This window comes from Sciurus carolinensis, chromosome 2 (genome assembly GCF_902686445.1).
Source record: "Sciurus carolinensis chromosome 2, mSciCar1.2, whole genome shotgun sequence".
Taxonomy (NCBI): Eukaryota; Metazoa; Chordata; class Mammalia; order Rodentia; family Sciuridae; genus Sciurus; species Sciurus carolinensis.
This window is the reverse complement of record NC_062214.1, coordinates 91,539,373-91,607,905: the sequence shown is the minus strand read 5'-3', so window position 1 is coordinate 91,607,905 and position 68,533 is coordinate 91,539,373. Positions and strand designations below refer to the sequence as shown.

General features: G+C 38.8%; 2 protein-coding genes across 3 annotated transcripts; one reads left to right on the top strand and one right to left on the bottom strand.

Moving 5' to 3' along the window:
* Positions 1-35,060: 35,060 nt before the first annotated feature.
* Lactb (lactamase beta) lies at positions 35,061-61,762 on the top strand. Its single transcript, XM_053743347.1, is given in 19 exon segments — positions 35,061-35,099; positions 39,735-39,798; positions 39,801-39,842; positions 39,845-39,871; positions 39,874-39,981; positions 39,984-40,016; positions 40,019-40,077; positions 40,079-40,129; positions 40,548-40,560; positions 40,563-40,613; positions 42,334-42,381; positions 42,384-42,449; positions 42,452-42,521; positions 42,827-42,891; positions 42,894-43,016; positions 43,019-43,084; positions 43,087-43,175; positions 44,420-44,580; positions 57,865-61,762. Coding segments are annotated over 19 exon segments (1,701 nt in total). The 3' UTR covers positions 58,391-61,762.
* Positions 61,763-64,602: 2,840 nt separating this feature from the next.
* Positions 64,603-67,827, bottom strand: Rps27l (ribosomal protein S27 like). Of its 2 annotated transcripts, none has more exons than XM_047538445.1 (4): positions 67,682-67,827; positions 66,698-66,806; positions 65,877-65,987; positions 64,603-64,794 (listed from the first exon to the last, which is right to left on the bottom strand). In XM_047538445.1, exons 1-4 carry the CDS (start codon positions 67,685-67,687, stop codon positions 64,766-64,768), a joined length of 255 nt encoding a protein of 84 aa, XP_047394401.1. In that variant the 5' UTR covers positions 67,688-67,827; the 3' UTR covers positions 64,603-64,765. The 2 variants fall into 2 exon arrangements, with proteins under 2 accessions (XP_047394401.1, XP_047394400.1); XM_047538444.1 differs by lacking the exon at positions 67,682-67,827 and adding an exon at positions 67,373-67,626.
* Between the last annotated feature and the right edge of the window lie 706 nt (positions 67,828-68,533).

Here is a 68,533-nt window from a genome sequence, read left to right as displayed (position 1 = left end):
TTCCTGTTTTCACCATCCTGCACTATTGCATGCCCACATGCACATGCATGGCTCACTTTTGGGGTTTGGATGTCCCCTCCAATCTGCTGAAAGATGAAAATGTAATGTCCCAGGTATGTGTTGATGGCTTTCATACATCTTCTGGGTATTAATGAGATCTTCCCTGGTAGAGACACTTCTCCAGCTTTCTGCAAAAGTGGAGCTGTACCTTGAACCAACATTACCAGCATTTGGTCCCTTCAAGAATTTACCAAAACCACTATTATCAATCATTTTTTCCTAACGAAAAATTATTATAGCCCTAGGGTTGTGGCTTAGTGGTAGAGCACTTGCCTAGCACATGTGAGTCAGTGGGTTTGATCCTCAGCACCATATAAAAATAAATGAGTAAAATAAAGGTATTATGTCCATCTACAACTAAAAAGAAAAAAGAAAAAATTTTATAACTATTTCCCAGTTTTACAATGTATCATTAAAATAAATGGTATGATGTTTGCGAATGCAAAAAAATACAGGAATTTACTTGGTCTTATGTTATAGTTCAGTGACAGTTTTTCTTGAGTTATGAATGCTTTTCTTGCAAAGGTTGTCTTGAGTTGACTGCATATCTTATCAGTGCCGCAGTTCACCACCAAGAAGTGGCTGGGTTCCCCAATAAGCTTCTCACCCAGGCCCTAACTCTCCAGAAGACCCACTTCACCTTCCCTCAACACATATCCACACACCCACACACAGAGCCATTGTCGTCACTGCCAATCACCTGCAGGAAAAACTGACCACGTTTATACCTTATGAGTCTGTTTCATATGCTTTTGTGAATCTGGAACAGTGGGGTTCAATCTCTAATGCTTCCAAGTTAACCACTGAGGAATGTGAAGCAAGTTACTTGACCTGTGTGAGCTCTGAGTTTTGTTTTTTTTCCTCTATGAAAGCCTGCCTCTGTAGGACTGGTGGTGCATGCCTGTAATCCCAGCTACTCAGGAGACTGAGGCAGAAGAATCCCAAGTTCAAGGTCAGCTTGGGCAATGTGGTGAGACCCTGACTCAACATTTTTAAAAAGGACTGGGGATGTGGCTCAGTGGTAGAGCACCCCTGGGTTCCATCCCTAGTACCACGGGAAAAAAAGACTGTACCTGCCTTTATGTTTGTGTTAAAGAATAAAAGATAAATCACGTACAGGTCCTATATGGTGGACTATTTATACATATTAGTTTGTTTCAGGGAGCAGCGGCACATGCCTGTAATCCCAGCAGCTTGGGAGGCTGAGGCAGGAGGATTACAAGTTCAAAGCCAACTTCAGCAATTTAGTGAGGCCCTAAGCAATTCAGTGAGACTCTGTCTCTAAATAAAATACAAAAAAGGGCTGGGGGTGTGGCCCAGTGGTTAAACACTTGTGGGTTCAATCCCTGGTACCAAAAAAAAAATTAGGATTGTTAATGCCCTCTCTTCACTCCTGGCCCCTTATAGAGGAAAGAAGCCCCTATCCATCACCATCCCATCTTAGCCTGATGGACTTTGTGGGGAAACTTTACCCTCATGAGTCTCAGCCTTCATTGTTTCAAATGTTTGAAGGGGAGGAGCTTCTCTGGAGAGAGGTTTGCTCAAAGATAATTTTCCGAAATTTTTTTTTTCTTTTTGAGATAGCCATCAACTAGGCACCAGGTGAGTGTATCTAAGAAGCCCTTAGTTGAGGATTCCTGAATAGGCAGGGCCAACCTTGAGCCTCCCTGAGTTTCAGTGAGTTGTGCATTTCGGAATTGGTCCCTGCCCAAGACCCCATGGTGGTGAGGCAGCATGGGAGGGTGAGGAAAAGGTATAGAGTCATGTTACTCACATGTTCATGTCCCAGTGCAGATTCTGACTGGTCTGGGGAGGCTTGAGGTTCTGCATTTCTTACCAGCTCCAGGTGATACCAATGGAGCTGGTTCATGAGCCACACTAAGTAGCAGGGCTCTAACACATGACTTGGTACAACCATTACTCAGAGAATCTGTAGGTGTCACAGTAGTTGGTGGCAAGAAACAGAAACCAGTTTATTCAGCTCAGGATTCCTAGGCCCAGGAGGGAGCTCCTGATGACCCTCCCTGACCTGCCCACCTCTGGTAGAGTGAGGTCCCCAGAAACTGTGACCAGTGAGAAGGAAGCACTTCCTCAATTCCTCACCAGGAAATAAGGGACTTTTAGGAAGAGGACAATGAGCACTAGGTAACCAAACCACAAATTCCCACTCTGATGAGACGCCTAGAGTCAAGTGAGTGGGCAGAGAGTAGGACTCCAGAAGGCTTAATGGACCTGAGATAGCCCCTAATCTCTGCCCATCTCCCTCCTTGGCTAAAGGAAGAGGGGGACATGCATAGCAGTGTGGCTGGGGAGGAAGAAGGAATTGAGGAAGGAATCCAGTGAAACTGGAGAGTTCCAGCTTTTCCCAAAACCACAACAGATTTAAGGAGGAACTAATGCACAGGCCAGAACTGGAGTGTGGCAAGTAGAGTGCTAGGGGACAATGTTTAAGAAGATGCTCACTCTGCCAAGTCACAGAAGTACTTGCATATGAATGCCTCCTTAAATTTTGCATGTAATGCCCCTCATTCATTTCACCCTACTCCCAGTCCTGCTAAGGCAGATTGTAGCCACGCTTTGGTCCCTCTCTTTACTGTTCCATCTGAGACAGCCACCTTGACCCTCTGTGCCTCAGTTTCTCCTTCAAGCAAATAAGCTAAGAGCAAGCTAATAGGACAATGTTTACCACAAATATCTTTATAATTTATTTATCTTGGAATGTACAGCAACTAACCAAGGGCCTAACATGTAGATGATGCTCAATAAATTTTGTTCAATGAATGAATGAATCTCAATATTCAATGGAAAGGTCTCAAATGTCCCCCAAAAGCACATATGTTAAAAGCTTGGTCCCCCAAAATAAACATAATTTAAAAAAAAAGCTTGGTTCCTGGAGTGGTACAATTGGGAGTGTTATGGTTGGATGTGAGGTGTCCCCCAAACACTCACATGTGAGACAATGTAAGAAGGATCAGAGGAGAAATGATTGGGTTGTGAGAGTCCTAACCCAATAAGTGAATTAATCCCCTGAGAGGGGGTAACTGAGTGATAACTGAAGTGGTAGGGTGTAGCTGGAGGAAGTGGGAATTGGGAGCATGGCTTTAGGGTATATATTTGTATCTGGCAAGTGGAGACTCTCTTTCTCTCTGCTTCCTGATCACCATGTGAGCTGCTTCCCTCCACCACATTCTTCTGGCATGATGTCCTGCCTCACCTTGAGCCACGAGGAATGGAGCCTCTATGGACTGAGACCTCTGAAACTGGGAGCCCCTAAGTAAACCTTTCTTTCTCTATAGTTTTCTGGTCAGGTCCTTTAGTCACAGCAGTGAAATAGCTGCTTAAAACAGGGAGGTAGGGAAACATTTAAGAAATGGGACCTAGTAGGAGGTCTACAGATCATTGGGGGTGTCCTCAAAGAAGGCAGGAAGACCCTGATTCCTTCCTCTTTTTCTCTTTTGCTTCCTGGCAATGAGGTTTGCTCTGCCATGTGCTCCTATCATGATGTGATGTCTTGCCACAGACCCAGAAGAAAGAGGACCAACAGACTGGAACCTCCAAAAATGTAAGTCAAATGAAATCTGTCTGTTTATAAGTCAATTATTTCAGATGGAAAGCTGATTACCACAGGACCCTTCATTATTTAGCAGCAGTTGCCCTCTCAGGGGGCAGAGATTGTTTTTTCATCATCTTTGTACTTAGTGTGTCCACAAAATATAAGAGAAGTCAACAGAAATCAGTTAGATTAGGTAGAGGTGAAATTCATTCTGCCTGAAAGAGAGGTTAGTAGTTATTTGCAAGGTATCAATTGCGGGATCTTCTTCAAAATTCCTTTTCCCTCACTCTTCTTGAAATTCCTTTACTAATAAAATTTTCCACCAGGTGCAGTGGTGCATTCCTATAATCCTGGAGACTGGGAAGGCTGATGCAGTAGAATCGCAAATTTGAGGCCACTCTCAGCAATTTAGCAAGACCCTCAGTAATTAAGCAAGACCCTGTCTGCCAATAAAAACTAAAATAAAAAAGTAATGGGGATGTAGCTCATCCCCAGCTGTAAAGTATTCCTGGTTCAATCCCCAGTACAAATAATAATAACAATAATAATTTTATTTGACTTTGACTTTTCTTACCCACTTGTCTTATTTTAAACATCAGTGCCATTAGAGAAATGGTATACTAATAAAAAACAAATTACTAACTTTTTTTTGCCTGGGAAACCTTCTAAACCAGAGCTTGGCAAATTATGGTCTATAGGTCGAATTCAGCCTACTATGTACACCCTAAAAGTAATGAATGGTTTTTAAATTTTTTAATGGTTTAAAAAACTCAAAATAAAAATAATAGTTCATAATATATGAAAATTATCTGCACTCAAATTTCAGTGTTCATAAAGTAATATTTTATTGGAGTTCAGCCACATTCATTCATTCATGCAATGTCTCTGGCTGCTTTTGTGCTATGATGAGAGTTAGTAATTGTGACAGAGACCATATGGCCCACAAGTCTGAAATATTTACTATCTGATCCATTACAGAAAAAGTTTGCTGTCTCTGGAAGGAGGTTGTGCTCCTATATTTATCCCATCCCCTTATTCCTGTATTTTTTGCAAAATCACTACATATAATCCCTTTTTAAAAAAAAAAATTTGTTTAGTGCATTATAGTTATACATAATATTGTGGTTGATTCTGACAATTATAGTAGTTCCTTTCCCTATTTCCTTTCCTCTACTCTACTGGTCTTTCTTCTATTTATTTATAGTTTTTTTAAATTAGTGCATTAAAGATATACACAAAGGAGAAATTCACTCTGGTATATTTGGATATGTACATAAGATAGTTTGGTCAGTTTCATTTCACTGTTCCTCCCTTTTCTCATTCATCATCCCTCCCCTTCAATCCTCTCTCCGTTCTGCTGATCTCTTGGATTTATACAATCTCTCTCTCTCTCTCTCTCTCTCTCTCTCTCTCTTCCTCTCCTTTTCTTATTTTGGTCTAGTTTCCACATATGAGCCAAAACATCCAACTCTTGACTTTCTGGGTCTGGCTTATTTCACTTAGCATAAATTCCATTCATTTACCAACAAATGTCATAATTTCATTCTTCTTTATGGCTGAGTAAAAGTTCATTGGGTATATATCTACATTTTCTTTAGTCATTTGTCTATTGGTGGGTATCTGTGTTGGTTCATAACTTGACTATTATGAATCATACTGCTATAAATATCAATGTGACTGTATTCCTATATTATGCTGATTTTAGATCTTTTGGATATATACCAAGGAGTGGGTCATATGGAGGTTTCATTCCTAGTTTTTTGAGGAATCTCCATACTGTTTTCCAGACTGACGGTGCTAATTTGCAGTCCCACCAACAATGTGTGAGTGTACCTTTTTCCCCACATCCTTACCAGCAATTACTATTATTTGCATTCTTGATAATTGCCATTATGACTGGAGTGAGATGAAATTTCAGTGCAATTTCAATTTACATTTTCCTGATTGTTATAGGTGCTGAACATTTTTTCATGTATTTGTTGGCTATTAGTATTTCCTCTTTTGATAAGTGACATTTAGTTCTTTTGCTCATTTATTAATTGAGTTATTTGGGTTTGTTTGTTTATGGGGTGTGATGCTAAGTTTTTTGAGTTCTTTATATATTCAGGATACTAATCCCCTCTCTGAGAAGCAGGTAGCAAAGAGCTCTCATTCTATAGACTCTCTCTTCACACTCTTGTTTCCTTTGCCATGCAGAAGGATTTTAATTTGATGTTATCACACTTTTTGATTCTTGACTTTATTTTTTGTGCTCTGGGAGTCTTGTTAAGGAAGTCAGTGTCTATGCCAGTATGTTAGACTATTGGCTTATATTTTCTTCTAGTAATTACAGAGTTTCTAGTTTAATTCCTAGGTTTTTGATCCACTTTGAGTTGACTTTTGTGTGTAATCTCTTTTTAGTGGGAAAATGATACTTTAAGAGGCATCGATTTCTAGAAAGTTCTATGTAAATAGAAGTCTTATACATAAAATAGTATTTAAAAAATATTTTATACTTCTATGTAAATAGAAGTCTTATAAATAAAATAGTATTTTAAAAATATACTTCTATTTAAAGTAATTACTTAGGTTTAGAGAATAAAAATATTATCTTGAGTTTTGGGAGACAGGTTGGTCAGAAGCAATGACTGTGTTGGCCCAGGGGTATCCCCTCTTCATCTTGTCTTTTCACTGCTCATAATTCTTGAAACTCAGGCCCATCAGCGCTGGTGCACTTCATACTCAATCTCTGAGTCTCAGTTCAGTGGAAGCAGACTGTTTGAATTATGACCCTAGCAAAGAGAGATTTTTCCCAGGGGTAGAGAAGGAAGTGATTTACTCTGGGTAGTCCCAACAACATGCCTGGGAAATCATCTGTCTGCAGCTAAATGGTTTCCATACTGCAAAGAGCAGGGGGAGAGAACAGCCAAGGACAGGAAGTCCAGAAGTGGGTTTTCTCCCATCTTCCCCACCACACGTTTATTGGTAAATGTGTGGTTGTCGTTTTAGTCCCCCACATCCCCACATAAACTCTCTCCCCAAACTTCTGCTTTTTTAGCTGGTCAACTTGAAGGACAGTAAATTTGGACTGAGTTGCCAGCTCAAGGATTTTCAAGTCAGACATCACCTCTCAGTGGGGAAAGCTGAAGAAGTCTGATCCAGTGTGATTTCCCCAGGCTCTCTGGAATTGTAGATTTTCATGGATTTGCCAGAGGGATTTTATTGGTCTCACTGGTATGAGCCTTGAAGCTCCATTTTCCCTTCTCACATTAGAGGGCCCCAGTAGTGGAATGTAAAAGAATTCTTGGGTAACAGCATGTGAGCCTTCTTAGCAGTGCTCAGAATGGCTGGTGGGCAATTTAAAAATCAATTCCACCTTCAGCATGTGAGATGCAGAGAACTCATTCAAGGCAGCAAATGTTCATTCTGCCTGCCCCATCTAGGTCGGTGGAAAACAGGGTACAATCTCTGCTTTCATTGTATAATAGAACAAACATATGCATGAAATACCTTTAGACAACATATGCATGAAATACCTTTAGGCAAAGAGTCTTTCCCTAACATGAAGAAACTCCAAATTTGCCCAAAGTAAAAAAAAAAAAAAAAAAAAAAAAAAAAAAAAAAAATCCAAGATGTTAGAACTGGAAGGGAGATGTAATTTTACAGATATGGAGCAGGAAATCAGATTGTTGAGACAGGTCGTTTGAGGTCCCACAGCTAAGGCACGGCAGGGTTCATGTTATGATCTAGGGTGCCAAACAAGATACCCAGAGCATTTCCCATGAGGCTATACTGTCTTCTCTCCCCTGGCTGATGGAGGTGAATTATGGGTAGAATGGTAGAACCAGGAAGGGAGAGAATTGGTGGATGGAACAATTAAATGTTTCCTTAAAAAGAAGAGAGGAGCTACCTACATGCCAGACAGGAAGCACTAAGGTCCACCCCTCCCCATCTTTAATATAAGCTCTTGATATTTCTTTATATTATATAAAATATAATGAAAATATAAATGAAAACCTAGCTTCAAGACACATGCCCTGGACCATGCTTTCAGATTGCCAGTCCTAAATTCCCACTGGTACTATGGGCTTTTGCATAGCTGCAGCTTCTTTTTTTTTTTTTATTGTAAACAAATGGGATACATGTTGTTTCTCTGTTTGTACATGGAGTAAAGACATACCATTTGTGTAATCATAAATTTACATAGGGTAATGTTGTTTGATTCATTCTGTTATTTTTCCCTTCCCCCCCCCACCCCTTCCACCCCTCTTTTCCCTCTATACAGCCCTTCCTTCCTCCATTCTTTTCACCCTCCCACCCCCCACTATGTGTCATCATCCGCTTATCAGCGAGATCATTCGTCCTTTGGTTTTTTGAGATTGGCTTATCTCACTTAGCATGATATTCTCCAATTTCATCCATTTGCCTGAAAATGCCATAATTTTATCATTCTTTATGGCTGAGTAATATTCCATTGTATATATATACCACAGTCTCTTTATCCATTCATCAATTAAAGGACATCTAGGTTGGTTCCACAATCTGGCTATTGTGAACTGAGCAGCTATGAACATTGATGTGGCTGTATCTCTGTAGTATGCTGATTTTAAGTCCTTTGGGTATAGGCCAAGGAGTGGAATAGCTGGGTCAAATGGTGGTTCCATTCCAAGCTTTCTGAGGAATCTCCATACTGCTTTCCAGAGTGGCTGCACTAATTTGCAACCCCACCAGCAATGTATGAGTGTACCTTTTTCCCCACATCCTCACCAACAACTATTGTTGCTTGTGTTCTTGATAATTGCCATTCTAATTGGGGTGAGATGGAATCTTCAGGTAGTTTTGATTTACATTTCTCTTATTACTAGAGATGTTGAACATTTTTTCATATATCTGTTGATTGCTTATAGATCTTCTTCTGTGAAGTGTCTGTTCATTTCCTTAGCCCATTTGTTGATTGGGTTATTTGTATTCTTGGTGTAGAGTTTTTTGAGTTCTTTATATATTCTGGAAATTAGTGCTTTATCTGAAGAATGAGTGGCAAAGATTTTCTCTCACTCTATAGGCTCTCTCTTCACATTGCTGATAGTTTCCTTTGCTGAGAGAAAGCTTTTTAGTTTGAATCTATTCCAGTTGTTGATTCTTGCTTTTATTTCTTGTGCTATGGGAGTCCTGTTAAGGAAGTCTGATCCTAAGCCAACGTGTTGAAGATTTGGACCTACTTTTTCTTCTATAAGATGCAGGGAAAAAAAAAAAAAAAGATGCAGGGTCTCTGGTCTGATTTCAAGGTCCTTGATCCATTTTGAGTTGAGTTTTCTGCAGGGTGAGAGATAGGGGTTAATTTAATTCTGCTGCATATGGATTTCCAATTTTCCCAGCACCATTTGTTGAAGAGGCTATCCTTTCTCCATTGCATATTTTTGGCACCTTTGTCTAGTATGAGAAAATTGTATTTATTTGGGTTTGTGTCCATGTCCTCTATTCTGTATCATTGATCTACCTATTTTGGTACCAATACCATGCCGCTTTTGTTACTATTGCTTTGTAGTATAGTGCAACTTCTTGTTGTTGTTGTTTTAAATATTTTTTAGCTATCAATGGACCTTTATTTTATTTATTTATTCATACGTAGTGCTGAGGATTCAACCCAGGGCCTCACATGTGCTAGGCAAGTGCTTTACCACGGAGCCACAGCCCCTGCATAACTTCTTATATAATATAACAACTATACGAGTAGGGAATGTTATCCCCATTTTAACTGATAACAACATTAAAACTCAAAAAGTACACAGAACTGGAAGGTGGAAGAACTGGGGATGGAACACAGAGTGACTTGGGTACAAAGCTCACATCCTTCTCACCATTTTGTGCTCTTTTCTTCTGAGAATGCAGATGAGCTGCAAGGAGGAGTGAGGGGTAGGGCCCGATGGGGGTGGCCAGTATGAGGATGAGCTAGGCCTCTGGTGGACCGCCTGTCTGTTCTCAGGGAGCCCTGGGCTGAGCAGTCACTGGGGTGGAATTCGAAGGAGAAAGCAAACTGCCCAGAGCAGAGATCCCAGTTCCTGCAGAGCGGAACATGGCCTCTGGTTTCACATCTTCTGTCACCTGGGATGCTTAGAGCATAACATTGCACCCATGCCTGCTGCCTTGATATGAGATGAGGAATCTATCTGATCCCAAGCCACAGCAAAGCTTTATGCTATTTTCCTTTTTCAGGAAGAAAAACAACTGCTAAATACTCTGTATGGCATCACCTTTTAAGGAAAATTCCCTGAGAGAATTGGTCATTTGGACCCAATGCATGCTGAACATGCTGGCAGAACTGGCCTTATAATTAGTTCATCTAGCAGGGGCTATTGTCACTCAGACCAGGAGGTGCCAGCTCTGTCATCTCAGTAGCTGAATTATCCATTAAATAGACCCTCACATGAAAAATTCAGTGAGAAGACCTTTGCTTACTAGGATCATTTTATGATTGTTATAGACCATGGATACTTTTTCCTTTGTGGATCCTTTCCTCCATAAAATAACCTACCTCCACTCTGAATACATATATAAATTATATTTTATAGTTGCATTGGTAAGAAAACAAATAAATTAATATTATATAGTAGAACTTTTTCTTAACCTAAAAGTTTTTTTTTCTCTCTCTCTCCTGACTTTAAAAGAACCTGAAGTATTTCCAAGAGTATGGTGGACCCTGGACATAGATTCCTTAGAAAACTTGGAATTGACCCACCATTTGACCCAGCTATCCCACTCCTTGGTTTATACCCAAAGGACTTAAAACCAGCATACTACAGTGATGCAGTCACATCAATGTTCATAGCTGCTCTATTCACAATAGCTAGATTGTGCAAACCAACCTAGATGCCCTTCAATAGATGAATGGATAAAGAAACTGGAGTATTACACAATGGACTGAATAATACACAGTGGAGTATTATTTAGTCATAAAGAAGAATAAAATTATGGTATTTGCAGGTAAATGGATGGAGTTGGAGAATATCATGCTAAGTGAAATAAACCAATCCCAAAAAACCAAAGGCCAAATGATTTCTCTGATAAGTGGCTGATGATACATAACAGGGGGTAAGGGGAGGCAAGAATGGAGGAAGGATGGATAGTGTAGAGGAAAATGAGGGGTGGGGAGGGAGTGGGGGAAAAGGAAAAATAATAGAATGAGACAAAATCATTACCCTATGTACATGTATGAATATGCAAAAAGTGTGACTCTACTTCATGTACAACCAGAGAAACAAAAGTTGTACCCCATTTGTATACCATGAATCAAAATTTTAAAAAATAATAAAAGGTGGGGTTGGGGAGTGGTCAGGGAGAACTTGGGAGAGTCCAGGCCTAGGGACCAGAGACCTGAATCTCAGTGGACTTTAACACTTGACTCCTCAGCTGCCCCACAGGGACACAGCTCTGGCTCGAAGGGTAGGGTGAACATCAAAGGAACCCAGAGACCACATTAGGAGCAGATGAAAATGAAGCCAGAATTCAGATTTATCTTAAAACTTTCTATCAGTGAGAACAGGTCAAAGGGCAAGCAAAATCCTTGTCCTAATAGATGACGAGGTCTCCATTCTGGGAAGTGTCCTACCCTGAAAGTTCTGGAGATAAGATGTATCAGCAAATTGTTATGAAATTAGATGGAGAAAAATGTCATTCTGCAGGTTCAAGGGAGGGAGGCAATGCAGGTGTTCCTGGAAGGTCTGCCGTTTGAAAAAGAAACAGCCAAAAAAATGGAAAAGGACATTAGGGTACAGGCTCCCCACAGAGTTGTGCTGGGCAGGGTGGCCATGCTGCAGGCAGAGGCAGTTTGGAGAGTGCAGAATGAGAGAGGGTGGGCACTGGTTGGAAAGGATGGAGACAACAAGATGGCAGAAGGTTGCAAGGTACCTAAGAGACTGCTCTTCATGGCCCTCAGAATTTGCTATTAACCTTATGATACAATGTAACAATGGTTGTTGCAGTTTTACCAACTGCAACAAAACAGGCAGATAAGCAGGATCAAGGAATCAGAAAAGGTATTGGAAGGGAAGTAAGGGACAGACCAAAATCTTGGCAAGGGCTCTCAGCAACCACAAGCAGAGTCATCTGGTCAGTAGGTCTCCCTGGCACAGAGCTCCCAGACAACAAGCTTTAATCAAAGGCCCGTGAGAACATTTGAGACATACACAGAAAAAGGTTTTGGGCTCTAAAACACAAAAACAATAAAAATGAAATAATACATTTTAATTAAATGTCTATAAAACAATCATGTGAGCCTTGTTCATTTGTAAATTTAGCATTTCTAAATTCTGTGTTTGGAAATAATGCTAAAAGGTTTGATTTTCTCACTGTATAAACTTTCTTGTGCATGTACAATGATGACCCAGAGAGAACAGTCAGCCATGTAGTAAATGAATACTTGTCGTTAGTAATTCCAAAAGCAAGAATAGTGAAAATCCTTTGGATCCTTTCTATACACAATAAAATTATATTTATTGTGAAATATCTATATATGCTAATGTGTTAGATGTGATATAAAATGTGGACTCCATAATTAGAAGACTCTGGGGCCCCAAGATACTTGATCTTAGTCAAAAAGCTGAGACACATTTGTATATGTCTTAATAAATCAGCCCTGGTCACAGGCCCTGGAATTGGGGTTCAGTCTAAATTGAAACAGATCTCTGAGGGGTGAGATGGGGGGGCCACATATCTGTCTAATAACTGGATTAGGTGAATCTCAGGACCTTCCAATTCAGAGTCTGTATACAGGTTCTATCACCCCTGAAGGGCTATTCAGAAGGAGAAGCATTCAGATGGAAGGTGTGAAATTCTCTGGAAGGAAGAATGGCCTTTCAGGTGTAATGAACTGTTACCTTAAGTGCCCTCTGGGGCTGATGTACCCATGAAAGGGAGTGAACCAGAATGAGTGGGTGGTGTTGCACGGCTTGGCGGGTGGAAAGCGACCTGGGTGTGAGGCCAGGCACCAGAACTTTGGCTGGCAGCGACCCCTAGCGATGGAAGGTTCCTGACTGCAGCTGAAACGTCTGCACTCATTCAAGCACCAAGAGTCTGCACACTGATGGCGAGTTTTCCTTTGAAGAGCATCTTTTTCTTCCTTTAATGATTTCACTCTAATGTTTGAGGAAAGGGAAGAGAAAAACCAGTGTTCTCCAGTGTTCTCTCTTCCAACCTTATTTTTTGTCTTTGATCGTTACCTGTCACACCTGCTGGGTTCTCTTCCCCTGCTCTCACCAGCCAGGTTTCTTCAGGGTGTCAAGAAACTTCTTTCTGTGAGGCAGTGAGGGTGACAACAGATGACCCTTCAGGGCCCTCTCACGCTGCGTGCAGAGCTGTGAGTGGTGGAGAGGATAGGCCAGATGGAAGAAGCTGCCACCCAGCCTGGCTGCTACAGGTTCTAGTTTTCCTCTCCTCCTCCCACTCCCACCCCCACCACTTGCTCCCCGCCTGACCTCACTCATGAAATAGCCAGTGAGAAGGCATTTGTAGGGCCACAGGTGTTTGCTTGCTCCTCACTGGCAGATGACCTGGGGGGGATAGTTTATAGGTATGTGTACCTCTCTGTTATGGATGTCAATGACCAGAAAGGCAGAGACTAAAGAGCAAAGGTGACAAATAATCCTCTTCCTGGGGGCAGGCCCAGCTGTTCTTCCTAAGGACCCTCCTCCCCCTCCTGTGCCTCCCTCCACTACACAAAGCATAACAGGTCACTTTGGTTTTCACAATAATGAGCTAACATTCATCTAACACTCTACTGCTCACAGAGAACATTTACACATTTTATTTGGCATTTGTCGCAATGCCAGGAATAAAGTAGGGCAGGCACCAGAATTATGAGCTCAAAGGTGATCTGACTGTGCTCTGTGGCCAGTGAGCATATGAGCTAAGCTTGGGTCCTCTGATTCCAAGCCCTGTTGGGAGTGGGTGTCAATCCTGAGAAGCAACAGGGAAGCACCACTCTCACTATGTGTAGCTGAGTGAGCAATGAGTGGATTCGGAGTAGGGAGTCACATGTGGTGAGTATTTGTGAACCTAGAATCAGAATAGCTGTCTCGGGAAGTTTTCAGGGTTCTTAAAATGCTGACATCATATAGCCACTTGGGAGGCTGAGGCAGAAGAATTGCAAGTTCAAGGCCAGCCTCAGTAACTTTATGAAACCCTGTCTCAAAAAATAAAAAGGGATGGGATGTAACTCAGTGGTAAAACACCCCTGGGCTCAATCCCCAGTTTAAAAAAAATTTTTTTTGCTGACATCATGTAAAGTCATTGAGTTTTAGATGGAAAGATGATTCCATTTATGGCAAGATTCTACAAATCCATCCATTCATCTGTGAATTCAACAAATATATAAGTATATTGAGCACCACTCCATGTTCAGTAAATGTAAGCCAATTTTCTTACAAATCAGTATAATCAAATACACAATCCACTGAATTGTCAATTTAATCAAATTTTCAACTGATTAATTCACCCACATTTTTGCCAGATTTACCCACTGAAGTTGTAAATGCTTATGCAGTAATGTTTTAACAATTAAAATGTTGGCTAAACAAAAACATAAAGAAATTTAAAATTTTTTTCCACTTGAAACACTATTTTCTGGACAGAATTCCAGCCTTAACTTTGGCTACTTCAAGTTTCTTTGTTTACATGCTTTTGAAGTGTGTATTTTCACACTTAAAAGAGTAAAATTTTTTATCAATTTCTCAAGAGACATTTAAGCCTTAACTTTATCGAGGCACTGTGGTCACACAGAAAAGCCCCATCCTGGTGGCAGTTATCCTGATCAATAAGCTCAGGTCTGCCACTTGCTCAGTTGCAGCACCTTGATGGATTTACCTGAACATGTGTGATTTGGTCTCGGTTGTATTATTTACAAATGTCAGGTGAGGGGTGGGGACACAACACAATAATGTCAATGTTATTTCTGGGTGACAGAATTCTGAGTAACTTTACTTACCTCCCTTATAAGCTTTCTATGTTTTAAGACATTCTTTTAACAATTTTAAGTGATCATCATGTGAAAGGAACTACACCAGATGGCCTCATATATGTGATTTTATTTAATCCTTATAATAAACTCACAAGATAGCTAATAGTATTACTATTTTACAGACGAAGAAACTGAGGCTCCGAAGCATTAAGTAATTTGCACAAACACCTCAAAGAAGTCTAACTTCTAGTCTTATCTACCATGGAAGATATAAGGAAGGTAAGGAAATTAATATCTGAGCACCTACTATGTGCTAGGTGTGTATGCATACTTGGAACATATGATTCTAGAGGCAAGAGTGTTATTGAAAGGGCAGTGGTAGTAGGGAAGAGAGCAGGACATGGTTACTCTGTGAGAAAAACAAATGACAAGTTTAGACTCTGTACTAAGTTATCTACTAAATAGCAGGTGTGTGGCTCCAAAAACATCTAGCTAATCATATACGACTAAGCCATTTCTCTTCCTAATTTGATAGAATAATAATTGCATCTCAAAATATGGTGGGAGAATGGAATGAAATTATAAGAATGAAAGTACACTGCAAATAATAAAGCCTCTATAAAGAACAACAAAAACAAGTAATATGTATTGTGTGCACAGTGTATGCCAGGCGCTTTGCTATTCCAAAGGCTTTGAATGTATCAGGTTTATCATCTCAATGGCCCTGTTGAGTCAGGTGGTCATTATTATCCCCATTTTACACTAAAGGATGTGAAGGAATAGTAAGGTAAATACCATGCCAAGGTCACACAACTGTACATTATGTAAGTATAAAGAGGAGAGTCTTTCCATTGTACATGATAACTGAATCATCTCTCCCAGTCTTCTTCCCCACTTGTTCCGCAAGGATATACTGTGGAGAATGAGAAACACCCTTCTAGAATGCAGCTAGTCCACCTGGTTCAGCAAGTGAATGAGGGGTGGGAGACAGGTCAGAGATGAGAGGTCAAATATTATTCATGCTTGCCATGGTGCATACATACTGACCTTGCTTTCCAAGGACTGGAGGGACAACCCTGAACTCCAAAGACACTGCTGCCACCTGCTGTTCTCACATTCTCTGTTCAACCACTTCTCTCCAACACCTTCACACATGAGCCTCTCAAGATCTAGACCTGTTCTGCAGTCTAAGTAAAAGAATTTCAACCTTTGCTCAAGTTCAAATGCAGGAAAGGTAAACCCTTAGCAGAAGAAGGGCTTGAATAAGAGAGTCAAGATATACCTTCTGACCAGGCAACCTTGGCCTTTATTCTCTCTAAACCGGTTTCCTCATTTGTAAGATGAAAACCACAGTAATTATCTCCACCTCATACTACTGTTAGATGAAATCTACATCTACGTTTCTACCAAAAATGAAGAGTTAAATATGTAAAGGACAAGCCAAAATGGGGCACAAATCTCCCCAAATACCAAAATGATCTTCTGCTTACCTGATCATTTTTTAGCAATTTTTAACAATTTTCTCTCAATAAATTATTCCCTTTTGTATTTTTCCATTGACTTTAAATTTATCAAAGTTAAGTCTCTTTCATTTTCTTTGCATTAAGAGTATCTGAATCAGAATATGAAATAGTGGAAAAGGCATCTGATTTTTCTTTTTAATGAAAAAAGCTTCCCCAATGATAATTGTCCCTTCCACCTGAGATTATCGGAGTATTTTTCAAGATTCAGATTTTCGATTTTCACATCACTTCTTTCAGGCAAATGGGCAACCTAAAACTGAGAAAACTGGAGTGGGCTGTTTCCTCTCAAGTTCCCTAGGGAACTGATGCAAATGGCAAAGCTTAGAGACCTGGCTCCTCTAAGCAGCTATAAACATCACACCAGATTGTTTGCCTGAAAATTCCTTCTGACTGAGTCTAGATGCCAGTTGTTGGATGGTAATCAACTTGAATGTTGCCAACCTGGATCCTTAACTTGTGTTGGCGGTTTAAAAGTTCAACAACACTAAAACTATCTATTAGTGACTTTCAGCAAGTACATGTCTGTGTGTAATATATACAAATTATATATTATATACCATATCATATAGAAACAAATTATAAATAAATATTCAATACTATCCACTCTAATAGATATTTCAGGCCTCGATGTGATGGAGATGAGGGAGTAGATCTGGCTGCTTTCACCCTCTAAAAGGAGGTTAAATACCAACCTGCTCTCCCACATCCTTGGTCAAGACAAAAAGCTAAATGAAGATATTATCTGCTACCTGGATTTCTCTTTGTGTTGTCAAAAGTTTGCCCCACAAAAAGTAACCCTTGAAAATTTTCTACCATTTCTGTAAATAAAAATAGCATTTTAAAAAGATAGCATTTTATTCTTATTAAATTCATAAAATTTTATTATAAATCACTCATTGCTGGAATGTTTGCAGTGAAATCAGACATGACTGATGGCATTATAATTTTTAAGATTCTTTTGGGAATCAATGGAAATATATTTGTGATAACTAAAAATTTTTTCATACTTTTGATGGTATCAAACTAAAAATCTTCACTGCAAAGAAAACAATCAAGAACATGAAGAGAGAGCCTACAGAATGGGAGAAAATCTTTGCCACCTGCACATCAGATAAAGCATTAATCTCCAGAATATACAAAAAACTTAACACCAAACAAACAAATAACCCAATCAGTAAATGTGCAAAGGAACTGAACAGACACTTCACAGAAGAAATACAAATGGACAACAAAGATATGAAAAAACGTTCAACATCTCTTAAAATTAGAGAAATGCAAATTAAAACTACACTGAATTCCATCTCACTTCAGTCAAAATTGCAATTATCAAGAATACAAGTAACAAGAAATGTTGGCAAGGATGTGGGGGAAAATGTTCACTCATACATTGCTGGTGGGACTGCAAATTGGTGCAACTACTATGTGAAAGGAACGAGGCTGTAGTCATTTCTCCCCTGATTCTGTTCCCTCCGCACACACTATTTTTCAGACTAGATTGTTAACTTCCTGGTTAGTCATTGGTCCAGTTAGCCCCTGGACTTCCACTACTTAAGGGTAGTTCCCCGGCTATTAGCTCCCCCTCTCCCTCTCCCCGCCTCCTTCTCCCCACCTCTCCCTCCCTCCCTTAAGGGCAGTTCTAACATCCAGAGTGGTTTTCTGGGTGCTTTCATTGGTGCCATGACTCGGATGGGCTCTTCTACTGCCACTTAGGTGAGTGGAATCCCATCTGACACCCCAGACCCCCTGACTCTGGTCTCACCTTCCATTTGCTGGGACACTCTCCTCCACATCCAGACACATGCCTCATTCATTCGGTAAGTGGCTCCTCCCCCCACTTTTGGTTAAACAATCAACAGATGAGACCTGGGAAGTGACCGTTGAGTGTCCAGTACCCCTGAGTCTCTCTGCAGGTCAGGGGAGCCCCAGTCATGGTTCTTACAACTACAGCTGAATCCCTATACTGATTGATGCGGGAGAGCTCTGGGCTGATGGGGAACTCTTTCCTGAGAGGCAGGAAAGCTCCAGACTGATGGGGAATTCTTTCCTAAGAGGACTGCCTCTTGTGAGACCTACTCCAGTCCTGGGTTCTCTCTATGACATTTTTGTCAATACGAAAGCCCGGGCGCTAGGCACCCAGACACCCTACAGGCTTACTCTCAATGCTTACCTAGAGGGGAGTGACAACCCCCACTTGGTAATCCATCCTTCACTCAGGTGATTCCCTGGGGGCTGAGGGACACCTCACCTCTACATTCACCAATTCCTCTCTCTCAAAGGGCAGCTCACTCTCAATCCCCACTCATATCCCCCCTCATATTCCCCTGCCTCTTAGCTAATTTAGAGTCCCTCTGTCTCACCCTGAGCCTCAAACCAAACAGCACTCTAGATCCCAAATTCTTTGGGATCTTTTTAACTTCTGAGAGTGCTCAGGGAAATGGAAAGGGATTTCCCTACTTTCAAACTTTCTCTTTCTTGCACACTAAACCTGATCTTTATTCTTCTTTCAAACCCAAACACCTCCTATTGAAGTCTTCTCCCCTCTCCTAATCCCTCCTCCTCCTCCTCTGACTTTGACCCGGCTAACAAGCCACCCCCATACCAGTCCCCTGAAGCAGAGGTTCCTCTGGTCCCTGCTCCTCTATCTTTTTGCCCTGCTCTGTTTCTGCTTAGGCCCCCCTCCCCGCCAGGCTACCATCACATGATCCCTCGAACATGTTTTAGCCCCGCTATGGGAGGTGACTAGTGTGGAGGGAGTGACCAGAGTCCATGTTCCTTTCTCATTCTCCTATCTTTCCCAGATAGAGAAGCAGCTAGTCTCCTTCACCTCCAACTCCAAAACTTCATTAAGGAATTTCAGTTTCTTACTAAGTCTTATTACCTTACCTAGCATGACCTTTATATGATCACATCCAACACAACCCCTGAGGAGCGCAGGAGAGTCTGAGAGCAGGTGTGCAATTATGTAGATGAGGTTCACCAATCAACCCTGACCCATCCCAGTGGGGCTGAAGCAGTACCAGATAGGGAGCCCCAATGAGACTATAACATGGGGATCGGGCATCTGCGGCGGGATGAGTCTCAAACCTGCATCCTTTCAGGTCTTCAAAAGGCCACCATTAAACCCATTAATTATGATAAACCTCAGGAAGTAATACAGGACAAAACTGAAAACCTATCCACCTTTCTAATTCACCTCACAGAGGCCATGCTCAAATATACTAACCAGGACCCTGAAACTCCAGAAGGATGACAGTTACACATGACTTTTTTTTTTTTTTTTCCCCAAAGCTACCTGGACATAAAGTCTAAATTGAGGTGGTTGGACAGGGGGCCCCTCACCCACAGTCAGAGGTTCTAGCGGTGGTATTCAGGGTATATAATGGAAGGGAAGAAAAAAAAAATGCTAACCAAAGCCTTTGGCCAGCTAGACCTGCCCAGCCGACCACTTCTAGGGGCACCCTAGCTCCCAGAAGACCTCCAGACCCATGCTTCAAGTGTGGAAAAGAGAGCCACTGGGCACGAGCCTGCCCCAACCCTGGCAGCCCCCAGGTTCTTGTCCAAAATGCCACCAACTGGGACACTGGGCAGTGGATTGCTCTGGTTCTCATAGAAGTGCCAGGTGACCCTCTCCCACTTCCCCCAGTAACTGGGATTGACAATGGATGACTGAAGGGGCCTGGGACTTCTACACCTGATGACCATCACTGTTCAGGAGCCCCGGGTGACCCTTGCAGTGGCAGGCAGGCAGCTCCCTTTCCTTATGGATACTGGAGCCACCTTTTCAGTGCTGTGGGAGTTTTGGGGACCCACTTCCCCTGCCAAATCCTCTATTGTTAGGGTAGCAGGAAAACCATACCACCCCCTACAAATCCCTCCAATAAGTTGCCATATGGGACGAATCTGCTTCACTCATTTCTTTTTGATAATTCCTATTTGTCCCACTTCCCTCCTGGGAAGGGACATCCTAACCAAATTGGGTGTCTATTTCCTTCTCACTCACCATGTGCCTCCACCAAGATTCCTCTGCTATTCCTCTCCTCATGACCTTGCAGAAACATACAACCCAGCCTGAGTCTTCATATCCCCTTCCTCCCTCCCTTGTTGACCCCAAGGTCTGGGATACCCACACACCCTCTCTAGCCACATGTTTACTCATTTGGTTGAAGGACCCAACATCCTACCCAACACATGCCCAATATCCTCTTCCCAAAGGAACCTCTTAGGGCTTCAACCAGTTATCTGGAATTTAAGGCAGAAAGGCTTCCTACACCCTGTCAACTCACCTTATAACACTCCCATCCTGGCTGTCAAAAAGCTCAATGAATCTTTCCATTTGTTGCAAGATCTCCACATCATCAACTTGGCAGTTGTCCCCATCTTCCCCACTGTTGCCACCCGTAGCAACAATCTCGCGGGAATTTATCAGAGGTGGACACGAACTACTTTTATTATCTTTATCTTGGCTACTTCCTTGCTTGTTTGCTTGTTCGCTAGTTTATAGAGGAAGAGAGGCTTTGCTTACTTTTAGTTTTAGAGGAAGAGAGGCTTTGCTTAGAGGAAGAGAGACTTTGCTTAGAGGAAGAGAGACTTTGCTTAATTTTAGAGGTGCTACTCTTTCAGAGAGATTATGCTTATCAAAGGCCTACTGCTTCTTAAAGGTGGGTCGCTTCTTGGAGGTGTGGAGTGCGGTATGCAGCCTGCGGCCTGCAACCTGCGACCTAGAGGTGTGTGCTTAGTCCCGCGTTCTGTGGTCCACAATCTGCGACCTGCGATCTGCGATCTAGAGTTGTCTGCTTAGTCCTGCGTTCTGCGATCTGTAACCTGCGACCCAGAGGTGTGTGTTAGAGGTGTGTTCTTAGTCCTGCATCCTGCCATCTCCACCCAGGTGAAGAGAATGTCTTACACACACTAAGGTAGCCAATCGGCTTAGGATTGAGTAGCATGGTTGGAGCATGTGCCACGGTACCAATCAAGAATGAGAAACATCTGTTGACCACTAGCACAGAGGAGACATTAACTAATCAGGCAAAAGTAGATCATGCCATGTTAACACTAACTATGTGCCACCTCTTGGCTCAACGCCAGTCACCATCCTAGGGCTACTTAATCATGTCTCTGCACCCCACTCTGCCCAGTCCCTACACCTTGCTTTCCTCTATCCCCTCCTTCACCACATACTTCTCTGTGTTGGATTTGAAGGGTGCCTTTTTAACTGTCCCTCTTCATCCTGACTCTCAGGATCCCTTTGCTTTCACCTGGACTGACCCTCTCACTCAAGTTTCTTCTCAACTGACCTGGAGAGTTCTCCCACAGGGATTTCAGGACAACCCTCACCTCTTTGGCCACTGTCTCATGATCTTGCCTCTCTTACTTTCATTTCCTCCTCTCTTACAGTATGTTGATGATCTTCTTTGTAGTCCCTCTCTCAAGGACTCCCAAGGAGACACTATTAAACTTCTAAATTTTCTGGCTGACAGAGGATATAGGGTCTCTCCAGCAAAGGTACATCTTTCCCAACCTCAGGTTATTTACTTAAGAGTCAGCCTTCACCTAGATTTAAGGTCATCACTGTAGAGAGAAAAGCATTATTGCAGGACAAGCCCACTCCATCTACCAAGGAAGAAATCCTTTCCTTTTTAGGGATAGCAGGATATTTATGATACTGGATCCCAAATTTTTTCATCCTGGTGCCCCCTTGTCTTCAAAGTACACTCCCACTGAACCTCTTCTCAACCCGGTGGAAGCCCTTTTCCAGAACCTAAGGAAAGCCCTTCTTCATGCCCCAACCCTACATTTCTCTGACATCACCAGGTCATTCTACCTGTTCGTCTCTGAGAAAAATGGGTTTGCTCTGGGAGGTCTTAGTACACATGTTTGATTTTGGTCCAGTAGCATACCTATTAAAAAGGCTAGACCCCACTGTGAGAGGTTGGGTACCATGTCTTAGGGTATGGACTGCAGCATTTGTCTTAATCCAGGAATCAAAAAACTTTCCTTTGGGGCTCCCACTGAAGTGCTCTCGCCTCATCATCTGTCCAAGCTTCTTACTTATAAGGGTCTGTAAACTCTACTGCTCTGTCAGGTGTTAGCTTTGCAAACTGTTCTTATTGAGGACGGTTCGTTTCCTTTAAGACATACCCTCCTTTCAATCCAGCCACCCTCTTACCCCCACCTTTCAACATACATGTTTTAGCAACCCTAGCTGCCTTGAGAATGTCTTAACCAAACTTTCTTTAGAACTTCACCTTGACTGAGTTAAAGTCCTGCCTCTCGCTCTTCTGAATCTTTGCTTGCTCCCAAAGAAACCTGCCAGTATCTCCCCTTTTTGAGCTGAAGTCCCATCCTTCTCCTGGGGTTATTGCCTCTTCCTTCCCCTCTTCCTTCTCATATATATTCCTCTCCTAAACCACATTTGGGCATTCCTAGGGGATTACACTGACTTCCTCCTGCCTAAACCCTTGCCTGGCCCCCTGGCTCAACCTCTTCAAATAGGAGACCAAGTTCTTATCTCTCTTCCTCAGAAGGCCACAATCCCTCCATCTCCCAAATGGCAGGGACTCCATATGGTGATCCTGGCTACACCAATGACTGTCAAGGTGTGAGGTTTACCAGGATGGCTACACATTTCTCCAGGTAAGCTCTACTCTCAATCCACAAACTCTTCTCTAGCTTCTAACCCTCAGGCTTCTTCCAACCAATACTCAGCCACCCCAGTGGGACCTCTCCACCTCAGGCCAAAGGCCATCAAGCCCTCCACCCTTCTTCCCATTCCAGAGGCCAAGGACCAGAACACCAAGGCACCAGACAACTACATCCAGCCATGAGGACTGGATTGCCAGCTACATTCTTGCCTCCCCTGCCATTCACCCTATCTGCCATTTTCCTAACTATCTGTCCAGCTTGTATTACAGGACCATCAGAACCTTATAAAGGATGAATCAGAGTCTGGCTACAAGTGCACTTCCTAGGGGAACTATCCAGTCCCCAACCTCCACCTAGGGCAATGACATCTCCCTCCCCTGAATCAGTTCTACACCCATGTCCAGCAGGAAGCAGTCACTGAAGATGGATCTTCACCCATATGCCCAAAAGGGATCTTCTTATAAAAACAAATGGGGAATGAAAGGAACAAGACTGTAGTCATTTCTCCCTTGATTCTGCCCCCTCTCCACACACTATTTTTCAATCTAGAGTGTTAACTTCCTGGTTAGTCATCAGTCCAGTTAGCCCATGGGCTTTCACTACTTAAGGGTAGTTCCCCTGCTATTAGTGCTCTTTCTCTCTCTCACCCTTAGGGCAGGCACTCTGTTCATCTTCCTATTAAAATCTCTTGTGTGAGTTCCCATGTCCAGAGTGGTTTTTCTGGGTGCTTTCACTATGGAAAGCAATATGGGGATTTCTCACAAAACTTGGAATGGAACCACCATTTCACCCAGTTATCCCACTCCTTGGTATATACCCAAAGGACTTAAAATCAGCATACTACAGTGACACAGTCACATCGATGTTTATAGCTGCTCAAATCACAATTATCAAGCTATAGAATCAACCTAGGTGCCCTTAAACAGATGAATGGATAAAGAAAATGAGGTATATATACACAATGAAATATTACTCAGTCATAAAGAATGAAATTATGGCCTTCGCTGGTTAATGGATGGAACTGGAGACCATCATGCTAAATGAAATAAGCCAATCCCAAAAACTGAAGGCAGAATGTTCTCTCTAATATGAAGATGCTAACACAATATAGTGGGGGAAGGAGGGTGATGGGAAGTTCATTGGATTAGACAAAGGGGAATGAAGGGAAGGGAGGAGGAATGGGAATAGGGAAGACAGTAGAATGAATTGGTCATAGCTTTCCTATATTCATATATGAATATGCAATCAGTGAAACTCCACATGTACAACCACAAGAATGGGATCCTAATTAGAATAAGTTATACTCCATGTATATATAATATGTCAAAATACACTCTACTGTCATGTATATCTAAAAAGAATAAAAGTTTTCATACCCTTTGAGCTAATAAATCCACTGAAACTTTATCTTTCAAAAATGGCAAAAAATTGTATTTAAGAAGCTATCACTGCAGAATTAATGCCTGTAGTAGCAAAAGAAAAACCTGGAGACAACCTAAATTCTGACCCAAAGGGAATTGTGATTATGTTCATGGAATATTACTTTGACATTAAGATGATAAACATGGAGACCAGGTGGAAATACAGAGCAATGTTTGCTATAATATTCAAAAAAGGTAGAAAATAAGTGATGCCATTGTCATTACAGTCATCTTAAGCTGTCCATGCCAGTTCTAACAACTTAAGAGAAAGCATCACACAACAGAATGGGGAGTTATGTTCTTTCAGAGAGAAGCTAAATCCTTAACCCACTGATGTAAAATAACAACTGTTTTAAAGGAAAAGAAGTAAATAGCTTAATTCTGAACCAAATATGAATGACTATGACTTGGAAAAAGGATTCAAGTTACTCGGAATGGCATGTTCCACAGTGGAATAGGTTACATGAACTTCTACAGTCACAGAACAAAAGAAAATCATAAACTGATGTTTTTACCTGTTACATTGGTGGGAGCATTAGGGTAGTAGGCTACCACAAGGTGGGGAAATCAGTTCTGTAGGTTTCAGATGTTAGAGTATTCTTAGACTGAAGGTTGATGGAGGCTTGGGGTCTGCTAAGCTTAATGATACATTCCAAGAAATTTACATAGTAGTCATGAGAATATTAGGCTAGATACAACAGTTAAGGTAAATATCTATTAAAGACCCTAAGATAACAAAAGAAAATGTTGGCTTTCAACCTACAATGTTGTATTTCTCCATGATCATGGTGTTTTAGTCAGCCAAGGTCAAACGGTCTGCAGGATCTTCAATACAGATCCGGCTTCTTCAGAGAACTATGGAGGATGCATTTGGAGATAATTACTATCACTGGGATGGATCTTACAGACCTGCACTTGGAATCTTTTCCTAACATCCTCTTCACCTATAGCTCTGGGAATAAGAAAACCTGCCTTTTCCCTTTTCTTAAGGTGGAGATTGGCTAAGCCAAGAGGGGTTTTAATCCAAAGTGGAAGCCACAATCTTTAGAATTGGGGAGTGTATTGGGGGTGTAGAATTCCTGAGTATTTTCATTTGTGTGAAAGACCAGCCCAACCAGAAGAGAACTTTGAAAGGAATAATTGAAGTTGTTCTGGATAACCTTTCCTGGGGCCCAAGTGCAGAATCTAGACAGAAAGGTGGCTCCACCCTCCCACCCCACTGGGACCATCTTCAGGAAAGGAGGCTGAGCAGAGATATGAGTTATTGGGAAGGAATGTGCAAATAAAATGATAATCTTTGTGTTCTTTTCCAATTCTGAGATTCAATGATTTCTCTAGAAATGTGCTTATATGGATTTATAGAAATTGTGTCCTATAAAATGCATGTGTTAAAGCACTAATCCTCAATATGACAATACATAGAGATAAGGCCTACAAGAAGGCAATTAAGGCTAAATGAGGTTAGTAGGGTAGAACCTGATGTGATAGGATAAGAGTTCTTATCAGAAAAAACACACAGAGCTCCAGCAAGCTCTGTCCCCTCCTCCCCTCTGCCATGTGAGGCTATAGGGAGATGGTGACTGTCTCAAAGCTGGGAAAAGAGTCCTCACCAGAACCTGACCATGCTGGCACCCTGATCTCAGACTACCAACCTCTACAACTGTGAGAATGTAAGTAATTTTTGTTCAAGTCATCCAGCCTGTGTGTTTCCTTAAGGTACCCCAAGGTGATGAATACAAAACCCTTGGGGCAGTACCCAATGCCCACAGTTTACTTTGTTGGTTCACAATGACTCCAGCCTTATTTATTGTAATCTCACTAATTTTGTATCTATGTCTTTTTTTGTGGGGGTCAGGGGGTACCAGGGATTGAACTCAGGGGCACTCAACCACTAAGTCACATTCCCAGTCCTATTTTGCATTATATTTAGAGACAGTCTTATTAAGTTGCTTAGCACCTCGTTTTTGCCGAGGCGGGCTTTCAACTCATGATCCTCCTGTCTCAGCCTCCTGAGCTGGGATTATAGGCGTGCACTACCACGCCCTGCACATCTGTGTCTCTTTAATCCTCATCACCCAAGTAAATGAATGACAAACTTTGATGTTTTTAGCTAAAATTAGAATAATTTATCCTCTGAATTACAAGATCAAAAGCAGTAAGCTCCAGAGTCTGCTAAGAATCACTTAACCTTTCTGGGCAGGAAAACAGGAAAAGCAGGGGTAGTGTTTGCTCTATTTCACGGATTGCTTATAAGGATCAAAACATCTACCCACAGTCCCCTGTGGGAAGTGTACGGATTGAGTAAGCATGACAGAGCCCAGATCTTATTGCTGGAGCACAGAATTAGGGGAGGCCAAAAAGGAGAGAGCAGAGGGTAAGGGTCCATATTTTTAAACAAACACAAGGTTCAGAGTTCCAGTGCTAAGACAACACGTAGGTACTGGCCTCAAACGGACAATACCTGCCAGTGTCTCATGGGGGAGGTATGTACTGAGAAAGCTGAACAAATGACAGAATGGAACAGAAATGACCACATCTTGCCTTCCAGACAGACCCCCCAGGTAATGCAAATGGAGTTAAGTTGGAGTGACTCACATATAGCATGGCGATGAATAAAATCATTACCATGGGAATTCATTATTTTTAAAAAACACACCTCCCAACTCCACTCCTTAAGTGAATCAAAGTGCAGACAAGTCTGAGAATCATAGACATTAATGATGAAGTAGGGGGAATGGTGTCAGGGCTCAGGTATGAGGTTCTGGAAACTTCCTTGGATGTGTATTGGATGCAATGATTATCAAGCATTAATTTGTTTTCTTCATTCTTTCCCCTTCCCATAATGCACAATTGAGTGAAAATAACCACCAGGTTCAGTGCCCACAGGTCAGGCTCCCTGACTGTGAGCCTTCAGCCTCTTCCAAGGCATATACATACTCCAATGCCCCCACCCTACTGCCCCTCTGCTGAGCTGGGAGACCAGGTCTCTGATTCTTGGGTCGCAGAATCTGACTGGATATCCCACAGGGCCCACTTGCTTTATCAAGTCACTTTAATTAGGACTTCAAAGTGGTGTCACCAGGATGTTTAGGATCAGAGACTCAAATTTGAGATCTTGGAAATTCTTTCCCAATAAAGTAACTAAATACTTTAAATAGGAAAGTACATTGAGAAAAAAAAAATGTAGATTCTCATTGTACCAAAGAATCTGTTCTAACTGAAAAAAGGAAAAGGGCAAGGATTCCAAGACCTGCCCATTAGAGACAGACACCTAGTCTGAAGCAGGGAGGCAGATTGTTCTGAACTCCATTGACCCTTGCACCCAGAGTTATTTGGTTTGACTGACTGCCAAATCCTAAAGTTCAAAAAACAGTCACAAGTTGGGGAAGGGGGCCAGCATTCCTGGGGTTGAATTCCCAGAATTCTCTAATTTATTGTAAGCCTCTCGCTATAAGGTCAGCCCCTCTCCATGGTGGTTTGGTTTTAGAGACAGTTCCTCTTCTTGCATTAAAGAATGTTAGGGGGATTCTGATGATGGAGGTATCAACAATGTTGACCACCCACGGACTTGAACTTGGAAATATAAACTTCTCCCAGAAGCCACCACCACAGTCATGCCTGAGGCTCCCAGGATGGAGCAACCCCCACACGCCAAAGGCAGCTTTGCTCATAGGCTGTTGTGAAATACATGAGAGCTAGCATTTCCCTCTTTTAAAAATGTTTCATTGCAATTCAGTGTAAACATCAAAGTTAATAGTAACTTTCAAGGCCATGAAGATAGATTTCATCTTTGAAACTTCCACTCTCTTACCCCATATTCAAACTTTTAGCACGTCCTGTTGTGTTTTTACTTCTAAATTACCCACCAGGAAACCAACTACTTCTATCCTCCTCTGCCACCACCATGATCAAGTCAACTTCATGTCTCCTTCCTGTAACCACTAGAACCTCCTCCCTGTTCTCTCTGTTCCTATTTTGCCCTCACCTCCCCACAAAATCTGTTCTTCAGAAAGATGGTTTCAGACACAAATCTGATCGCATTTCACCACTCTCCCCTTGCTGGAAAGCTTTTACTTCTAAGGTTAATGCTCAAAACCCTTCCCCTGACCCTGACATGCCTCTGCAGCCTCATCTGGACTCTCCCCATCTGTTCCACTCTGGCAACCACATTTACCTCCCAGCTCCCCTCACTCTCCCCCTCCCCCATCTGATGATCACAGTTCACATGGTACTTAGAAAAGTTTCTCTTGAGGACCCCCAATCTAGGGCAGTTCTCTTTGTTCTAAGTTTCATTAATCATGTTTTTCCCCTTAGGAGCAATTATGTCCATTTATAATTACACATTTATGAGTGTGATTAGTGATGAACTACACCTCCCTTACTGGTCCCTAGACTCCCTGAGCACAGACCAAATACACTCACCATTGAATCTCTGGGGCTATACCTGGCACCTGGCACATAATGGGTTTCTCACAGAACATTTATTGAATGATTTTCAGAAAAGAAGACATTGAGTGGGAAATACAGAAAACTGAGAATCCAAGTTTTGTGGGATTTTGTTTTCTTTTCTTATTGCAGTTCTGGGGATGAAATCCAGGGGTACTCTATCAAAGGGCTACCCAAAAGCCCTTTGTATTATTTTTATTTTGAGACAAGTTCTCACTAAATTGCCCTATCTAGCCTTGAATTTGCAATCCTCCTGCTTCAGCTTCCAGGAGTAACTGCAATTACAGGTGTGTGCAACCACATTCTGTCCCAAGTTCTTTAAAAAAAAAAAAAAAAAAGCAAAATGTGCTAATGTGTTCCCAAACTTCAAGACAAAGTTACTCATAAAACTCAACACATAATGGATGAGATTATTTGTGCATAAAATCCAGAGGGGAAAGTCCTAACAGGTTTCCAAAATCACAGGGAAAAGGCAGAACAAGTGTTATAACCTAGAGTGGGTCCCAAAAGTCAGAGAGGTGGGAGAGAAGGGCAAGGAGCAGTGAGGTCCTGAGCATAAACACATGTCACATGCTGTCACCAGGGGCTACTTTACAGAAAGGTCTGTCAGAGAGGCTAATGGGCACAATTAAAGGGAACCCAAGGTGGGACAATTTTCATCCAGCAACCAAAACAGACCAGTAAGACTGATTTCAGACTTGACTTCAGAACTATAAGAAAATAAATGTTTTAAAGCCACAGTTTATGGTAATTCACTACAGCTGCAATAATAAAAAATAAAAAAAACAAAAAAACAGGCCAGTGAACATGAATACAGTACCTGGTCAACAGATTAGTACCTAGATCATACATCAGTCTCTGGAGAATTAGGCCAGTGTCATTATAGTCCCCTGAGCTAGAACCATGCTTCTGAATTGGTAAACCAAGAACCAGTGTGGCTGATTTCAACTTGTCTAAGGTCCCCAGGCCTGGGGAGCCTGGTCTGGCCTAAGAAACTGCTGACTCTTCCTTACAAAGACCACGCTGAGTGGTCCCTAAAAGCTACTCATCTCATGTGGGCTGTTGGGTGAGCCCTTGGGAATAGAGCATTGACTTTGGTTCCAGGGAGGCCTGAATTCCAGTTCTCTCTCTGATCCACTTAATTGTCACATGACCATAAGTGAATTACTTAACTTCCTTTAATCATAGTTTCCTAACCTGTAATGGAGATGACATCTTCCTGGTTTACAGTGTTGTTATAAAGATCAATAGAGATAAGCAAACACAGAGAGGCATCCCAACAAGGTTGCCTCTGCCTGCTCCTTCCCAGGAAATCTCCCCTGTGCTCACCTCAGTTACTTGCTCTTCAGTCTTGTAAGCCCTTTGGTGGTCCTGTATTCTGTTTCCCCCATGATTACAAGTCAGTGACCTTACTTATCATGATCCTAGTGACCTGATGTCTTGGTTGAGATTCCCCTGAAGTGGAACCTGAGACAGGGATTCCAGTACAGTTGGTTTGCCTGAGAGATGATCCCAGGAAACACAAGTGGGGAAGTGAGGCAGGGGAAGGAAGGAAATAAAGGATGTGTGATCATGCAGGTTACCACTGGGGTGGAGCTCTAGTTCCCCAGGGAACTCTGGGGGAACAGTGTTATCCTTCCTAAGAGGCAAACTTACAAAGCATTTTACTACTCCCATCAGTCCTTTTGAGGGGGAAGCCATTCTGCCCTTCCTCCCATCAGTCAGTTGTTTTTTGTTTTGTTTTGTTTGTTTTGTTTTGTTTTTGAGACCTGATTGGGTTATATTGCAAGGCTGAACCTGTAGGGTTCAAGTGGTCCTTCCACCTCAGCCTCCCAAATAACTGGAACTAAGGCTTGTACCACCATGCCCAGCTCCAGCAGTCTGTTTTTGAAAGGGTAGAAGGAGATGAGAGACAGCTTCTGCCTCAGCTGGGGAGTGTCACTTTGGCCACACTGTCTTCTAAATACCTGTCTCTCTGATCACAGCTTCCACTCTGGCTTTGCCCATTCCTTGACCAATAATGAGCTCATTGTGCTTATACATTATTCTGGCCTAACTGACCAGAATACACTCAGGCTCCAATTTGCAAACTGATAAATGAAATTTTTAGATGTTATTGTATATGTTTAAGATACACAGTATGATGTTTGATATACTTATAGATAGGGTATGATGAGAAGAAATACCATTTACTCAGCACAAATCAAAGGATGCTTTCCCTGGTCTGTGCTTTCTCTTTGACTTTCAAATGTCACTCACCACTACCGTCCATTTGGCAAGTTTTAAAAGGTATAGTCTGCATACATCACTGAATACTACGAAAAACTTTTCATCACCTTTAAGATCCTTAATTTTCCCACCATCCCACAACTACCTCAGAGTTATTATTATGTCCTAGTTATTGTACCCAAGAACACTGGAAAACACCAAGATCACTGAGAACCCTAATTGACCAAATCCTGGAAAATAGGCAAGTCTCCATATTAAATGCTTGCTTATCACAGGCGGTTGAGGTACTGACAAAGGAGTTTAACAGAAATGTCCAGACCTGAATATCAAACTCTGACACCCTGGTAAAAATAAGTGAATAAATAAATAAATTTAAATGTGTTGAGTGCTTACTGAGTGCAGAGCACCGTGCTGGGGTCTGTGAGGCACGACAGAGGCTCCAAAAGCTTCCAGAAGGAACTTCTCCAAAACAATTTGAGCCTATCCCAACTCCCAATATCAGAGTTTGATTGTTTCACTTTATTTTTTGCCTTCTCCATTATTGCCTTCTCTAATGAAACTTTGGGGAGATTAAGATTTTTTTTCACAATATTACCGAAAGGGACCTGAGTGTACATGTTGGTTCACAGGTATAGACTGAGATTCAGAGGGAAGATAATTAGCCTGAAACAACCCACCCAACTTGGTAGAGCTGGGCCTGAAATCCTTGTTTCTTGTCACTGCCCTCTGCTTTCTTTACACTTTAAAATGTTATTAGACCTGCTCACTTATAGAAGTGGTATGTTAACTTTTCATCACTGTGACAAAATACCTGGCAAAATCAGCTTAGAGGAAAAAAAGATTTATTTTGGTCCACAGTTTTAGAGGATCTGATCTATGATCAGCTGGTTCCACTGCTTTGGGCCTGAGGTTAGGCAGAACATTGTGGCAGAAGGGAGTGATGGAGACAAGCTGCTCACCCTATAGTAATAGTGAAGCAGAGGGAGAAGGTAGGAGATATACCCTCCAGAACATGCCCACAATGGCCTACTTCCTCCAACAGTGCCCCACCTCCTACAGTTTCCACTATTTCTCAATAATGCTATTAAATTATGAACCTATCCATGATGATGTCAGAGCTCTCACAACCCAATCATTTCCCAAAAGCCCCACTTCTGCAACACTACTGCCTTGGGTCCCAGCCTTTAACAAATGAGCTTTTGGAGGACATTCCAGAACCAAACTATAACAGGTTCATTAAAAGAAGGGTTGGACTCTGAGGTAGCTTATCAGGAGCACTACAAAGATAATTCTACCAGCTATCCTTCAAACTCCACCTTGCAGCTGATAATCTTTGCTCTGTGAACCCACCATATACTCTGCCCTTTAAACATCCTTATTGCTCAGAGCATTTTCTCCCCTGACCACTGTATCAAAACCTGGAAGAAAAAATCATTCAAAGTGCTCATTCTTGGCCCCTGCCAGACCTGCTGAATCAAAATCCATCTCTGGGGTTTTATCTAAGGAAACTACATTTATCATAAGACTTCCATGTGTTTCAGATCACACCAAAGTTTGAGAACCAACAGCTTACAGGTTGTAGCCCAGGATCCTCAGTGTTACTTATAAGGTATGTGTCATCTGGCTCTGCCTCCCTTCAGCCTCATTTCAGTCAACCAGGTGAGATATTCTCTGCCCCAGAAACAAGTCTCATATTGTCAAGCCTCTGTAGCTTTGTTCAGTTTCTCCCATCTTGTTTGCCTTTCTTTGACCAGTTCTACTGGATGAATTTCTGTTTCCCTTCCAAGGCCCTTCTGAAATGCCCCTTCTCTCTGTCATTTTCTTAACTCCTTTCCCTAGACAGGCTCTACTATATCTCTTCCCTTTCCACATCTATTCTTATTTACCTATTATAGCACTTATCTTGTTGTACTAAATGAGTCCTAAGTCTGTACATTAGTCCAGGGCTTCCAAGAGCATACACTGCTCCTTTGTGCATATTAGAAAAAGGTGCCTCTTCCTCCAGACCCAGAATATGACTTGCCAATAGGAGCCCAGGCAGGACTGCAGTCCACTCACACTATGCCAGGCTCCCTTGTGCAGAGCACAGTGTGCTCAACCATGTGAGGGGGGCTCTCCACCTGTCTACCCTGCTGACCTTGTTTGTGTTTATATGTTCCCAGCTTAGAAGCCAGATGCCAGGGTGACTCTGTACAAAGCTTTATAAGTTGCAGTGACTTGAATGCAGCTTGTGAATTGCAGGTAGAGGTGGCTACTCACACAATCAGTGAATCAAATGCTGTGAATTGCAGAAGACCCTCAGAGCAATGTGGACAGGATGAAGAAGGTATCTGTTCTCCATGGATTCTGGATTTTTAACATCTGCCCTTAGAAATTATTTACAGCTGTGAGAATAAAATAGACTTAGGTTACCTCATTATTGTTTTTGGACCAAAAAAAAAAAAAAAAATCCTTTCCCACTTTCCAGGAGGTAAAGGTCATCCATTGCACAGCTTGCTAGTCAGTGAAATGGGGACATCCCCCAAGCCCATGCCTAAGGCAGAGAATAGTTAGCTGGAGGGACATAGCTATGAGAGGTGCTTCAGAGTCTGTGGATCTGCAGGGACAGAACCTGGAAGGGTCTGCAAGGTTTGACCCAGTTCCCAAGAGTTTAAAATTCCCATGATTACAGTGAGAATGCATTCATATATGACTTGATTACTTTCTTTTTAAAAGGTCATTATGACATTTCAAGGAAAGGCTATTATCAATCCCAATCCAGTAGTGGCACAGGCCAGCTCTTCGGATGATTGAAATTGGATTCCTATTTTGTCTTTAACAGTAGAAAAACAACCAAATAATTGAGATTGAGGAAAAACAAATCTAGGGATTTTGTTTTACTATGTGTACAATTTGTTTTACTGGAAGACTAGTTCACTTGTAGCAGGAAAATAACTAGATAGTTTAGTCATTGACATCCTGTTTTTTATTTTCACTAAATTATTTCACAAATTAGAAGGGAATAAACAGTTCTAATCTCTACTTCTATTCAGTCTATTCACTAAAGTTTATGCTTTTTTTTTCAGAATGAAGCAGTTAACCTTCATAACAAAACTTAAATGTAGTTATTATTAGCCCTAATATATAAATGAAGAAACCAAGGTTCAGAGTTTATCACCCCATTTCAGACCCATCAGACACAAAATGAGTCTGGTGCTCTGTAAATGAGAGACACAACTGTATATAAGACAAAGCTAAGACTTCAGGAGTTGCAATCTATATCAGAACATCAACAGGTACAATTTAGAAAGCAAAGATCATGGTAAAGGAAAGCATAGGTAGGGCTGATATTGATGAAAGAAGTCTACAGAAGACAGAATTTGAGTGGTCTTTGAGAGTGGTACCATAGTTTACATTCAAGAAGGGACATGAAAACGTTCTGAAGCCAATAAGATTAATTAAATTTCAAGAATTAGCCTTCTCATCTTGAGACAATTATATATTAATATGCACTGGTAAATAATACAGAGAAGGAACTGGAAATTTTGTCCTGTGGTACAGCACTTGCCTACCATGCACCAGCCTTGGATTCAATTACCAGCATTCCAAAAGAAAAAAGAAAAAAAAAAAGGTTTTGGTTGGGGATGTAGCTCACTGGTAAAGCACTTGTTTAGTATGCGTAAGGCCCTGGGTTCTATCCCCAGCACCACACACACACACAAAGAAATAATAATAATACAAAGAGATCCTATGTACCCTTTACCCCTTTACCCAGAACCTCCAATGGTAACATTTTACAAACTGTAGTATAATATCACAAGCAGGATATTAACATAAATACAACCTATCAATCTAATTCAGGTTTCCACTGTTCTTTTTTTACTTGCTTGTGTGTGTGTGTGTGTGTGTGTGTGTATGTGTGTGTGTGCTTATTTCTATGACATGTAGAGTCATATGTCTGCCACCACAGTCAAGTTAAATAGTGCTGTCACTAGTATTCTTCATGTTGCCCTTTTATAACCACACCCACCTCCCTTCTCACTTTCCATCACCCCAGTCGGCAACCTCTTGTCACCACTAATTTTTTTTCCACAATTTTCTCATTTCAAGAATATTATATAAATGGGAAAAATATCTACACAGAGAGTTGCAGAAGATATACAAGTGGACGATAAGCTCAACACCATTAATCATCAGGGAAATGCAAACCAAAACTACAATGAGATACCACTTCCCACCTGCAAGGATGCTAGTATAAAAAAGACAGTGCTCGAAGGATGTGGAGATTGGAACCCTCTTATGGTGCTTGTGGGAAGGTAAGATGATGTAGCTGCTTTGGAATACAATCTGGCAGATTCTCAGAAGATTAAACATAGAGGTATGGAATAACCCTGCAATTCCACTCCTAGTTATGTTCCCAAGAGAAATGAAAACATACGTTCACACAAAAAATTGTATATGAATGTTAATAGCAGATTTATGTGTAATACCCTTAACCTGGAAGTAACCCAAATGTCAATTAGCAAGTACGCAGAAAACAAATTGTGTTATACCCATAATATGAAAATGTTACTCATCAGTGAAAGGAATGCACAATTGATATATGTATTAACAGCATTAACTTCAAAATAATAAAGGAATAGGATATGATTTAATATATTCTAGAAATACAAACTAATCTACAAAAACAGAAAACAGATCAATGGTTGCTTTGGGGAAGGTGAGTGGGAGCAATGAGAGAAGGAGGAAAGATTACAGAAGAGCAGTGGATATATTATTATTTTGATTGTGGTAAACAGTTTCACAGATATACAGATATCAAAACTTATCATGTTGTACCCTCAAATATATACACTGTTATATTTCAACTACATATCAATAAAGTATTTTAAATACATCATTAAAAAAATTATTTAAACACCACCTGTAATCATACCAAATTCCTATTCATCCGTGTTCTCGTGTCTTCATATGTTGTGTTTTTGCCAATGCAAATCAGAATGTCTTGCTTTTTCTTTTCTTATTTTTAAATTTTATTTGTTCTAATTAGTTGTATGTGACAGTGGAATGCATCTATACATTTTGATAGGTCATACATAAATAGAGTACAATCTCTATTTTTCAGATTATACATATTGCAGGATCACATTGGTCATGCAGTCATGCATGTACGTGAAGTAACAATGTCTGTTTTACTCTACTATCATTTCTTCCCCCATAACTTTTCTCCTCCCTTCACTTCCCTCTACCTAATATAAAGTAACTCAAGTCTTTTTGTACTTAATGTCATTTCAGTATTTCTTGAATTATTCCTCATCAACATTTCCTCAGGTTTTATTTTGTTATATATGAACTCTTATATTAAAGTATAATATACAGACTGTAAAGTACAGAAGTCATAAGTGTACAGCTCAATGAATTATCACAAAGTAAACATACCCATGAGAACTTGTTTTGAAAATAAGGCTGTTTCTCAAGGGCTATGTTTTGGACAGGAAAATTTGATGTAAACACAGATGGACATTAGTTAAAGTGCTAGTTTTATTCAGTAGCTACCTATAGTAGGGAAAGACCTGGGCTCCACTGGGTTGGGCAGAAGTGATTGGGTTCATTTTAGAGGAAGAAGGAAGAGTGAAGTAAGAACTTGAGTGGAGGCAGGGAAGTGAAAAATTATAAAAAAAGTAGTAAAGGTAGTGGGTCCTCATGAGATATATCTGGTTTACTAACTGGCCCTTACTGGAATTTGGCTCCTACTGTCCCACAGAGACTGAGTCAGAGACACTATCTTCAGAATCAGGACTTGAATTGGGATCTGCTCTAGGGTCTGGCCATTTGCTTGCTTGGCTTCCCTGGGAATCTGTACAAAGTGATTTAGGCAAGGTATTGTGTATTCCATATTGATTTCCAGAGGCGGGAAGGCCATAATCTCCTGTATCCTCCACTGTTTAACATGTCTGTACCACTGTCTTTTCAGTCCTGTGTCTTTCACAATGTCTTCAAATGGAGACAATATAGTTGATGGTGTTACATAGGATTTCAAAGCTGGGAGGTACTTTAAGCATTATCTAGCATGGTAGCTTTTGTGAGATGGGGCATTTAGAATGCACTGGCTACTTTTTGGCTTATCATAATGGAGACTGGGGGTACTGACATTGAGTAGAGGTGGACCCAGAATGATTTTGACAGTCCTGAAATCTGTGGGTCAGTTGCACTACAAAGATTCTCTCCTTGACCAAACTCTAGCTAGGCTCTTATGAGCCCTCTTCTTGAGTAGGCCTCAGCCTTGCCTATAAAGACTTGAATAAACACTGACGTTATTTCTCCTCATGTGCAAAATAGGCAATGCTAATAACATAATCTATCTTCAGAGTGTTATGAGGCGATATGAGATAATATATATAAAGTGTTCACAACTGTAACTGGCACAGAACATGCACTGTGAGAGTATGTGCTACTATATTGTCATTTGTTAGGAAAATGGGATTCACAAGGTAAATTTGCCCAAGTCATAAACAGATGAGGCAGACCAAAACAATGAAAAATATCCACTACACCTTGATTCAGTGATAAGGAGTATGACAAGTACAAACTATTTGTTTATGAAATGTCAATGTCCATAGGGCTCAGGAACAGATAATGCCTTATCTTTTTATTTATATAATCAAATCAAATACAAATGGAACTACTCCCCCCACATCAAAGTTAGCAAAAAAGCACCTATTAACCTTTCTGAGGGAAGGGTTTCATCTAATATTAAAATAAGAGCCTCCAGAAAAATGTGAGGTTTGAGTTACAAGCCATATGCTCTGTGAGGGTGCCTAGGTCTGTGTACAATACTTGAGGTGAGAATCTTCTCTGGAGGTTTAACCCCCCTTAGTGTCTGTCCTGAGCCTAGGGAGGATTTCACCAACTTTGGCAAAGCAAAGGTATTTGATGGTTCCTGCTGTATGCACACAGTCAGCAACGCCCCCTGAGGGTAGTCACACCAAGCTTTGCAGCTGTGTGGTCCAGACCCCAAATCCACACTCTTGAATCTGCAGCAACCATCAGTTTCCATGTACTCTCCCTTTCCTCACATCCGTCCCCTGAGAGTGTATACAGGCATGGGGTGGGGTGTAAAAAGAAGGAAAAGGAGGGGTGAAAGAAAGAAGGCAAACCTTCCCCACTGCACTACTCCTACTCAATTTCTTCCAGGACCTCTCACAACTTCAAGAGTACCCTGCTTAATTCCTGGAGAGAGAGAGAGAGTATTGACAGAGGAACAGGTCTAAATATCACTTTAAATTTACCCTGTTTGATAACTAGATATGACTAAAAAGGTATTTAGCATGTGTGAGGCACTGGGTTTGATTCTCAGCACAGCATATAAATAAATGATAAAATAAAAGTCCATCAACACAAGAATTTTTTTTTAAAAAAGGTATTAAAACAGATGGAACCATTACTGAAGTTCTCCTTTACCCCAGTTGGAGAAGGATTTGGCTAAGCAAAGGATGTAGCAGGTTATTGGAAAACACAAGACCTTCTGCATTTATACTTCAGGGGGTTGAGACCACTTGGGGATAATGAAAGTCCACAACTTCAGGACTCAGAGGCTGACTACCCTTTTGACAAAGAGGAAATCAAGTTCATTCCTTTATGGTAAACTCAATTCTGGAAACAACATTTTTTTTCTCAGTAGAATCTCATTTGTACCACACGTCTAACCCCAGAGTCGGGGCTTTGTCTTGTTAATAAAGGGGATTTTAAGCAGGGGATAGATTCATATTTGAATTTCAGAATAGTCATCCTGGTTCATAGTATATTTTCTTGTTTTTAAATTAAATGTCTTGTTTTGAGATAATTTTAGATTCACATGTAGTTCTAAGACATAAGACAATGAGATCCTATGGAGCCTTTACCCAGTTTCACCCATGGTAACATCTTGCCAACTGTCCAGTATCACAACCAGAATATTGATAATGGATAACATTTCTGTCATCACAAGGATCTCTGAAGTGGTTCTTTTAAAGCAATCCCCACTCTGGTCCTGCCCTTTCTACTTCTTAACCCAAGGCAACCACTAGAACACCTCATATATTCGATGTAGTGTGGCACTAGTTCTCCAAAAGTACGAGATTTTAAGAGAAACTTGGGCGAATGTAAGAAGATGAAATGAGACTTAAAGGGAGATTGCAAGAGAAAAGAAGAAGCCTGGACAGGTGGTGCATGCCTATAATTCCAGCAACTCCAGAGGCTGAGGCAGGAGGAGGCCAGCTTGGGCAATTTAGTGAGACCCTGTCACAAAATTTTAAAAAGAAAAAGGTGGTGTTGGTGGGGGAAGAGGGCACGTAGCTCAGTGTAGAGTGCACCCTGTGTTCAACTCCCATTACCAGAGAGAGAGAGATAGAGATAGAGAGAGAGAGAGAGAGAGAGAGAGAGAGAGAGAGAGAGAGAGAGAGAGAGATTTGCTGTCAGGTGCTATTCCTGAAGCTGAGGATGCAAAAGTAAGTCACAGTTTCGTAAGGAATCTAGCCACTTCAATGAAGCATTCAATTCCAGGTACCACAAGCAAGTTCAGTTATGCGAAGTGTTAAACATTATTAAGAAGTGTGCACACTGGGGTGGGAGGAGAAAGTGTGAAAGTGTGGGCGAGAACTCCCAAAGGATGGGAATTAGGAATATTTCTCTGAAGAGGTAACGTTTGATCTGAGGTGAGGAAAAGGGTAAAGAAAGCGAGAAAAAGTGAAAGAAGGAAGGAAGGAAGTGGGGGAGAGAAGGACATAGAGACAGAGACAGAGAAACAGAGAGAAAGGAGAGAAAGATGGAAAATACCCATAAAGAGAAGGAATGGAAGAATGGCTCGATGCGCTCGGCGCTCACGGCCGTCGGGCGTCGACTGCTAAGGTCTGCACAGGCCCGCCCCTGACTTTCCCTCCGGCCCTCCCCTTCCCGCGCCGCCCCCGGCCCAGCCTGCGCGAGCTCAGAAGCGGTCGGCCTCTCTAGAGACGCCATGGTACCGGCTCCTGTCAGCCGTAACGCGCGGGCTGCGACCCCCCGGGGCCGGACCTGGGGCTGTGGCTACGTGGGGCCCACCAGCGGGCTGGGCTGCGCCGCTCGGCCACGGCTGGGTCGGGGGCCTGGGGCTGGGACTGGGGTTGGCGCTTGGGGTGAAGCTGGCCGGTGGGCTGAGGGGCGCTGCCCCCGCTCAACCCCCGGCGGCCCCGACCCCGAGGCGTCGCCTCAGGCCGAGCCGCCCTGGAGCAGTCCCTCGCCCCGCGGTCTCAGCAGACCCCGGCGCCTCCCCACTCCCGGTGCTTTCGCCAGGGCCATTGAGAGCAGCCGGGACCTGCTGCACAGAATCAAGGTGCTGCGACTGGGGAGGGGGGAGCCGGCGGCCGGGGACACTTGCGCCCTATTCTCGGTTCACCCCGAAATGGGACCCCTCGGTGGTTGTATCTCCGGGCTGACCTGACCCACCCTGGGCGGTGGGGTGCCGGCTGTCGGCTTCCGAGAAACAGCTTCCCGTTTCCCGACCGCTACGTCGCGGTCAGAAGCTCTTGAGGGTTGCCCAACTCCGGCTGAGGTCACCTCCCGCCTTGGGGCTTGCCCCTTCGCTGCCAGTGTGCGGGCTCAGCGCACCCCTAGCGATTAGTTGCGGGGCAAGGCCAGAGCCCGGGTGGGCGGGACCCGTTGGGTGTGGCGGAGCCTCTGGGCGTCCTGGTGGTGTGCGAGGTTATCCCGCCGGTCTTTGAACTGTCAGGTTTCCCCTTCTTTGCTCCTAGGACGAGGTGGGCGCACGGGAATAGTGGTCGGAGTTTCTGTAGATGGAAAAGAAGTCTGGTCAGAAGGTGGCTCAGAAAAGTTGTATTTAGCGACTTGTTTTGTACCAGTTGGTGAATAAAATATTGGCAGTATAGTGGTTGGAGTGAATCCCATAAATTGCTTACTATTCAGTTTAAATAAAGTGATACATATTGTCGAGACAATGTTACAGAATAAATAATCAGGTGTTATTTTTTAATCACAGTAAGAATTAAAAGTGACTGTTGGGCTGGGGGTGTAGCTCAGTGGGAGAGCACATGCTTAGGCTCTGGGTTAATCCCCAAACCCAAAATGATAATTAAAATGGGACTAAATAAAGAAATTGGAGTCTTAAAAATGACTCGTTTCTAATCTCACTCTTCTCTCTAGGACTGGATTTATTGGCTTGAAAAAGGGTATATAGAACAATCCATTAACAATCCATTAAATATCCACTATTGCATATTTATAGATAGCCCTTATGGGTGGATAAAACTCCAGAATTTATGTAGTTTTCTTTATAAATTCAGTCACAATTAATGAGTTTTCTTTTTTGTAAAAGGCATTAATCTGGAATACTAGAAATACACTATTGGTCCTCCCTAATGAATGTATAGTTTAACTCTTAGCTGGGCAGACTGTTAACTACTTTCCAAATAAAAAGCCAGGAGCTTCCAGAGAGGCATTTCTATTTATTTTATGATACTTTCATCAAAACATTATAATGTGACTTCTCTAATGCACACAAATTGGTCCAGTAAGTCACCCTAGGTTTTTAGGAATCCTACTTTTTTTTAAAATGAAGGTTCAGATAAGAAAGTAGTAGTTTTAGAAGAAGTTGATCGGAGCAGTAGGGTTTTAGAAAGTTATTTTTTCTCCAAGTATACTTGATCAGTATACCTAATTATACATAATTAATTTATGAAAATTTAATAAATGCTAACTATGGGTGAGAGCTTGTTTTATGCAAATATTTTCAGCATAATACAGTTTTAAAAAGTCATTGTATTCCCTTTTCAGAATTCTGTTCCTCATATTTCTTTGATTTCCATGCATTCACTATGTGCAAAAGATGAAAACTAAATTTTTGTAGGAGATTTAAATAGTACATAGTTTTTCTTATGATTTGCAGCTGAATTAAATTGATAGCTGGATTTGCTTTTCAGGACATCTTTTCACATTCATTTTGATCGAATGCTATTTTGAGGATGTCAGTGGAAACTCAAAAATCAAGAATGATTACATCTGACGAATATTGATATTTTTCTTTTTTCTTAATTCTTTGGTACTAGGGATTGAACACAGGGGCTATTAACCACTGAGGTACATCCTTGTCCATTTTTGAGACAGGGTCCGCTAAGTTGCCAAGTCTGGCCTCAAAAGTGGGATCCTCCTGCATCAGCCTCTGGAGTTTCTGGGATTACAAGCATCGGTCATCATGCCCAGCTATAAAATGTTGTTCTTTAAAAATGTAATTTATTTAAAAAATGGAATAATCAAATTGTTACATAAGCTAAGAAAAAAATAGTATTTGAGTCAGATGAAAAATAAGGGTACACTTTCAGTTTAGTTATATGTTTTAAGTGTTAGGCTTGTTTTTGTCAGTGTTGCTAAGACTCATTCTTACATGTTCAGTTCTAAGTAACTATAAAAGTGGAATATCTTTTTCTTAAGAAAATACCAAGGTGTTTTAAAGATTTCATTTTCGAAGACTTGTTTGGCCATAAGCTTTATTAATAGAGACGTTTGGTTTTTCTTTACCCAAAGGTTTAGGTTATGCCGATGTTGAGAACCGTGTGCCATGTAAACCAGAGACAGTATGAGAATTGCCAGCATCAGCAAAAGCCTCACCATGGTTGCTCTGGCCAAACTGTGGGAAGCAGGAAACTGGATCTTGATGTTCCAGTACAGCATTATTTTCCTGAATTCCCAGAAAAAGAATTGAAGGTGAAAAGGTAGTGAAACTCACAGTTCAGTGTACTAATTGGGTAGTTAAATGGTTATGCTGGAATTTATGTTTGAAATGTTTCATAGATTCTTTGCTTTTGATTTCAGTTACTGTTACTGTATTAAGTTTTAATTCGTATGATAATCTGGTAGGTATTTTCTGACATTTGAGGATCAGGATCTATACATGACCGTTTTCCTGCAGGAGTTCAAAATGGAAACATAGTTAATCTGAGCCATTCATTCCTAGGCTGTTAACTTATTATCGTGCAGTTTAATATTATAATTGAATTTTCATGTTTTTTATAATTAGGTTTTCTGTCACAACAAGATTACTAATTTCCCATTTAAGTGGAATTCGTCATTATGAAAAGGACATGAAAAGGTGAAAGAAGAAAAAGCTTATAAAGCCTTGAAGATGATGAAAGGAACAAGGGCATCTGATCAAGAAAAAGAATTGAAAGAAAAAGGAAGCAAAAGTAATGAAAAGAATGACTTTGCTAAACTAAGATGGAACAGGATAATGAATCCAAATGTCGAAAACATGGCAAGAAAAAAAATGATTTTGAACAAGTGAATTATATTTGAAAGAAAAATTTGAAAATTCAATTGAATCCCTAAGATTATTTAAAAATGATCCTTTGTTCTTTAACCTGGTGAGTGTTCATTCCTTCTCTTAACAAAGTCATTATTATGAAGTGTTAAATTTTCAGGAAATCCAAAATGTGTATCATCCTGAGTGCATTCAGTGAGGCTGATAGTGATTGTATGCACCATTCCTGTTTTTTTGTTTATTTTTTAAAATTTTAAAAAATTTGTTCTTTTAGTTATACATGATAGTAGAATGGAAAGACAGTGCCTCTCTTTTTTTCAGTACTTCCTAACAAAACCTGGCATCCAGGCAGGTGATTAGTTAGGCCCCATGGAAGGCTCTGCAACCATTTAGAGGGAATCTCAGTATCAATGTTCATGGGAAATTTTGGAGAATGTTGGAATAATTGTCCCCCAAATAAAGCCTGGACCAAAGTAGAAAAGATAATGTGTTACTAATAGGAATATTTAAAATGTTGTGTATATAATATTTAGTTAAATTAAGTTGCTGGGTCCAGCGTGCCTATATCCCAACATCCTAGGAGCCTAAGGCAGGAGAATCACAAGTTCAAGGCCAACCTCAGCAACTTAGCAGACCCGTCTCAAAATATAATAATAAAAAAGGACTCAGTGACAAAGTGCTCCCTGATTCAATCCCCAGTACTGGGAAAAAAAAATAAGGTTTCTACCCATTTTAGCATGGATAATAAAATCTTAAATTACCAAAATACAAAGTAGTTATATATTTGAAAATTATAACGTTATATATTGAAATTTTATATATATATATACATATATACTGTATTTAAATTATACATATATAATGTGTATTTAATGTGTATTTGAAAGTTTTTATGCCTACATATATTTATTAAAATGAGAACTTGTATATCGTTTATACTTGAACAGTAGATAGTAGATGAATTGAGAACAAGACAGTTGACTGAAGGAATCAAATTTGTTTTTCTTCCCTTCCTATTGTGGTTGTCAGTTTGAATGATTTTTGTTTTGTTTTTGAGGTAGGATTCATTTGTTTGTTTCATTATCAGAGAAAGGAATAGAGTCATTGAAATTTTTAAGTACATACACTGATCATCATTTTACTCTTGTATTATAGTGAGATGCAATAAGCAGGGCTATTTATTACAAAGTTAATGAATTTGTTGATATATCATCTGTAAACTTTCTGTATGCTAAAGTAAAATATTCCAATTTAAAAGTATTCCTGTTTTTCAGTGGGAAAATATTTTACATATTTTTAATAATAATCAAGCATTTTCTTTTTTTTCCCCCATGCAATGATGTCTCAAGGTAGTCAGTTTTGTACTCAACTTTTGGCTATACCCTACTGGCAGCCATAGTAGAAAGAGCTTCAGGATATAAATATTTGGACTATATGCAGAAAATATTCCATGACTTGGATATGCTGACAACTGTGCAGGAAGAAAATGAGCCAGTGATTTACAATAGAGCAAGGTAAACAAATACCTTCTGGTGTGTCTAGCTATATATCGCATCTTAACACTGTGTTACCAATTAAAAGTCAAATTTTCCTGTTTCCATTCCAAAATCAATTTACCACATTTTGGGCACTTTGTACATGTTTCTTTTTTCTATTTATACAGAGAGGAAATAAAACATGTTTGTAAAGTGCCCCAAGACACTTAGATAAAAGATAGCAATAATAATGTAAGTACATAAATACTTAAATCAAAATTGCACCCTTCATGTGCATTTCTAATTTGCTCTTTTAATCGCCTCTTTTCTTATGTCTTATCTAATGATTTGTTTGTTTTCCTTTTATTATTTTTTGTTTTAACATTTATTTTGAGATAATTTTGTACTTACAGAAAAGTTGTGGCATAGTACAAACAATTCACATATATCCTTCACCCAATATCCCCGTATGTTATGATTTTACCACATTTGCATTATCTATGTATGCTATTTTTTTCTGGACCACTTGGAATAAGTTGCAGACATGGCATGTCATTACCTATAAATATTTAAATGTGTATTTTTAAAAAAACAAGGAAATTCAAGAATTTGATTCAGACTTTTTGCCAATTGTTCTAATAGTGTCTTTATAGCAGAAATGGAAAAAAAAAAAAGTTGTTTTTCTGGTCCAGGGATCAATACAGGATCCCACATTGCTTTAGTTGACATGTCTTTCAGAGGTCACATGATGTCAGTATGTCCCATTATTAGTGATGGTATCTTAATGGCTTTGTTGAGGTAGTGCCTGTCACATTTCTCCACTGTGAAGTTGCTGGTTTTTCCTTTGTTCAATTAACAAGTATATTTTGGGGAACTACTATGTAAAATTCCTAGTTCTCATCAAACTTTTTACTTGTTTTAACATCCATTTATGATTCATGTCTGGATCAGTTATGACAATAATGGTTGCTATTTTGGGTGGTGATTTTCTAATTCCATCATCATCCAACATTGAGTGGTGATTTTCTAATTTCATCATCATCTCAACATTTGTTAGTTTAGCATTATCTTTTAAGAAAGTACTTCCTCCTTATTTATTCATTTATGTACTTATTATTTATACCAGTATGCTCTCATGGATTATTATTTTAATCAATGAGCTGTGAATCTGTCACTCTTATTTAATATCTAGGTTTTGAAAATATTAAGCGTATGAAATATTAACAAAAATTTTTGTAAGGGTAAATAGTAGGTTGTTTATGTGTATATGTATTTTAATGAGGAATTTTATGTTTCAGTTTGTGTGTGTTAATAACTGACCATTAACAATGCTCTTCGGATTTGGATTATGTAGATCCCTGCTACTGTCATTAGTGAGAGTAATTAAGAGTTTGGTGTACTACAAAATACTAAGTGCTACCTAACTAAAATAATGGAACATTTTAAATATATCTAGGTTAAAGTACTTTTTTGTAATTAGACATCCTTAGGCACCTTTTAATTATAAGGATTAAGATTTGAAATGTTTAATCCTTAGTTCTTCCCAGTTTTATTTTACATCTTTTAGATATAAAATATCACGTTGGAAATACTTATGTAAATTTGAATTGAGTATTCAGACAAAATCCTAGGTAAATAGCTTAAGCAGTTTTTAATATAATTTATGGAGAAACTTTAGAACACTGACCTTGATGTATTAACTAGAATCCTTGGGAAAGAAAAATGTTATGATTTGGATAATTTCATATTTGACCATTTACCATTATAACACAAAAGGGTTGGTCAACTTTTAGCCTTTAATATTTTTAAAATTTAGCTTATGCTTTGTGTTAAGGGAGTTTTCCATCATTTAGGGTTTTAATACCAATTTATGTTATATAAAGTACCTGAAACACAACTATATGAAAGTTGCTAAAAAATTTAAGTGTTCTGTTGAGAACTGGCACACTTTGAAAACACTCATAGAAATATTTGAATTTTTAACCTATTTCATTAAATTATTTTTAAAAAGTTTATATTATTAAAGGAAAACTTTGAAACACTTCAGAAAATTTAAGAAGTTCAAATTGAACATAGTGTTAGCAAATTAAATAAAGATTTATTTTACCTCTTAAAATTATTTGGAGTCCTATTATTAGAGGAAAAATATATTTGAAATACAAATACTTGATAACTTTTCAAAAAAAATAGAATGAATGAAAGGACAATTATGTCAAATGTTAGGAAGAGGTAAATCAAAAGTTTACAAAATGATGAGTTGTATTATCTCATGATTATTTATGGTTAGAATTATTGAGTGTGCTAAGCATTTGTGTTCCTTACCAATTTTTTTTCTTTTCACTCCTTTTTCATACTGTATAATAGTTTGCAAACTAGACCTATGGCCAGTTGAGTTAAAGAATCAGTTTAGTGGGTTGGTATCAGCATATCTATTTTTCATAGAACAAGTAGAATAGAAAAATAATTATAAAATGTGTTGCAGGTATCAAGGGTAATATAAACTTTTAGGGAGAAGGACTGCTGCTGTAGGAAAATCATTAAGTACAATGGCTCGAAGAAAATAAAAGTTTCATTCTCTCATGCATCATTCCCAAGGTTAGCAGTTCATATTGGCAGATAGCTGCTCCACGCAAACTTATGAGAACCCAGATGATAGACTGGGTGCCATGGCACACACCAGTAATCTCAGTGGCTTGGGAGACTGAGGCAAGAAGATCACAAGTTCAAAGCCAGTTTCAGCAACTTAGCAAGACCCTGTCTCTAAATAAAATATTTTAAAAGGATTGGGGGTGTGGCTCAATGGTTAAGCACACCTGGATTCAATCCTCAGTTCCAAAAAAAAGAAACCCAGATACTTCCATCTTATTACTTCTTTCTCCGTGGTGTGTCCCCATCTGTATATACAAGCGAGATCCCAGACTCCCTAGAAAAAAACAAGAAAGTGAAGAGCAGTGAACTCAATGCCTTGATACCCGACTTGCAATTGCGAACTCTATTCACCTTCTGTTGGCAAAAAATTTACCTAATGGTCAAACTTAGTGACAGCTGTAACTCTATTACTAAGGATGGAGAGAAGAATCAATATTGTGAACAACCAGCCATCTGTGCCACTGTATTATTTTATAAAACTTCTGTTTCAGATGGGTGGCACATTCATGGTATGTGTGTTCATGTTTGAAAAAAGTTTGAAAGTTCTTCAGTGAAATATATCAAACTAAAATTTTATCCTAGTTTTTACAAAAGGGGCATTGGCAGAAAAATTTGAGACTAATTATTAATGAGTTTTACTGTTATGATGTTTTCTGTTGTCTGAATGTTAGAAAGACTACATATTTACCAAAAATCTATTAATTTACTTCACATATTCGTTAGTATATGCTTTCCACGTGGCTTAATGGTACTTTCTAAAGAAGCAGAAAAAATGGTAGTATTTTTTGGAGTTGTTTAAGCGTTTTTTTGTCCAGTCTCCACATTTATTTTGTTCAATCTTCTGTTGTATTCAGCAAAATTATCATTTTAAATGAACAGTTTAAATATGGATTAAATGTGCATTTCAGATCAGTCTATGACCTGAAAGAGATTTGGGAAACACAGAAGGAATTAGGTTAACAACAAGCAGTGAATTTTAATTTTTTTTAAAGGTCTGTGGTTCTTGACCACTTCAGACTCTGTGTGTCTGTTTAAAATAGTGCCACCTGATTACTATTTTTAGGTTTAGCATTATATTCTTTGGGGAAACATAAGGAAAAGGGACAAATATCAGCAGTTGTCAGTTGAATCTAAAAAAGATTCTCTAGTAAAGATAGCATAGATGCTTGAAGTTATTTTTATTTAGACCTAAAGATTTGAAAATGAATGTCTAGGTCTTTAAAATGACAGGACATTATGGGTCCTCATTGAACTTCATTCTAAATTGAAAATTAAGGCCGTATGAATTTACAGACTGCAGAGCAGCTGTCATTTGCTATTTCCTGATGAGTAACTTGCAAAAATCAAAATATGGTGTATGATGGTGAGTTAATGTCAGTTTAGCTCTTATTCCTTGAAAAAAGGCAGTGGCTTTCCATTTTTGGTGAGGAAGGTTCCTGTCAGCTCTGAGGTTGATTTGTTTTTTGGATTTTGATAGGACCCAGTAGTTCTTCAGTGGTAGTTGATTAATTTTAGTTAAATGTGTTCCTGAAATAAAATAGGTCACTAAAAAAAAAAAAAAAAAAAAAAAAAAAAAAAAAAAAAAAAAAAGGAAGGAAATGTTGCCTAAGAAAATGTTCTATCCATTTGCTGTGTTTTTATCTTGTTAGATACAGTATCAATTTAGGTCTGTAAAACTCTCTGATTCTTTTTAGGTAATAGTTGTTTTTAAAGAACTTAAAGATACTAACTTTTAAGGAGAGTTTTTGGTACATACCTTTGAAAAGATACCAAAAAAATCCTTAAAGTAAAATTTAGTAACTGCAATATGTTTCTGTTTATTTATTTTATGGTACCATTTTGTACAAAACAAATGTTTGCGTTTTGTTAGTCTACTGACTTCTTGGGCATAATAATAAATTGTTACCGATATCCTGACCAAAGCTTTTTAGAGTTATTTTCTCTCCAAAGTAAATATGTTCTTTATCAGTTCTCTTTAGTGTATGTGTATGTTTAAAATAGTTCCACTGATGTCCATCATCCTTTTAAAGTTTTTCCCAGAATCTTACCCCAGAATATTACTTAAGTTTCTGTGGCCAGAATTTTAACCATAGCCACAGGCCCCCACTTAGCTGTAAAGGAAGCAAGGGGATTTATTTTTAACTAGGAACATTATTGTCCTAATAAAATTAAGACTTTCTTAAATGAAAGAGTGGACCATAGATTCCATATAGGCACTAACTATAATGATTTGAAAAGCAAATATATTCTGTCTAGGCAAGTAAAGTAAATAAGATGGTAGCAGACATCTCCAAGGGAATAGATTGAATGTTCTTGCCACTGAAAGATACTCAGTTTATTGATAGGGAAATCCTTAGTCAATGCCTTAGCTTATTAAACCTTGTAGAATATTTTCTGTTTGACACAATGCTTGCAGCAGAAATCTCTAATTTTGTGCTAGAGATATAGCTCAATGAAAGCACTTCTCTGGTATACACAGGCCTAGATTTGATCTCCAGCACCACAAAAAGGAAAAAAAAAAAAAAAAAAAAAAAAAAAAAACCTCTGATTTTATAATTTGATAGACTAAAACCAAATAAATGAATGTTTTCTGAAGTGTTTACTGTATTTTTATAGTATTTATCTTCTATTTATTTATCCTTTATCTTCTATTTATTTTCTGATGTCTTCCAGAATTAAGCGTTATTCCTTCTCAGGCTCTTTTTTATTCCTTTTGCTGACAAATTCTCCACTAGTAGGTTCAATTTAATTATTAATACTAAATGTTAAAATGGGATTGGTTTTTGTAATGTGCATTTTTGTTGTGAGGTTTTTAAAAGTATTTAAGAAGCATTTTTTAAATAAAATTATTTTAAATTTCTAAGTTTGTAGATGTAGATTCCTGTGGTTATATAATGTCCTTATACAAAATATTTCTAAATAAGTAGGAGGAGGCTGTTTGTCATCTGGCATCACTCCATCAGTTATTTATTTACAAAGATGTCTCAATAACTTACCCAAGAATTTTGAGTAACTTATTCCATTCTTTTAAGTCAAAATTCCCTAGAAATATGAAATAGTAATATTTATAATTCCATTTTCATGAAAAATTACTAATTTGTTTTCTGTCCAAAGGAACCAAGAGATTTAGGTCTAGAATTTGCATATTTAAAGTTTAGATTTCTAGTGTAAAGGTCTAGAATTTTCTGTATTTTATATTTTAAGGAGGAATGACTGAGGAGTCCTCACTTCCAACTTTAATATTAGTGGAATGAAATTCTTTACTGTTAAAAATGCAAAGCTGATTATTAGCCAAAAATATTGGTATTTCTGGTTTATAGGCTTTGAGTTCACTCTAAGAAATATATCTCAGTGAGAAAATATATATATTATATAACTTCTTTTATATTTAATTTTACTCAATTGGCTGACTTTATAATTGTAACCAGAGTTGAAACTGAAAGTGATAGGGCCTAAAATATGTAAAATATGGGAGTGGCCATAGGAATTGAAAAAAGGCACAAGGGTAAAAAGAATTTAGCATCTTATTGAAAAGAAGAAATATGAAAGAAGGTTTGTAAGAGATTGTCATTTTAGGCATGTGAATTTTGAGAAATCCAACTATCAAATCAATGGTTCTCAAAAGAGCATATTGAGATTCCTTGTGGACTTTTTTTTTTTTTCAATAATCAGACACATACCTGTGACCACCTCCTTCCTAACTGCCAGTCCTCCTTCACCTAGTTTGTAACATTGACTCTCAGGGGACATAAAGGAATCTTAAAAGATGAAGGAGGAGTCATTTTTCAAACTTTATATGCCTACAACCCCTCCAAAGTTACAAAATTTTGAAAAGAAGGGTATAATTTTGGGAGGGAGAAGGCCCACAGGTGATTTTGATAAACATCATTCTTACCTTCCTCCCAAACTAAACTGGGGAATTATTAATAGTAGAATATCCACTTGTCAATTTGTAGCAGAGGTTGTGATACAGATGCAGATTTTCTCTGCAGAAGAGAAGACCTGGTATAACTGAACCCACTGGTTACTGAAAGAGTAGAGAATCTTAGGGTAGAGAGTACTCAGCAGAATGGACTAAGAGAGTGCCAGGAAGTGTGGGTCAGTGATGCTGGCAGGGGATAAGTCAGATGAGGACTGTAAAAAAGAAATGAGAAGATTCATGATAATCCATTAGACAGCTGTTATCAGTTCTGATTTTAAGGGGTTGAAGAATGAATGGACAGGATGCGTACATGAAGATAACAGGTATGGACTATTTATGTGGTTCGCAGTAAAGGAAGAGAGAGAAGAGACTGGCAACTGGAAGCTGTAGGAATACTTTTTCTTCCTTTTTTCTTCCTAGGAGGAAACTTGGGCATTTTGTAATCAAAAGTTCTTGGCATGGCACAGATCTGTCCCTTGTCCCACATCTACTCCTCAAGCATTACCTATTGTCACTTTTCCTCTCAAGTTTTCTGCCTCAGCCACACTGAACCACCTTGCTTCTAGGTGTGGCCTCTGAACTCACATTTCAGCCATGCTCATCCCTATTAGTGCTCACTATTCCTCACATCCATCTTTGAGTTATTTCACAACCTGTTACTCAGAAAGGAGTCTGGGAACCAGCAGAATGGATTTCATCTGGAAGTTTGTTAGAAATGCAGAATTTGTAGACCTGCTGAAGCAGAATCTTCACTTTAGAAAATTTTCCAGATGACTCATAGGGCTTTGAAATTTAAAAATTGCCCAAAAAGACTGTTAGCCCCTGGAACCCAGGCACTGTATGCTTTTACTTATCTATCCTGTACATTGCCAGGTGTCATTAAGAATTTGACCAACAATAATGTTTTGATTTTATCAATATGTTTAATGAGCACTGACTGTATGACCAGGTATGTTTGAGGTAGGGGAATCATCAAGGAATATGGTAGAAAGTTTCTACCCTTATGAAACTTACCTAACATGGGAAAAGATAGACAGATGTTTAAAGAAATAAGAATTTCAGATACTGACATAAGAAAAGTAAAATGGGCTAAGCACAGTGGTGCATGCCTATAATCCCAGTCACTCAGTGAGGCCGATGTAGGAAGATTGCAAGTTCAACACCAGGTTCCACAACTTAGCAAGAACTCATCTCAAAATAAAAAAGGTCTGGGGATGTAGCTCAGTGTCATACACCCTGGTTTCAATCTCCAGTACCAAAATAAATAGGGTGATGGGATATAAAGTTAATAGGCAGAATAATAGGGAATCAATTTTAAATATAGTTTTAGGCCATACCAGTTAAGTTGAGACAGAATGTTGCCTTTTGCTAGCTAGCCTTTTTGCAAATACAAAAATAAGTCTGGCATAAAAGAACAAGGTAAGGTGTTATCGGTGATGAGATCTAAGAGGTAAGCAGGTACTGAATCATGTTGGACAATGAGTCTCAATGCTGTAGACCCACCACCCCTTTAACTAATCTTTCACAACACCTCCTTTAATATACTGGAATGAAAATCATAGCTAATATGACACACCAGTGCTTTAACTGCACTATAAGGAAGAAATAGAATGAATGTGATTTATAATAAATATTTCAGTATGTTAGTTTACTCTGCCAACATTATAAGACATAATAAAGTCAGATGAAATTAATACATAAAAGTATTGTGAATGTGAACTGCAAATGCAGACTGATAAAGATGAAACTATTGCTGTTCCAATTTGTGTCCTTGGTGACCAACTCTGGATAAAGTTTTGAGCAAAACAGAGTACAATCTTTGATTTTCACAGTAGTTCTACATTGAAGAAAAATTAATGGTAACATGCAAAAAGTACTTTGTGTTTAAATATAACATGGAGAGGGGTTCTAGGGTCAACTAGTTATAAATACATTCTTTACTTACAGAATCTCCAGTGGGATAGTTGAAGGTCTTGCAGGATATGCAAGAATACATCATTTTTTGTGTGGGTCTTTTCCATACATCACAGAACATTTAGGATCTTGCAGCTCTGTGTAATAACTGCCATTAAAAGCCCTCTAGTAATTGTGACAGCTAAAATAATATCTCCAAAAAATTCCCTTAGGAACTTGGTACTACTGTTGAGGATCACTGAGTGTGTTATGTGCTGTGGTAAGAAGTTTGGATTTTATTCCTAATGCATTGTAACCACTGAAGAATTTCAAATATATGAAAAAAGGGTTGAGGGGAGGGAGCATAACCTCTAGCTTCTGACTGGACATAGGACTTCAAGGAAAGAAAATAACCTAAGAAATATAACTGACAGAGTAAGATTTTAGAGGCAAAACAAGGCAATCAAAGATTCAGGTAATAGAATTACTTTTAAAAACAATAGGAAAATGTCCTAAGTGACTGAAAAGAAGAAAGAATGGATGGTGTTGTAAATACGCTTGGAGATGAAGGTGAGAATTTCTGACTTTGGATGGTCTCAGTCTTCTCATTAAAACACTATATGGCAAATGGGGTAGTTTTCTTAATTTCTCTTTCAGTAGGTTCATTACTGATGTATAGGAACACATTTGATTTATGGGTATTAGTTATATATACTGCTACTTTGCTGAATTCATTTATTAGTTCTAGAAGTTTTTGATGCGGTTTTTTTGGATCTTCTGTATATAGAATCATAACATTGGCAAATAGTGATAGTTTGAGTTCTTTACTTTTTTGTATGCCTTTAATTTCTTTCTTCTAATTTCTCAGGCTAGAGTTTCAAGAACAACATTGAATAAAAGTGGTGAAAGAGAGCATCCTTGTCTCGTTCCAGTTTTTAAAGGGAATGCTTTCAATTTTCCTCCATTTAGAATTATGTTGGCCTTGGGTTTAGCATATATGGCTTTTACAATGTTGAGGTATGTTCGTACTATCCCTAGTTTTTCTAGTGTTTTGAACATGAAGGGGTGCTGCATTTTGTCAAAAGCTTTTTCTGCATCTATTGAGATGATCATATGATTCTTGTTTTTAGTTCTATTGATATGATGAGTTACGTTTATTGATTTCCGTATGTTGAACCAACCCTGCATCCCTGGGATGAACCCCACTTGATCATGGTGTACTATCTTTTTAAATATGTTTTTGTATGCAATTTTGCCAGGATTTATTGAGAATTTTTGCATATATGTTCTTCAGGAATATTGGTCTGAAATTTTCTTTCCTTGATGTGTTTTTGGTTTTGATATCAGGGTGATATTAACCTCATAGAATAAGTTTGGAAGCATTCCCTCCTTTTCTATTTCATGGAATAATTTGAGGAGTATTGGCGTTAATTCTTCTTTGAAGGTCTTGTAGAACTTAACTGAGAATCTGTCTGGTCCTGGGCTTTTCTTGGTTGGTAGGCTTTTGATGGCTTCTTCTCTTTTATTGCTTGAAATTGATCTGTTTAAATCATGTAAGACCTCCTGATTCAGTTTAGGTAGGTAATATGTCTCTAGAAATTTGTGGATGTCTTCAATATTTTCTATTTTATTGAAGTATAATTTTCAAAATAATTTCTAATTATCTTCTGTATTTCAGTTGTGTCCCTTGATGTATTTCCTTTTTCATCACATATTTTAATAATTTGGGTTTTCTCTCTTTTTCTCTTAGTGTGGCTAGGGGTTTATCAGTTTTATTGATTTTTTTTTTTTTTCAAAGAACCAACTTTCTGTTCTGTCATTTTTTCAGTTGTTTCTTTTGTTTCAATTTCATTGAATTCAGCTCTGATTTTAATTATTTCCTGTCTTCTGTTTTTGGTATTTATTTGTTCTTTTTCTAGGACTTTGAGATGTAATGTTAGGTCATTTATTTCTTCACTTTTTGTTCTTTTAATAAATGAGTTCAATGCAATAATAAACTTTCTTCTTAATATTGCCTTCATAGTATCCCAGATATTTTGGTGTGTTGTATCTGTATTCTCATTTACTTCTAAGTATTTTTTTTATTTTGTCCTTGATTTCTTCTATTATCCATTCATCATTCAATAGTGTATTATTTAGTCTCCATGTGTTAGAGTAGCTTCTATTTTTTATTTTATCATTGATTTCTAATTTCAGTCCATTATGATCTGATAGAATGCAGCGTATTATCTCCATTTTTTTTATATTTACCTAGAGTTGCTTTGCGGCATAAGATATGGTCTGTTTTAGAGAAGGATCCATGTGCTGCCAAGAAAAAAGTGTATTCACTCATCGATGGATGAAATATTCTGTTTATGTCTGTTAAGTCTAAATTATTGATTGTCTTATTTAGTTTTATAGTTTATTTATTTAGTTTTTGTTTGGACAATCTGTCCAGTAGTGGTGAAAGAGGTGTGTTAAAGTCCCCCAGTATTATTGTGTTGTGGTCTATTTGATTCTTAAAATTGAGAAGGGTTTGTTTGATGTACGTAGATGCTCCATTGTTTGGGGCATAGATATTTACAATCTTTATGTCTTGCTGATGTATAATTCCCTTCAGTAGAATGAAATGTCCTTCTTTGTCCCTTCTGATTAACTTTGGCATGAAGTCCACTTTATCTGATGTGAGGATGGAAACTCTGCTTGTTTACAAAATCCATATGAGTGATGTGTTTTCTCATCCTTTCACCCTCAATCTGTGGATGTCTTTGCCTATGAGGTGAGTCTCTAGGAGACAGCATATAATTGGGTCTTGTTTTTTAATCCAGTCTGCCAGTCTGTCTTTTGATTGAGTTTAGGTCATTAACATTCAAGGTTATTATTGAGATATAATTTGTATTCCCAGTCATTTTGGTTTATTTCTGGTTTTTAATTTGATTTAGTTTCTCCTTTGATTAACTATTCCTGGATGTAATTCCTCCCTTTTCTGGTATTCACTTTTTTTTACTTCATCCTCATGGAATATTTTGTTGAGAATGTTCTATAATATACTAACTACCTTTATGTATGATTTATCAAAATGCATAAGTGCATTCTACTGTCATGTATAATTACTTAGAACAAAAAAATTACAAAAAAAAACTACATAGTGATCTGCTGACTGGGATCAAAGCTGGGGTAGAGGATTATTAGTGGAAGAGATTGGGAATAGCTAGTATGAAGAATATATTAAGGGATAACCAGGAAAAGAATGAAAAAAATTTAATAACAGCAGTGAAGTCCCTTAGCAAGAGTATAAAATGTCAGATTTGTTATATGGATTTCTATAGCCTATCTTGGAAGATGGGTTACAAAGAAGGTGTTACCTAGTTTTTTTAGGATTGTTGGAGTTATGTGATATAAGGTCAGAATGAGGAACCTAAAGGTGCTAGTGACACCTTTAGTGACAACTACATTAATTAAAATGGCTGATGGTATACTGCAAGCTAGAACAGAAAAAGCAAGTAAAATCCATAGGGACTAAAACACCTGAGAAAATAGGGAAGAAGCAAGGGGAATATATGGAGTTTCAGTTGAAGATTGGAAGTTATAGTCAGAAGAAGATATTTCTGAGTTTGAGATGTTAGAAGTAATACAATTCCAAGTGATAGCTTCAAGTTGAGCAGTGCTCATGAATAGTGGCACTAAAAGAAGTTGCATACCAATAGAAGTGAGGCAGTCAGCAAACTCAAAATCTAAGAAAGGATTCTCAGGGTGAAGTTTAATTTTTTGTTCAGTTATTTTGTGATTTCATTTCATTTGCCCAATATTTATTGTACAGTTTCCTCTTATTGGAATATAAAACCTAATAAGGTTTGTATTTGTCTCTTTTCTTAATTCTTTATCATCAAAATAGTACCTGGTACATAGTAATTAAGTGCTCTGTCATTAATTGTTAATTCATGAATAATTAACAACTACCATTTATTTATTAAGTACCTTCTAGAAATATGCAAAGTACCTTAGACATATATTCCAAATTCTGTAAAGTAGGTGTTTTAAACCCCATTTTACAATGGACACTGAAGCAGAGAAGTAGCATAGAATAGGAATGGCAGATTGCCTGGGTTTGAATCCACTGTTGCCATTTATAAGCTGTGTGACTTTGTCATCTGTGAAATAGTCATTTATAACAGTATGTACCTTCTAACACTGTTATAAGAATAAAATAGTTCAAATTTATATACTTGTTAGAACAATGCCTGGCATATAGTAAAAACTGTATGAATATTTGTTAATCAAATAAAGTAAACATTCTAGTAAGGGTGAGAGTTGAGATTCAGACCAATGTTTGCTAACTCCAGCTTTTCCCACTATACCAAGAAAGTACCATGTAACATTATTATAAATCATATTTCTGTGGCATTTTTATTCAGGAAATCTGTTCATTCAAATATCAACCTTAGTTCCACACATCCCAATGTTCATACTTTTACTAATGAAATTCACTTGTGTCACATGATTTCAACATTAAGCCCAAGGACTAGGAATATCTACCAAATGGTAAGTATTGCTCCATATTCTTAGGGAAAATGTATTGTGTAATATTAATAAATATATTTTTGCAGGTATTAAAAGTCTAATATACTAAGCATGGGCAAACCAAATCAATAAAAAAAGTACTTTCTGTGCTTTAATTCACAAAGTAATTAGATTACCATACCCAGTTATCTATGTGTCATTAGTATCTGAATCATACTGGAAATTAGTGGTTAGTTTGTAGCTTAATATACAATCACTACATTGAAATACAATCTGTCTTGAATGAATTTTCTTATTATCCTGTGTAAAGTTAATAATAGATTATTAAATTTTTAATGACCCTTCTTATTTCATTTTAGATTTTATGTTTACAATAAAAAGAGACGTCTTATCAACACACCTTACGTGGATAACTCCTATAAGTGGGCTGGTGGTGGATTTCTATCTACAGTGGGTGACCTTCTGAAATTTGGGAATGCAATGCTGTATGGTTATCAAGTCGGGCTGTTTAAGAACTCAAATGAAAATCTTTTACCTGGATATCTCAAACCAGAAACAATGGTTATGATCTGGACACCAATCCCTAACACAGAGATGTCTTGGGATAAAGAGGGTAAATATGCAATGGCATGGGGTGTTGTGGAAAAGAAACAAACATATGGTTCTTGTAGGAAACAACGGCATTATGCTTCACATACTGGAGGTGCAGTGGGTGCCAGTAGTGTCCTGCTAGTCCTTCCTGAAGAACTGGATACAGAGGTCATAAATAACAAAGTTCCTCCACGAGGAATAATTGTTTCCATCATATGTAACATGCAATCTGTTGGCCTCAATAGCACTGCTTTAAAGATTGCCCTGGAATTTGATAAAGACAGATCAGAGTGATACCTTAATACCACAGGCGCAAAATGAGCTGTTCTGTTTTTTGAATCATTAAAATTCCAAAATATATGAGATTTTTAAGACTAAATTTGTAATAGACTTCAATGGAATGCAGAAAATTATGTACCTCTAATTGCTTAATTTTGTAATTGTCCTTTATTATAGAATTTGTTCTTTACACTCAGGGAAATAACTATAGTTTCTACTTTTTGAAAAAAGTGTTGACTCTTGAAATAAAATATTCTGATAAAAAGATGTACTTTTTGAATGTGTAATGAGAAAATCTCAGCAGGAGCCTCTGTATTTTACCTTTTAATATGACAGCTGAAACAAGATTATGAGAATTTGTATATCAGTTCTCTATTACATCTTAAAATAGCAAACATTTATCATCTCACAGTTTCTGAGGCTCAGGAATTAAGAAGTAATATTGTTGGGTCTTTTGCAGAGTCTCCAGCAAGGTTGCAGACAAGGTATTGTGGTTTTCTCAAGGGTTCTCTGAAACTAGAGGAAATACTTCCAAGAGTCAGTCCTGTGACTGATAAGTGGGATGAGGCCTCAGTTTTGTCACTACAAGGACCTCTCTGTAGGGCTGCTTGAGTATCTTAATGTCATGGCAGCTGGCTTCCCCCAGCAAATGACAGAGCGCATACATGAGCAAATGTGAGCACATCAGGCAAAAGTCAATATATTTTATAAGCTAGGCTTGGAAGTCACACCATCACATTTGCCATATTTTGGAGGTTACATGGGACCCAATACAATGTTGACCAGACTACATGAAGTATAAATACCATGAGTTGTAGGGATCATTGGGAGTCAGCTTGAATGTTGGCTGCCACAGTTTGATGTCTGGTCTCCATTCATTTATGTCATTCCCACATGCAAAATAAACTTATCTCCCAAGTAAATCTTCCAGGTTTCACCCCATGTTAGCAGCAGCATAGAGCCCAACATCTTATCATCTAAATCAGGTCTAAATGTGAATAAGTCTCCTTGGGAGTAGTTCTGGTATAGTTCCTTAAGTATAGTAATTCAAGTACAGTTCCTTTTGATATTAAGACCTGTAAACAAGACAAGTATTTGCTCTCCACAGGCATACCATATAATGGCACAACAGATGTATAGTTACTGCTATAGTCCCTCCTGTTCAAAAAGTTTTGAAAGGGAATCCATGGCAACCCCAAAAATCCTCTGGCAACTAAGTTGGCAGCTCCTTGATTAGTACTTAAGGCTTGATTCTTGACTGTTTTCTGGGCTCTTGGTTCAGCTGTTATTCTTCATTCATGTAAGGTAGCATGTGTTTCTAGCTGAATGGTATTTCTCAGCCTATTTCCTACTTGTTAAAGGTGGGAGGGCCAAAGGTCTCTTTATCTGCCCTTTCAGTCTAATTAGCAGTTTTTCTGCCAATATAATATTTTTAAAAGCGAGTATCCTGTTAATCTTACTGCAGTTTATGCCAGTAGACAAAATCTACCCAAAATCCCCTTCAAAATAAGCCTCTAATTTGGAATTACCTTGAGATCAGGTTTTCCTGGAAGTGTTCTAGATTTTTATCTTCACCTTAAAGCCATTTCTTAATTTAAGCATCATTTGTCATCTGAAGATAGAATTTTAAAAACCAATTATTTATTCCTTTTTATTCATTTATTTCCTTTGTCTTATCTCTTGCATGTTGGTATAAACAGCAAGAACCAAGGAGGCACATTCAACAGAGTCTGGAAATCCCCTTTAGATTACCCAGTTCACGAGAACTTTCTGTGCTACTGCAAGCAACAGTGTTGCTACACTTTCTGCTACTATACAACCAGAACTACCTTTCCTCTAATCTCTAATTAAAGATTTTCGTTACTTTCCTTAAGTTCACATCTGTAGCATCCTCAAAGCCTATATCAGTTTCTTCAAGGCTCTTCAGGTTTTCACTATCACTCTCTTTAAAGTCCTTCCAGCTTCCATCCACAGCTTTGTTCCAGATTCGCGTTATGCATATAGATGTGTGTGTGTGTGTGTGTGTGTGTGTGTATACAATTCAGATATAATGCACACTTATTACCACAAGACTCACCCTTTTAAAAATAGTGATTTTTAGTATATTCACAAGATTACCATTATCCAATTCCAGAATGTTTTCACCCAGAAAAGAGTTATACCTATGAGCATTTGCTCGCCATTCCTCTCTCCATCCAGCACCTAGTAACCAGCAACTTAGTATGTCTTTGTAGTTTTCAATTATGATTTGTATATATACAATATGTGGTCTTTTGTGTCCAAACTTTTTCATTTAGTATAGTGCAAATTATCTATTGCTGCATTAAAAAAAAGTACCCCAAAATTTAATATCCTCTCATGGTCTCTGTGTTTTAGAGGTTTGGAAGCAGCTTAACTGGGTGGTCCAGCTCAGTCTCATAAGGTTGCAGACAAAATGTCGACAGGGTTTCAGTCAACTGAAAACTTGACTGAAACTGGAGCATCTGATTTTAAAGTGGCTCACTCACAAGGCTATGGGCAAGAGGCCTCTCTTACTGGGTTTTGGCAAGAGGTGTCAGTTTCTCGTCACTTGGGCTTCTCCATAGCTTCTCTTAACTGTAGTATGGCTTCCCTCAAAGTGAATGAAGAAAGAACCAGGCAAAAGCCAGTGTTTTTATAATCTAGCCTTGGAAGTCATTTTATTCAGAGATCAACCCTGACTTACTGTGGGAGAGAACTGTACAAAGACATGAACACCAGAAGCTGCAAATCACTGGGAGCCATCTAGGACTGGCTCCTCAGATGACTTATTATAGTGTTGACATTGGAATATTTTGTTGTCACAGCATAGATGAATCCTAGTGATTACCACTATACAACTAAAGTCAGGAAAACTCAAAAAGAAGTCAAAGTTCTGCACACTCTAATTAGTACGTTTCACAAGTTCTGAGCCCTAAGTTCTTCACTTTCAGAAGTGAATTTCCAGGTTGGTTTAAGTGTAAAGAGTGTCTCACTGTATCAGACCCATTTCATCTCCTTATTTCTCCTGATTTCTGTCTCGTATTACTGTTTGCCAAATTATTCAATCAATGTCCTCCTTGAAAAACATAAAAGTCACACCTTCCCTTAAAGCTACTTTAAAATTTAAATATGCATTATTGTCACTAAAAATCAAAATAATTGTTTAAAAGGTTTCTGATATTGATATAGCTTATTGTGTGGTTGAGCCTTTGCATATAAACCATATAGTAGTTACTTTTAAGTTTTTTTAGAATTCTTGTTGAAGCTCTAAGAGATATGAACCTTCTCAGAAAATGAGGCAATATATAAATATCAAGGGCTCACAATATATAAATATCAAGATCCCAAATTTATAATTTCTCTTAGATGTTTTTGCCACAATAACTTATATTCTTAATGCTATTAGAAACAGCATTAATAAATTTTCATTGTCCACAAAATGATCTCTCTGGCATGACTCATCCTTACTATTAGGTAAAAAAATAACTGAAGTTTCTTGTGTTTTTTGTTCTTTTTGTTGAAACTTACAACTTATCAAGGTGATCATTGGCTACAAATGATTTGCTTTATTTTTCTTCTATTAAGCTGAACTTTTGTGAAACTTAAAAAAAAAAAAAAAGACACAAAAAGCTTCACATAAGACAAATACCCAGAACTTAAAAATGTTAACATTCAGTCAAATTCATCTTTTTAAAATAACAATAAATAAGGTGAGATTCCTTTAACCATCACTCCTTCTGCCTAACAAACAACTCTCATCAGGTATTGGTGTATATCCACTTCATTGATACTTTCACATGTATCCATATCTAATATGTAGTATTAACTTTTGTTATTTTTATTCATCCAAATAGTAGCATACTATACATGTTTTCTACATTCCTTTAATTTACATTGTTTTTGTGATCTGGTCAAGTGGAGACACATGAATCCAGTTTGTTAACTGCTACAAAACATTACATCACTATTGCATTGCACTATCCATTCTCTTATTGAGAGGTGTTTTTACTACTACAATATAAGAAACATCCTTTTCTTGGGTTGAACCCTATTAAACAGCTGTTCTTGTATGTCAAAAATATTTGAATATGACAATGTTATATGGTTGGACCTGTTTATATGGCACCACTTTAACATACAACCTTCAATTTTTTATTATGCAAAATGTATGCAAACCTATAGAATTTTTATTTGCATTTCCTGCAGTTAATGAAAGCTAGACATACTTTTATATATTCCTTGGTCATTTGTGTTTTCTCTAATATAAATTTTTCACTTACAGTATGCTAATTCAGACTAGGGAAAACAAAGTACTTCAGTAAGAATTGATTATAGACATGTTCATGGATTAGGGAATGAATAACCTTGATCAACAATGGAGTTCTCCCAAAGGTAACAAATTGTGTAATGGTCGCAATTTCCTCCCATTCCATTGTGCATGTAAGTTTGCAACATGATTTTGTCCTGCTTTTCATCCAAAGGTGGAGCTGGGTGAGCAACTCTCTTGAAGCTGGCGAGCTTTGACTTGCTTTGACCCATAGAATGTAGTAGAATAATGTTGCACAAGTTCCTGCTTTTAAGCTTTAGGATACCTTCAAGCTTCTGTCTTCACTATCTAAAAAAAACTACCCCAAAAATGCCATGTAAAGACAGACTAGCTTACTAGAGAACTGAGATAACCCAGCTGCCAGACACGTGAGTAAAGCCAGGTTGGACTTTCCAATCCAGTTGTGCTTCCAGCTGAGGCAGCCACTTGAATGAACCTAGGTGACACAGCAGAGTAATCAGCCAACCCACATAATCGTGAAGAGTAAAAAAATCATTATTTTAAGCCACTAAATTTGGAGGTGGCTTGTTTTACAGCAGTAGTTAATTAACATAATTGTGTTCCACTATGCTAATGAGATGGGTAAATTTCAGGGGAAAAATAACTTGAAAAATACTTGATTTTGAATAAATAATACCCCCCTTGTTTTTTTACTATTAACCAAGAACTTGTTGAGAAAAGCATTGTGCTAAGCACTTTGTAAGTTATCTTGTTTTATCTTCAAAACAACCCTATGAAGTTGTTCTGTTATCCTTATTTTTCCCAGGATCACAATCCATTAACCACTAGAATTTGTTTCAACTAAGCTATATCTCCCCACAACACCTGTTTTTAAAATTATCCTGCCTTCCCAAAGGGGGGGAAGAAAACCTCTAAAAATTTACCAGAGCAAAAAAGTCACATTTTGTGGCATGCAATTTTATCGATGCAATTCAGTAAAAAAAAAATTATTTTAAAGTCAAGGGCTGGGGTGTAGCTCAGTGGCAGAGCATATGTGCCCCTGTGTTAAATCCTCAGCCCCACCAAAAAAAAAGTCACACTGAAAATATATTGAGATTCTAATTAATATATCTGGCTACAAATAGAATATACAACCTTCAAACTAATATAAAGCAAAGATGTCACAATAAAATCATATTCTTATATGACCCCTCTGTTCTAAATATACATCACGAAAGGAAAAACAAGAAAATTAAAAAGTCCTGAATGAACTCAAAACACAGAGCAGTCTGAAGTTGAGGGCGTTCTGGGCTCTTGAGTAACAGTTTCAAGTTCTGTTCCTATAGAATAATCAACACTAAAACTGTGTCCCTAAGGAAAATATATAAAATGTCAGCTTTGAACCCATTTTGTCCCATTGTCCCAGATGTGAAACACCCATAAAAACTTAAAACTGAGCAACATATATACCACTTAGAATAATTTTGAAATAATATTTGAATATGTACTTACACAATTTAAAAATGTGGGACTTAACAGGTTAACTAAATTTGACAGGACTAATGTGAAGTTTTGCTAGGGAAAAAAGACAAAAAAACAGTAGACCTGATATAGTAAGGAGGATATAAGCCAGTACAGGTAGAACAGAAACAACAGAAAATTTGCTATTCTGGCATCCCCTTTGAAATGAGCTTAATGTAAACATGGTCAACAGTAAATACATTACTTGACAGAATTCTGTCTATAGTTGTGAAAAATGTAATTGTAATATCCTAAAAGGATATTCTAGTCCTACTTATAGCAACTTGGAAAAGGTCTCTGAAAATCAAATATTAAGGGTTTATAGTCTTAATAAGACACAAACTAATTAGAATAATTTTTTAAATGTTTAAACCAAATTTACATACATAGTATAAAAGATGGATAGCATACACATACTAAAAAAAGAAAAAAGGGGGGGTTGTCTATAATTAAAACTTTATTGAAAAACACCAAAATAGGAGATCATTGTTGTATACCTTACAAAATCAAATGTAATTACATTATCTTGGTAGAGTAACTAGAATTACTGAACTTATAAGGCTTCTGTGAGAAAACACAAATTCTGGAAGTTGCATAGATCATTAGTGTTGCTTTCTTCTAAATGAACAACCTGCAAAGGAATCACAAGAGTATATTAAAATGAAGTTTACTTTATCTTTTGTATAACTTGAATAGTAAAAAGTACATTTTATAAGGTAAAAACTTCAGTTTTAGGAATATTTCATAAATATTTACATACAAATTATCCTTTTTTTAATCACAAATTTGTTATAATAAATCCATTATAATTGGGTTTATTCTAATATGACCATAATTGTCACTCTGGTTTCTCAATCATATAATGGAGTCTACTTAGACCATTAGCCTGAATTCAAAACTGTTTTTAAGATAGTTTTTGAGAACTATTTTGAATAGTTTTCCCCAAAAAGTAACTTTGAGTTCTTTACAGATCTGTTAGGAAAACTGAATCATGTCAGTAAATGCACACAAAATTCCAAGATTATACCATGAAATAAAGGTTTCAAAAATCTTGCAAGTACACTTTAAGAGTAATATTACTCTTAACTATTATATGCTGACTTTGAACTCATATCTCACCTGGTCACACTGACCTTGGATAAACTGTTAATCCCCTTGTAACTATTGCAGTGAAGAAAACAGAGCTCACAGCTACCCAAAATCATAAAATTTCATATCATTATAGAGTTGTAAATCTGCAAGTATTATTATGAAAAACTATACACATAATTGTTTTCTTACTGCTCCAAAGTGAAAGAGGAATTAAGATTTTTATATTTACCATTAAGCAGTTGTTCATAAAAATAAAACCTGTGGCATTTTAATTTATATGTTATCTGTTCTTTAGTTGGCAATGATAAAAAAAACTATCTCATGTATCAAATACATATGGAACAAAATATAAGAAAAATTTAAATCCTATGATTTTTAAAATTCCTGTATCCTACTATATGTAGTTACTCTTGCTTCCATTCTGATTTATTTTTAATTTATTCCAAGCTAAGCAAATTGAGTAAATAAGTACAAAGAACTGAATGTTCCAAATTTAGAAAGCAATAAAGGTAAAATCAAGAGCATGAACTTCTCCAAATGAACTGGGCACTCTACTAAAAAAGCCCACAATGAAAGAGGAAAAAATCTCATCACTGGGTTAGAAAATTTCAGATGATATACCTTCTGTGAGTCTGGCCTTTCCTCCTGTAGGCTGGCACAACACCGTTGAACAACCTACACAAAGAACCACTGTCTGGGCATGGCTGAAAACCGTGGTAATCTTGTAGCAACCTTGAAGAAAAAAAAAAAAAAAAAGACCATTTAAAGTGAAAAGCAGATGAAACCAGAGCACCTGTTTGTCATATTTCTAGTAATATGTAAATACATATTATTCATATAAGTAATATTTTATTTATCTCATGTAAGGATTAAGAAGTTTAGTGCTCCAACAGCAAGTCACATGTGTGACAAACTTTTCTAGTAGCCACATGAGTTTTTTTAAGGGTAAAAAATTAGTATTTTCTTAAATTTGATATTAAAAATACTAGTATTTCAACATGTAATCAATATATATATATATTTTTTTTTCAATGCTACATCTTCAAAGTCCAGTATACTCTTTACCCTTTAAAGACCATCTCAGTTTTGGACACATTTCAAGTGCTTGGTAGCATATGGCTAATGGCCACCACACTGGGCAGCTCAGCTTACACTGAAAAATCAACATACTATTCATTATATCATAAAAAAGAAAAATCCTCATCTGAACAACTTGTGGATTTATTAAGTCAAATATCAGATTCTCTTTGGATGCTCATCTTCACCTCTCCCCCCATCATGTTTCTACAATGGCTTTAGTATTTATTATGAAAACGTTCCTTGTGACATTTTCAGTTCTATAAATTCTCACTTCTATTCAACAGAGAGTACTAACACCTATATATACATAACAAAATAGCAATCTCTTTAGAAATTTAGGAAAAGAAGATTTGAAACTTTACCTGGACATTTTACATCCATAAAATAAGAATTTGGACTTTGAACTAGCCGTTTCTTTTTATGTTTTTTCTTTTCCTCTTCCAAGGAAGGATGTAGCAAATCTCTAGCCAACTGAATAAGAAAACATTATTACTATTGGAGTTAAATCAAAATGCTGGCGTATTTAACCATACAGGAAATACAAACGCAAAACAGGAACAACAGTCATACTCGGCAGAGGCAACAATTTAGGCATTAAAAATTTTTAATAATCTGATCGTTTTCGCCAATACTTTGCGTTTCTAAGTACCTGCCATAGGACTTTATGACGATCAGAACGCCAATGTTAAAGCTAAGATCGTTCTTTACTAGACTAAATAATAGTCTTCAATAAAAACAAAACTGCGGGGCTAAGAACAAAACTGACTCTGGACTCGCTGAAAGTAGGAGCCGCTGAAGTAGATTACAGCTCGCCAACGCCAGGGTGATTTCTGCCCCCAGGGTTCAACATCTGATTTGACAGATGAGCTTGAGATGTGACCTCCCTTGATCGAATTAGTACGTAAGACAACTGCGAAGACAATTTTGAAAAGGAAACAAGCAAGAAATAGCTTCCCCGAGAAAGGTACGGCGGTGAGAACCACCAAGCACTAGAAAACCAAAAAGATCCCAACGATCAGTGTCTCCTCGGCGCCCACCAAAAACCGAGAGGGCTGAATAAGTGACGCTAGGAGCTGTTCCACTCCTAGCCACCGACTCCAGATGGCAGTCCAGGGAGGCTCCGGGTCCGCCCTGCTCCACGCCCATGCAGGGCCCGCCATGCCGCGCTGCCCGGGCAAGTCACAACAAGCCCGCCACACGCAAGAAGAGCCCAGTGATTCCAGCAGCCGGTCACTTTCAGCAGGGAGCGTCGTGGGCCTGGGAAGCCGTTAGGCTCAACTGCCTCCTGTGACCCTGGAAAGACCGAAAGCCCAAAATAAACCCTGAGCCCGAAGTAAACAACTCACAGGCATGGTGATCCTTTCGCAAGCAGTCCAACCAGACCGCTCAGGCGACAGACTCTTCTAGCTAGCAGCACGCGATCCGGCGCTCGGCACAACTTCCGGGATAGAGGCGGCTGGGAGGAGCGGAGCGGACGGGGGGGGCGGGCTCGTCCACTCTAGGCATTCTTCTCGGTGGTGAGGACGCTCTGGCTGGGTCAGCGGGTCCTGGCGAACCGAGATTCTCAGGATGGCGCGGGTGCCGTGGTCCTCAGCCCCACAAACCTACTGCTAGGCCGCCGGCTCCGCCCTGGTCCAGCGGCGTTCGGGTTAGGCTCAGGCGATAGTGTGCCGGGCTGTAAGGGCCACGGCGGGCTTAGGCCACAGAGAGGGACCCCGGACCCGGCGGGCCGCTCACAGAGCTCTCGTTTTGCCCTGCTTTGGTGCTAGTATTCTCTCTTCTTTTGTGTGTTAAGAAATAGGATATTATTAACAATATGCGACAGAAAGATTATTAAGCTCCTATCCTTGTGCATCCGCCTTCCAAGGTGCTGGTTTCGAAGTTCTCAACAAGATGCGGCTGTGCTTTGGATTTGCTTTGATCTAAAACAGCTCTTAAACAGCACTCATTCTCTGCTGTGCTGCGTGTACCTAGAAGCCCCTTCCAGCCATACGAAAATAATGCATACTTTATAGAGTGGACAACTCCAGCCTAAAAAATCGGCGAATACCACATATAGCCAGATGTGAAACGTGTTTGATGAGGAGGAAAGCTTGAAGGATGGCATGAGCATGTGTGACTGAAAACTAAGAAACCGGGGAGACGGTTGGCTGGAAAATTGTCCTAAGTAGACATTCCTAATTACTTTTTATCTCTCT

Bases quoted from the DNA above. Each gene is read 5' to 3' on its own strand.
- Rps27l (XM_047538444.1), bottom strand. From the start codon at position 67,495: ATGGCGGGCCCTGCATGGGCGTGGAGCAGGGCGGACCCGGAGCCTCCC. The intron at 66,807-67,372 runs GTGGGCGCCGAG...TTTCTTATTCAG, and splicing joins TTCAGCCCTCTCGGTTTTTG to TTGGCTAGAGATTTGCTACA. The intron at 64,795-65,876 runs GTATATCATCTG...ATTCCTTTGCAG, and splicing joins AAAGGCCAGACTCACAGAAG to GTTGTTCATTTAGAAGAAAG.